The sequence below is a fragment of the Convolutriloba macropyga genome, chromosome 10 (genome assembly GCF_964194025.1).
Source record: "Convolutriloba macropyga chromosome 10, txConMacr16.3, whole genome shotgun sequence".
NCBI classification, from domain to species: Eukaryota; Metazoa; Xenacoelomorpha; order Acoela; family Convolutidae; genus Convolutriloba; species Convolutriloba macropyga.
The window spans coordinates 47310409-47382497 of record NC_134477.1 but is presented as its reverse complement, the minus strand read 5'-3'; the positions used below and the strand labels follow the sequence as shown (position 1 = coordinate 47382497).

The 72089-nt window shown below is 35.4% G+C and overlaps 1 protein-coding gene across 4 annotated transcripts; it reads left to right on the top strand.

The window, feature by feature from the left end:
- The first annotated feature begins 57867 nt into the window (after positions 1-57867).
- On the top strand, positions 57868-67872 carry LOC142348611 (uncharacterized). 4 transcript variants are annotated; one of them, XM_075400016.1, is made up of 5 exons: positions 57868-58139; positions 58226-58266; positions 58644-58898; positions 66875-67040; positions 67539-67872. In XM_075400016.1, exons 3-5 carry the CDS (start codon positions 58664-58666, stop codon positions 67741-67743), a joined length of 606 nt encoding a protein of 201 aa, XP_075256131.1. In that variant the 5' UTR covers positions 57868-58139; positions 58226-58266; positions 58644-58663; the 3' UTR covers positions 67744-67872. The 4 variants fall into 4 exon arrangements, with proteins under 4 accessions (XP_075256131.1, XP_075256133.1, XP_075256132.1 ...); XM_075400018.1 differs by lacking the exon at positions 58226-58266 and having other exon boundaries at positions 58674-58898; XM_075400017.1 differs by having other exon boundaries at positions 57868-58266; positions 58674-58898.
- Positions 67873-72089: the final 4217 nt, after the last annotated feature.

Here is a 72089-nt window from a genome sequence, read left to right as displayed (position 1 = left end):
CACTTGAGACGGCGATTACCTGTTACACGTACCACGCGAGCCTGATCAGAGCCCCTTTCTGCGTATTCCTCGTCTTAAACAAATTCACCACGCAATTCGAACTCATCGGGACTGTCTTGCGTCGACGACTTCAGTCTGGGCTCATTTTAATTGCAAAAGTGCAAAATTATACGCGCACTAGTCAATGCCCTCCGGACCAAAAGTGTATAAAAGGTTTGTCTTTTCTCTGGTGGAGCAGTTTTGTTGCTCGAAGCTATCGCTAGACAAACCCTTATGTCGCAAGAGTGCAAAGTATAACAATTTTCAACCAGTTCAACTTATGACAAGAAAATTATTTAAAAATTATTTAGCAAATATTATTTATCGATAGAAGCAGGGCCTGAATAATATCACTCAAATTTCACAATTGCACAAAAGATTTAATTCCAGAAGAAAATTAATTCAAAGTTTTCTATGATGAATATGATTCTGGCATATCGATGTTCACTTATTATCTCTGCCTACTGCTTCAATAGTTCTGCTTCTGTTTGCTTGAATAACAAACATCTACAAAAATAATTGTACATTGAATAGATATTTTTGAACGAACCCGCGCTCGGAGAGCTCTTCATCAGAAAAGTAACTTTACCGATTTAAAAGCTGGATACATTTTCTTCTAATGCTTATAGAACCTTCTAACAGACAAGCAGAAATAATAAGTAGAAAGACGAGAATTTACCAAGCGGCAGAAGTACTGAACTCTTTCATCTGCTGAGGCGAGAAAAATCAATAAATTGAGACTCAGTGGTCAAAATCATGACATTCGTTTTATTATCAAAAAATTTTTATTTAGGGTCAGTTAAACCAACAGCTTTCAATACACACTGAAGAGAAAAAATTCAATTCTATCAAGGTTATGACGGTAGGGTCCAATAATCTTGTGTGCGTGCAAAATATTTCAATCAAAATCATACTGATTATGTATGTTGTAATATCAAAATATAATTGAGGCTGTCAAATAATTCATAAGCACATGTTTTTCACTGATTTCCTTATGTCTTGAAACTGGTTGACTATTCGCGGATTATTGTTGAAACTGTGTGAACTTGTACCCAAAACAAACGGATGTATTTTGATGTATGACTTCTGACATTCAAATAAGAATAGGCTTAACCCCCTGCCCTTCGGATGTCACCTTTATGTCTTTAGCTACCAAGAAGATGTTGCCGGAATTTCTCGGTTTTGATTTTACCGGGACTTTTTGTTAGTATGTCAGCTGGTTGTTTGTCTGTGGGAACATACTCTAACTTCAGTTCACCTCTCTCGCACCAATCCCTAAGCTAATGTACTTTGATTGCAAAATGCTTTGTTTTACTATGGTGAAAAGTTTGCTCTCTTAGTGTGATACAGGCTTGATTATCAACAAACAAATTAGGTCGATTTGCTACATGAATGTTGAGTTCAGCTAAAATACCCTTCAATTATACCATTTCTTGAGCAGCTGAATTACATGCGTAAACTTCAGCCTCCCCTGAAGATTTAGCAATACTCTTTTGGATTTTACTTGCCCAAATAATTGAGCCAGAATTATTACACATTTTAAAACAAAAGCCCGTACTGCTTTTACGATTGTCATTCTTCCCAACCCCGTCGGACTCGCTATAACCTGCCAAATTGTCGTCCACGGATGTCGCTTTCCTGAAAATTAGATTTAGATGTTTTGTACTTTTTACATGTTTAGCTGCATTCCAATGCTCCATTTTCGGCACTTCAAGAAAAGAACTTAAAGCAGGCGCCGCCTGTGAAAAATTGGTTCATGTTGATAGTGCTAAATAATTGAGGCTACCAACAAGACTGCGATAAGTTGTTTTGTCAATATCAAATTTATCAGTCTGTGCCATTTTAATGAACTTTTATTTTTCTGCAAGAGGTTTCGATACACTTTTAGAGTCGCTGATTCCAAATATTGTCAGAAGGTTATCAATGAATTTTTCCTGACTAATTTCAATTATCCCATCGGAAAAACCAAATTTCATTCCCAAAAACCTTTTGAGATCAGAACATTCACTGAAAATGAATTTTTTTGGCATCTTTCCGTCAAACCATTGATAAAAAATCAGTTTCTGGACAATGGAAAACAATATCAGCTACCCAAAACGCAAATCATTGCCAAACTGTAAATACAATTTTTGATGAATAAACAAGGATCATGTCAGCATACTTCAAAACCTATGGTTTCTAAATGTTCTTTAAGAGTAGGGAACCAATTTTTACCTGACTGTTTCAAACCGTGAATGGTTTTGTTCAATTTACAAATTCATGGATTACTGTCCGGGTCAAATTTTTCAAAATCTTCAGGTTGAAGCATGTATACATTTTCCTCAATTGGTGCATTCAGTTACGCTGTCTTGATGTCCATTCGTTTGGGAGTGTCACCTAAATGTGCCACTATTTGAAGTCTGATAAGTATGGTACTCAGCCTAGCAGTTGGTGAGTATGTGTCTTTGTAGTCAACACCTTGTTGTTGACTATAACCTTTTACCACAAAGCGTGCTTTGTGTTTAGTGACATACCCATCACTATCATATTTGTTAGCAAAATGCCATTTTCTCCCAATTGTTTCCTATATGGCTAAAGGCCTCACAGCCAAAAACCTTAACAAAATAAACTTTTGGTTTGGATCGATTCTTTATTTCGTAAAGTGTTTCTCCAATTGCTGAGTGGAAACAGTAGTTTTTGATGTAAAAAACGTAGTTCATTGCAAAGGTTCAGTATTCTTTTCATAATCTAGCGTTATCCAACAAACATAGAAAATAATATCATCTACCCAAAACGCAAATCATTGCCAAAGTGTTAATACATTTTTGATGAATAAACGAGGATCATGTAAGCATTCTTCAAAACCAATGGTTTCTAAATGTTCTTTAAGAGTAGGGAACCAATTTTTTCCTGACTGTTTCAAACCGTGAATGCATTTGTTCAATTTACAAACTCATGGATTGCCGTCCGGGTCAAATTTTTCAAAACCTTCAGGTCGAAGCATGTATACATTTTCTTCAATTGGTGCATTCAGGTACGCTGTCTTGATGTCCATTTGTTTGGGAATGCCACCAAAATTTGCCACTATTTGAAGTCTGATACGTATGGTACTCAGCCTAGCAGTTGGTGAGTTTGTGTCTTTGTAGTCAACAACTTGTTGTTGACTATAGCTTTTTGCCACAAAGCGTGCTTTGTGTTTAGTGACATTCCCATCACTATCATACTTGTTAGCAAAATGCCATTTGCTCCAATTGCTTTCACATTTTGTGGAAGAGGAACTAACACCAAAACGTGGTTTTTAATTAATAAATTATACTCTTGATGCATTGCGTCTCGCCAGTTTTCATTTAACAATGTTTCATTATTATTTTGAAGCAGTTCAGCATAACATTTCAGGGTTTCCTCCACTTCTGCAGAAAACTCATAATTAGTATTCCGGAGAGGTGATGTTTGACTTTCTACTGTCTCCTCAATTAAGGTTTCAACAGGTTCATTGCAAAATTTTGTCTCATTAACATCACGAAAAAAAAATATTTGCTACCGAGGAACCTTAATATTTGCTACCGAATATTGATTGCGGTGTTTTTAGCTTTACAAAACATCACATCCTGGTAGAGTGGAATTTTGCATTGCGAGTTTTTGTAATCTTGTAACTTCCTTGTTCGACTGGAATTCCTATAATAAACGTTTTTCTTTCCTTTGAAAATCCCAGAAAAAACCTTCTTGATAGATTATTTCGTAAGGTGTTTCTCCAATTGCTGAGTGGAAAAAGTAGTTTTTGATGTAAAAAGCGAAGTTCATTGCATAGGTCCAGTATTCTTTTCCCAATCCTGCGTTATTCAACAAACATCTTGTGATACCGGTAGTAGTCCCCCATTTTTTTTGGCTTTGCCATTTTCCTTCGGCTTATAAGGTGCTGAATTTTCAAGTCTCACCTTATTTTTACGACAGAACCTGGAAAATTAACCCGAGGAAAACACTTTTCCGCCGTCGCTTACAAGTGTTACAGGTGTACCTAGATCTGCGCAAAACTGTTGAAAATACTGGAGGCATTCGTCACGAGTTTTCATTAAAAAAGCTTTCAAATATCTGGAAAAACTGTCAACAAATGAAATTGCATATCTATGATTGTCAACTGATACCGGTGTTACTGGTCCTAAATTATCAACATGAACAAAATCAGGCGCATTTCTTGCTCTGTCAACACTATCTTTTGGAATCGGTTTACACTTTGCTTTGTTCAATTCACAAGTGTCACACTTCACTTCATTGCTATCATTTTTGTCAAATTGCATTCCATCAACATGGTTTTGAAGTTTTATCGAATCTCGAAAATTGTTATGACCTAATCTGTCGTGCCAAAGTTTCAAGTTTGAAAAAACTAAGCATTGTCCACGGCAAAAATCATTTTGTTGAGTCTCATGATTAATAAACTTAGCTATCCATCGGAAAAGATTGTTCTCTTGCATCAGTAGAAAAACAGTGCCATCTCTTGTTAATATCTGATCTATGTCTCCAAATTCCACTTTATTACCAAAGTTTTTCAATTTGCTCACTGAAATTACATTTTTCCCGAAGTTGGGAACAAAAAGAGCTTCTGACAGCGTTATTTTTGCTCTCTTTCCATTATCCTCAAACAGATAAAACTCAACCCTACCCTTAACTATAATTTCGGATTCAGAATTGTTTGCACTGCCAACAGATCTCGAAAAACTTTCATCTAATGTAGCAAACAGTTTGCAATCCTTCAACATGTAATTTGTACATTCTGAATCAATTATTATATCAACTTCATTCGTAGCTAAAACATTGTTATCACTACTTGCGAAAAAGCAAAAACGTTTTTCATCAGCTAAGCTCATTTCACGAAGTGAATTAGCTGATTCTTTGTTACTGGTACTATTTTTAATTTACAGCATTTGCTGCGGTCATGGATATTCATTTTGCAAAAGAAGAATAATTTTTGTTTTGTTTTGGTTTGCGGCGATTCTTTGCTAGGTGACCTGAAGCAGCAAAACTTTGACATTTCATATTTCTTTTGTAAGAAATTTGTGCAAAACAAAAACGCTTCCTTAAGACCCATTTTCCCACAAAAAACACATTACAATTTTGTTTTCCATCTCTTACTGCCAAAGAAAGTAGACTCCCAACGCTCATCATTGCTACGTTGTCTTTTGTTACATTTAAAATTCACTAAATTTCTTTCAATACTATCTACAATTTGTTTATCCTTACTGAATATGCATATTGTTACAAATTTGTCGAATTCATCTCTGAGTCCTTTCAAAATAATAGAAATAAGCATGGGCTCACTCACTTGTTCCTCACCTTCTCTTAAATTAGTTTGCAACTCTTCAGCCCGTGTGATATAAACAATGACACTTTCGTTTGCTATCATTTTCAAATTAGTCATTTTTTCAATCAATTGCTGTTGACGAGGTCGTTCACTACTTTTATATTGACCACACATTATGGCCCAAGCCTTTGGACCATCCTCTTTGTAAGGTCTCAAAAACATTGCGGAACGTTTGTCAAAAGATTGTATGATCGCACACCAAGCACACATCCTTATCTCATCAAATTTTCCCCGAGATTGCTTTTTTTTCTAAGTTTAGCTTCCTTGGAAGCATTAGGTTTCAAATTTTTACTCAAACTCAGTTTTTTCACAATGCCCTTTCAAAACCCTCAAAAGTTTCATGATAAACATCATTGCTTCAGATTGATCGTAAAAATAAGCAAAGTTCACCTCTTTTCCAGAGAAATCACGACCTTTAATTCTAAGAAAACCGATCACACATTTTTATGTATCGCACTGTGTAAAGAATCTTCCAATGTTATGTTAATGTTTTGAATGACTGTTGCTATAGTTGAAACATATTTCGAAAAGCAAATTTCGTTTGAAAGTTGTACACCCGAATCAAAAATAAATAAATTTGAAATTGTTGGAGTGACTGGTATAGTCTATCTGTTAAAAATCCCCTTAACTTGTGTGGTCTTTAGCCGGAAAAAGCAAACACAACTTTCCGTACAAAAATATTTGCTATGTATCCAATGAACTGTTAGATTACTGCGAAGTCTGACAATACTGCAAAATCTGTCCTCTTTGTAGGGTCATGAATCCTTCAAAAATTGTTTGTATCCGAGATGAGTAGTTGGCAATGTTATTCTGACAATTGTTTGTTCATATTAAAAAATATTAGTATAAAAAAAAATCTTCATATCCCCAACTTCAACTTGCAATATATTCCGTGAATACAACAAATACTGTGTATATACTGTGGATGTGATATCAGATTTGCATTGTTGCTGGTAGAATATCTTCTCGTTTTTATGCTTCTGAATATTGTCAGTTAAAGAAAGTTTTTGTCAGTCACAAATAAAATTTGGCATATATCAACCAATGAATATCTTCGATATCTTCGATACCTTCAATTTGCAGTTTAAAGTTCGATTTTAAAAACATTGAATACTGCAGAATACAATGTTGGCAGAATATCTTCGAATAAAAGTTGGCAGAATTTCAGATTCAAAAAGATAGCAAAAGATCAAAAATGCGCGCTACTTGTTCCCTTTTTGATGATTAATTGTAGGGATTTTAGTTTCCAGGGCCCATAACTTATCATGTTTATGCGACGGTAGGGCCCAGGAATCTTATGTGCGTGAAAATTATTTCAATCAAAATTATACTGAGAATGTATGTTATAATATCAAGATATAATTGAGGTGAACAAAAAACTCAGAAGCACATGTTTTTCTTGTAAGTCGCTGATTTCGTTATGTCTTGAAACTGGTTGACTAATCGCGGATTATGATTGAATGTATGTGATCTTGTATTCAAAACAAACGGATGTATTTTGATGTATGATTTCTGATATTCGAATAAAAATAGGCTAAAGAAATCAAAACAGGAATTGGTATCTCGCTGGTGATGAATTCTAGGAACACACCGTGATCACCGTATCAGAAACAGTTTTAAATTCTTATAAGAAAGCTGAACAAACATAGTTTAATTTTGATTCACGTACTCCCAGTCTTTCTGTTAAACATCGGTCTGTATTAATTACGTTTCTAAAAGTTCAAGACCTTAATGAGGAACGTTCTAACGCCTTTGATATATTAACATCTGCAATAATATCAATTTAATTATAAATCAAGCGTTGTTCACTCTCAATTGGTCGTGTAGTTCAAATGGAAAACGTTATAGAATCTTCATCATCACTATTAATAGTATTTCAAGTACATCCAGGAACTACTGGAAAAGTAGTGTCGCAGTTGAGATACTAAGTGTTTTCTAAATCTTTTAGCCGGACCAATTTTTGACCAAAGAATTTTTAAGCAAATGTCATATTCTGATTCAGCAAGACCTGGACAACATAACTGCAATTTCACAATTGCATAAAAAATTACTTACAGAAGAAAATTGTTTCTGAGTTTCCCTATGATTATTGTGATCCTGGCATTTCAATATTCACTTTTTGTTTTGATTACTGCTTCAACAGTTCCGCCTCTGTTTTTGCTTGATTAACAATCTTCTGCAAAATTAATTGTACCTTCAAAAGATTTTTTTGAATGAACCCGAGCTCGGAGAGCGATTCATCAGGAAAGTAACTTTACCGATTTAAAAACTGAGTACATTGTCTTCTAATGCTCACAAAATCTTCTAAAAGACAAGCCGAAATACTGATCAGAAATACTAGAGTTCACCAAGCGAAAGTAATACTGAAATTAAATATCTGCTGAGGCGACCAACAGTTTGCTAATTATTTTCGCTATCGTGGAGCAAAAAGGAGCCATATCTCGAAAAAATATTATTGACACTCCTCCGAAGAATTGATATTTTTGAATTTTTTGCTTGAATAGGGGACGATTAAAAAGCCGTAGCTTAGAGCTTCAAGTTAATGGAAAAGACTGATTGATCATAAACTTATGATTTATTTTGATGAACATTTAAAGATTGCAAAACAGACTTCAACAGGTCATATATTTAAAGACCAAACCATAAGAATTCCGTTTTTCTTATCTGAGTAAGAGTCAGGCCATGGTCTGAAGTAAAAAAATTTCAGAATTTTTGTCTCTAAAGTAAGTATTCCACTCGAACTAGAGTAACTGCAACACCCGTAAAGTAGCCGATCTACCGTACTGAATGATGGACTGAGCCTTGGAGTTTTAATATTGAAAAGGTTTTTTCGAGGGTCACAGTGGCGGAGTTTTTAAAATAGCCTGCACTGGGTACTTAATAGATTTTAACATACTCAATATGGGCTTCGAAAGAAATTTTTTGAAGCAGTTCAACAGAACTCCGAAATAATAACAAGCCCTTAGAAAGGACTGTGAACTGCTTTGCGCTGGACTTTGTACTTTGCATTGGAATACTTTGGTCTGAGACTCATTCCAGGTCTGGGAATCATGCCAGGAACTCTTTTTAGGCGGGGGCAATCTGATAAGAGCCTCCTTTTTTGGAGTTCCTCGTCTTAAACAAGTTCACCACCCAATTTAAAATCATCAGGCCTGTCTTGTGTCGACGAATTCAGTCTGCAGTCATTTTATTTTCAATAGTGCAAAACTATACGCGAACTAGTCCATGCCCGTCGGAGCAAAAGTGAACAAAATTTTTGTCTTTTCTCTAGTAGACCTCAAATCTCTAACTGGCGCTGGTTTGTCTCGCATTTTTGTTGCTCGAAGCTATCGCTAGACAACCCCTTATGTCTTTATAATCACACACAAAAAAGTTAGCCCTACCCTTACCTTTAATTTTTGATTCAGAATTGTTTGCACTGCCAACAGATCCCGAAAAACTTTCATCTAATGTAGCAAACAGTTCGCAATTTTTTAAAATGTAATTTGTGCATCCTGAATCAAATATTATATCAACTTCATTCGTAGCTAAAACATTGTTATCACTACTTGCGAAAAAGCAAAAACCTTTTTCATCAGCTAAGCTCATTTCACGAAGTGAATTAGCTGATTCTTTGTTACTGGTACCATACTTAAGTTTACGGCATTCGCTAAGGTCATGGTTGTTCATTTTGCAAAAGAACAGTAATTTTTATTTTGTTTTGGTTTGCGGCGATCCTTTGCTAGGTGACCTGAAGTACTACATTTATGACATTTCATAATACTTTGTTAGAGTCTTTTGCAAAACAAAACGCTTCCTTAAGACCGTTTTTCCCACAAAAAAATACATTTCAATTTTGGTTTCAGTCTATTACTGCCAAAGAAAATATACTCCCGGCGCTCATCATTGCTACGTTGTCTTTTGTCATATTCGATATTCGCTAAATCTCTTTTAATACTATCCACATTTTGTATATTGCTACAAATTCATCAAAATCATCTGTGATACCTTTCAAAATAATAGCAATAAGCATGGGCTCACTGACCATCAACTTCGCCTAAATTAATTTGCAACTCTTCAGCCCGTGTGATATAATCAATGACACTTTCATTTGCTATCATTTTCAAATAAGTCAATTTTTCAATCAATTGCTGTTGACGAGGTCGTTCACTACTTCTATATTGACCAAACATTATGGCCCAAGCCTTTGGACCATCCTCTTTATAAGGTCTCAAAAACATTGCGGAACGTTTGTCAAGTGGTTGTATGATCTCACACCAAGCACGCATCTTTATCTCATCAAATTTTTCCCGAGCTTGCTTTTTATTTCTAAGTTTAGCTTCCTTGGAAGCTTTAGGTTTCAAATTTATCTCAAACTCAGTTTCTTCACAATGCCCTTTCAAAACTCTCCAAAGTTTCTTGTTAAACATTTTGGTTCAGATTGTTCGTAAAAATAAGCAAAGTTCTCCTCTTTTCCAGAGAAATCAATGCCTTTAATTCTACACGACTGATCACACATTTTTATGTATTGCACTGTGTAAAGAAACTTCCAATGTTATGTTAATGTTTCAAATGACTATTGCAATAGTTAGAACTTATTACGAAAAACAAATTTCGTTTGAATGTTATAAATCGGAATCAAAAGTAGGAAAATATGAAATTGCTGTAGTGACTGGTGTTTTCTATCTGTTAAAAATCCCCTTAACTTGTGTGGGTTTTAGCCGGAAAGGGCAAACACTATTTTCATTGTAAAATTGTTTGCTTTGTATCAAACGAACTGTTAGATTACTTCGAAATCTCTCAATATTCAACAAATTTTGCTGCATGAATACTTCAAAAATTGTTTGTATCCGAGATGAGTAGTTAGCAATGTTATTCAGATAATTGTTTTATATATTAAAAAATGTTAGTCTAAAAAAAATCTTCCTATCCCCAACTCCAACTTACACTATATTCCTTGAATACAACAAATACTGTTTATTTACTGTGGACGTGATATCAAATTTGCATTGTTGTTGGTAGAATATCTTCTCGTTTTTACCTTTCTATATATTGTCAGTTAAAAAAGTTTTTTTCAGTCACAATTGAAATTTGGCTTAAATCAACCAATGAAAATCGTTGATATCTTCGATAGTTCAATTTGCAGTTTCAAGTTCTATTTTCGAAACTTTGAACACTGCAGAATACAATGTTGGCAGAATATCTTCGAATAAAAGTCGGCAGTATTTCCGCCAAAAAAATGTCGCTTTTTTGATTCGAAAAAATAGCGCATGCGAAAGATAGCAAGAGATCAAACATGCGCGTTACCTTTTCCGTTTTGATGATTAATCGTAGGGACTTTAGTTTCCTAGGCCCAAAACCTATCAAGTTTATGCGACGTTAGGGCCCAGGAATCTTATGTGCGTGCAAAACATTTCTATCAAAATTATACTGGTTTTGTATGTTATAATTAAAAGATATTTTTCAGGCGATCAAAAAACTCAGAGGCACATGTTTTTCTTGTAAGTCACTGGTTTTTTCATGTCTTGAAACTGATGGACTTTTCGCGGATTATTTTTGAAAGTGTGTTAATCGTATCCAAACAAACGGATGTATTTTGATGAATGACATTCGAATAAGAATAGGCCAAAAAATTCAAAACAAGAATTGATATCTCGCTGGTGATGAACTCTAGGAACACACCGTGATCACCGTATCAGAAACAGTTTTAAATTGTTATAAGAAAGCTGAACAAACATAGTTTAATTTTGATTCACGTACTCCCAGTCTTTCTGTTAAACGTCGGTCTGTATTAACTAAGTTTCCAAAATTTCAAGACCTTGATAAGGAACGTTCTAACGCCTTTGATATATTAACATCTGCAATATTGTCAATTGAATTATTAATCAAGCATTGTTCATTCTCATTTTTTTTGTGTAGTTCAAGTGGAGAACATTGTAGAATCTACATCATCGCTATTAATAGTATTTCAAGTGAATCCAGGGACTACTGGAAAAGTAGTGTCGCAGTTGAAATACTAAATGTTTTGTAAATCTTTTAGCCGGAGCAATTTTTGAAGAAAAAATTATTTAGCAAATAGCCTATTTTTTTATAGACCTGAGCAATATAACTGCAGTTCTACAATTGCATAAGTTTCTCTATGATCACCATGATTCTGGCATATCAATATTCACTTATTATTTCTGCTTATTGCTTCAACAGTTCTGCTTCTGTGTTTGCCTGATTAACAAACATCTGCAAAAAAATTGTACATTGAGTAGATTTTTTTGAATGAACCCGGGCTCGGAGAGCAATTCATTAGAAAAGTAACTTCACCGATTTAAAAGCTGAGTGCATTGTTTTCTAATGCTCATAGAACCATCTAAAAGACAAGCAGAAAAACTGATGGGAAAGACTAGAGTTCACCAAGCGAAAAAAATACCGAACTTAAATATCTGCTGAGGCGACCAACAGTTTGCTAATTATTTTGGTTATCATGGAGTGGCGGCTGAACTTAATAACTCAGAAATCAAATTGAATAGCGCCCCAAGGTCATTTCAAGCAGTTCAATTTAGAATAGCATGACAAACGAAATTTAATGCTACATTCTATTGAAGCCATACAGATTTGTTCAATTTGTTCAACATTTATATTTAGTAACCATTATTAGTACACAATCGTCATTCATGAAGTTAAACTATAACTCAAACTCAAACTACCTTAACTACCAACAAAACAGTACTACGACTTAACAATATTACATCAGATTCTTTGCGATTGGATTGCGAATCAACCTGTTATTGATACAAAATATTCGACAAAACTTCTACATGGTTAACAAATTTCCCATTACATCAAATTTACACTGAAGAAGTGAAGTTATGAAAAAGTTTTCACATTCTGTCGGCGCTATTATCAACATCCAATCAAGAGTTCAGTTTTGACATGTAAATCCACGTGTTTAGCAGCATAAAAGAAGCTTGAAAAACTACCAAAAATCAGTTGAAACTCGTAAATTTGGTTATATTAAACTCACACACAGTGCATATTGAAGCACATTTTCTTGAGCGGTAAACTATTTGTTATCGTGTCTTGTTTCTGTAGATCATATTAATGATTGTACAGTTTTAATTTTACTTTGACTTGTGAAAAGAGAATTAACTTTGATATTCTCAAAACTTTCTTTCTGAGGAACGAAGTTCCTAAGTAAGAGAAACTTTGTGCAAAGCATAAAATGGGTTTCTTCTACTTGCTTTAGCGAAGCCTACTTTAGTTCAACATAAGTGTTATTGAAACCAACAGAGAGACTTGCTAACTTTGAATTTTGAAAAAAATTATTAATATCAGATTCGCAACCGGTAGGACAGCCCGTTTTACAACTTTACCGTTTGCCGCAAGTTGAAACTTTGCCTAGTTGTAGCTAAGTTATAGGGCTACAGTTTGTATCACCGGGAATTCCTATTTTCGGTTTATAACTTGAGTTATTAACAAAAAACTCAACAAAAAATTGATTGTTTCAATTTGAATTATATTGTTATTCTGAGAGAAACAATTTGTTATAACAGCAAAGCTGTGCAATTAGTTATCAAGCGTAGTAGAGAAACAAGTAATGCAACGGTATTCTACAGTATAGCGGATAATACAATTCACAAAAGTTAACTGCAAAAACATAATATCCGGACAGATTTGAAACCGATGAAACGAACTGGGCGGTGTAAAGTTTTCCTTGACTTTGATAGAAGAGCAGCCGTTGCATTTGGTCTGCCGACCCAGACAGTAAAAGGCAAACTGCTGTCCAATCTGACGAAGAGAATGCCGAAGGCACCCCCCCCCAAAAAAAAAATCAAACGAATCAACAGCGCAACGCCAATGAGGCATAGCGAAAGGTGCGAGTGCAATTCACAAAACACGTTGAAAAATTGACCTCGCTTAAAAGGAGCAAACAAAGGCAACCAGGCAATCTCAGCACAACCAGCAGAGAGGAGCTTCAATCAGCAGCTCAAAGGTACGACAAGAAGTTCCAAGATTTATTGGAAGAAGTCAACACTAAAACAGGGATTGGCTACAAAATAATTGCAGATTCATATCGACCCCGCAAACTAAAGGTCCTCTACCAACTGACTGTTCACCTTCTAGAGGAAGAAATACCCAAGCAACTGCAGCGTCGAAACAAGCTTGTGCCCTATCAAGCTAAATTTGTTGAAGAGCATCTGATAGAAGAAAGGAAATGCAAAGCAAGTTTGGACTATCATTGGCTTGCATATATAAGCAAAGGCACGCAACCAGAAATGAATGCAGAGCAAAGCAACGCAACCCAAGCAATGAACAGCAGCGAGAGCAAACTACCCAATGGACAGCCCAGTTGCTCAAACAGTGCAAAATGGAGCAACGGCAAGTGGCCAAGAGACGGAGAATGTTTCGGAATCAACATCAGCAAAGCAAAGGCGAGAGGAAAGGATGAAAAAATTCGATATCGAATTCAAAACCAAGTTGCAACTGGAACAAGCACGGTTTGAGCGGAGGAGGCTAGAGCTGGAAATGCAAATGAAGGAACTGGAAACCAAGCACTAACTACTGGAGGAAGAACGCGGGCTAGAGCGCAAATTGAAGAGAACAGCATTAGAGAACGATGATGGTCGTTCCCAATCAACTGGTGCTCGAGACAAATCACCCTTCAACTGGACCCCAAAAAAGAGATGTCGCAGACAGCGCCAGCAGGATCGACAACCTTCTAACACCAGAACGAACAACAGCTCGCTTCGAAGTAACCCCTGAAGTGAACAGGTATAGTCACTTCTCACGTTATCGCAGTTCACGAGACCGATCCTCAAGTGTTGAAGACCGAGACGTTTCTCCCAGAGCTGGTCTATTACGGCACAACAGTGGCTACGCAGGTAGTAATAACCTACCTAAGCTGAAGTTGAACAACTTCGACACAAACCCTCTCGAATGGCCGGAGTGGTCTAGTATGTTCATTGCTACAGTGGATCAACGACCAATACCAGACTCAGAGAAGATGAGCCATCTGAAGACTCTACTGAATGGCAAGGCAAGGTCAGCAATCTCTGGAATGGGCTATTCTGGACAGTTCTTTGGTGCTGCATGGAGCATTCTGAAAAGGGAATTTGGAAGGCCTCATGTGATCATTGATGCACAACTGGAGAGTCTTCGCAAAGCAAGTCAGGTGAAACCACACGACTCAGCAAATCTGATCAGTTTCTCAGTTATTGTTTCGAACTTTGTGAATGTGCTCAAAGAGTTCAAGCAGATTGGTGATCTGCAATCAAGCTCGACACTGTATATGGCAGTAGATAAGCTACCCCAAGTTCTCAAAGAGAAGTGGTGGTTCTATGTTGATGATAAAGATGAAGATTGGCCTCATCTGATTTTGTTTGAAAAGTGGCTATCTAGGATAGCATTCGTGCACGAAGGGTTTTCAGCATTCAAGGGAGAGCGAAGAGATGAAGACCGAAGAAGCACAAATAGAGACAAACGGTACTCGAAAACATCGAACTTCAGTGCAAGTTCGAACGTGAAAGAAACGAAGCAAACGCAAAGTGATCACTGTCCACTAGCTGATGGCACTCATAAAATATGGAACTGTCCACTATTCAGGAACATGAGTGTGAATGAACGGTACGCAGCAGTGTGGAAGCAACGCTTATGTTACGGATGTCTAGGCAAAGGACATGCAATCAAAGACTGTAACGTCAATGCGTGCAGCATCAATGGATGCAACAAGAAGCACAACCGATTGTTACACTCAGAAAACCAAATGGACGAGGGCAATCACGCAGTCAACGTAAGCGCAGCAACAATCAACCAGAGTAACGAAGTTACTAGCTTTCTTCAGATAGTTCCTGTCTCAATACAGAGCGGTGGCAACAGGCTGAACACATATGCTTTTCTTGATATTGAATCAACGGTTTCATTCATCGATCAAAGTGTGCAAGAGAAGCTAAGAGCCCAAGGCACCAATGTGACGCTCAACATAGCTGGCATACACGTCACGAAGGATCTGAAGACCGAAAAGTTTCCTCTCAAAATAAAGGGACTACATTCAAATGTGCATTCAATCGAAGCATTTGCACACGCGTCAATCTCCTGAGTGAACCAGAGCCCAACCTACCGAACAACTACAACTCAGCCTTGGGTCAGCTTTACTCACTGGAGCGAAGAGTCCAAAGGGAACCAAACCTGCAGAGTTTGTATCAACAGTCAATAGATACAGATGTAGAAAAAGGATTCGTAAAGATATTGGACGAGTCCGAAGTGAAAGTCACCTTCGGGAAAGAATGGTATTTGCCACATCATCCAGTGCTAAACCCGAACAAGCCGGGCAAAGTAAGACGTGTTTGCAATGCTGACTCTAAGTACAAAGATGTATGCCTGAATGATAAGCTACTAGCAGGACCTGATCTGCTACATGGGACCAATAGCCCTAACAGCTGACATCGAATCGATGTTTCTACAAGTACAAGTTCCCAAAACAGGATAGAAATTGCTTGAGGTTCTTATGGCGTCCAAGAAAAAATGAACTTGTTCAGATATACGAACATCAGCGTAACGTATTTGGAGCTAAGAGCATCTGAAGAAGCAATTGAAGTCTTCAGTCAAACACAACTTCTCCTCTCACGACATGTATTTGATTTGAAGAAGTGGATAAGTAACAATGACGCAGTTACCGAAGCAATCCCAAAAGACTTGAAGTCAATCAGCAACACGAAACAAGTCGAAGTGGAACCCAATACGGAGGGATTCTCAGTGCTAGGACTAGAATGGACCGTTATTGATGACAGTCTTCAAGTATGCAGAGGTACAGACAAGGAAGTTGAAGCACCATTATAATCCAGAGGAAGATTTTTTCATTGGTATCTTCAGTATTCGACCCGATCGGATTGTTTGCTCCGTTCAGTGTTCACATGAGACGACTTCTGAAAGGCATCTGGACTAAGGTTGGACAACATTGGGACAACGAAGTGCAGCCTAGTGAAGAACAAGAATTCCTCAGATGGAAAGAACAAATTCCAATAGTGGCTGAAACATGCATTGATAGAATATACTTCAACAGAGAGAGGGATAAAACCGAACTTCATGTGTTTGCTGACGCATCTGAAGACACGATGTGTGCAGTGGCCTATCTACGTTCACGACCAAAAGAATACATAGCTGACTTAGCATTTGTCATTGGAAAATGCAGAGTTTCACCGACGAGGCATCTTTCAATACCCCGATTGGAATTGCAAGCGGCAGTCATGGCGAGGAGGTTGAAGGAACAGATAGTAAAGGAACATGAAAAGAAGATAAATAGTTGCAGTTATTGGTCAGACTCAACTACGGTATTGCAGTGGATACACAGTTCGCATCGTAAACAACAAGGTTTGTGGCCAATCGAGTAGCTGAGATACTAGATACAACCGATGTTTCCCAGTGGAATCATGTGAGCATTATCAACAACTCAGCGGACATTGGCACCAGAGCAATCAACATTGAAGAACTCAAGAAAAGTGAGTGGCTCACTGGGCCGGCCTGGTTAAAACGACTAGAAGGCGAATGGCCAGAGCAAGTGAAACTAATCTTTGCATCAGATGAAGAGAATATACCCTCATCAGCCTTCATGATACAGGCTGAAGAGAAGAAGGCTGTTATTCAGTGGGAACGATTCAGTAATTTTAAAAGACTGGTAAACACAGTGGCATACGTACAGCGAGCATTGAACAAACACAAACCAGCAACAGTTGTAGTCAGCATTGAAGAAAGAGAAAAAGCAAAAGCAACTATCTTCAAACTACTGCAGCAAGAACAGTTTGGTGAAGAGATGAAATCTCTGAAAGCTGAAAAATAATTTCCAAAAGGCAGCAAAATCCTACAATTTTCACCTTTCTTAGATGAAGAAGGACTTATTCGAGCTAAAGGCAGAATAGGCAAAATTCGATTGGACTTCAATGCAAAGCATCCAATTTTGCTACATCGGAAACATCATGCGGTTGAATTATTCTTGCGAAACGAGCACAAGGACAATCAATACGAGGGCACTGAGCATGTAAGAAACATTGTTCAGCAGAGGATGTGGCTCCTAGGCATACGGAACGCCTTAAGATCAATCAAGAACAAGTGCGTAACCTGCAGAAAGGGCAGAGCACAAACGATAACACCAGTAATAGCCGATCTACCCAAAGAGCGGTTAGATGCTTCAACAGCCCTTACAAATGTTAGAGTTGACTACTTTGGCCTTTTCATTGTGAAGATTGGGCGCAGAAACGAAAAGCGATGGTGTTGTCTGTTTACATGTCTAACTATGAGAGCGGTGCATGTAGAAGTGGTACCTAAGTTGGACACAGACAGTTGTCTCAATGCAATAATGAGATTTATTCCTCGAAGAGGCAAACTGAGTACAATCATTAGTGAAAAGGAGACAAACTTTGTTGGAGCTGAAAGAGAGTTTGGGGAGTATGTTGCAGTATGTTGCATGGAACAAAGAAGGGATCGAATATCATCTAATTCAACGAGGAATCAGATGGAAGTTCAACCCACCCGCAGCACCCCACTTTGGAGGAGTATGGGAGCGGTTGGTGAGAAGTTGCAAGAAAGCAATGTATGCAGTGTTGGGGAACAGAGCAGTCACCGAGGACGTTCTTTCAACAACAATGTGTTTTGTTGAGCAGACATTGAACGCAAGACCTTTGACTCCTGTCAGTTCAGATGTTAATGACTTAGAACCATTGAACCCCAATCACTTCTTGCTTGGCAACAGGAACGTTTGCTTACCCAACCTACCATGCTCAGAGAAATTTGTTGATCATTGAAAACTATTTCGACAAACTCAAGACTATGCCGATCTCATATGGGACAGATTTCGTAAAGAATATCTGCCAGCTCTGAATAATCGGCAAAAATGTCGATCTACAGCGAACAAAACCCTTAAAGAAGGCGATCTCGTTTGGTTGATCGAAGACAGCAATAAGCGTGGATATTACAATCTAGGTCGAGTTACGGGGACCACTGATGGGTCTGACGGTGTGATTCGATCAGCGATAGTTCGAACGAGCGACGGAGTGTACAAGAGACCAGTAGTGAAGCTCGCCCCAATACTACCTGGGAAAGATGTTTTCGCGATGGAAAACAGAGCCGGCGATGTGGCGGCTGAGCTTAATAAGTCAGAAATCAGATTGAATAGCGCTCCAAGGTCATTTCAAGCAGTTCAATTTAGAATAGCATGACAAAAGAAATTTAATGCTACATTCCATTGAAGCCATACGGATTTGTTCAATTTGTTCAACATTTATATTTAGCAACCATTATTAGTACACAATCGTCATTCTTGAAGTTAAGCTATAACTCAAACTCGAACTACCTCAACTACCAACAAAACATTACTTAGACTTAACAATATTACATCAGATTCTTTGCGATTGGATTGCGAATCAACCTGTCATTGATACAAAATATTCGACAAAACTTCTACATGGTTAACATTTTTCCCATGACATCAAATTTACACTGAAAAAGTGATGTTATGAAAAAGTTTCCACATTCTGTCGGCACTATTATCAACATCCAATCAAGAGTTGAGTTTTGACATGTAAATCCACGTGTTTAGCAGCATAAAAGAAGCTTGAAAAACTACCAAAAATCAGTTGAAACTCGTAAATTTGGTTATATTAAACTCACACACACAGTGCATATTGAAGCACATTTTCTTGAGCGGTAAACTACTTGTTATCGTGTCTTGTTTCTGTAGATCATATTAGTGATTGTATAGTTTTAACTTTACTTTGACTCGTGAAAAGAGAATTAACTTTGATATTCTCAAAACTTTCTTTCTGAGGAACGAAGTTCCTAAGTAAGAGAAACTTTGTGCAAAGCATAAAATCGGTTTCTTTTACTGGCTTTAACGAAGCCTACTCTAGTTCAACATAGGTGTTATTGAAACCAACAGAGAGACTTGCTAACTTTGAATTTTGAAAAAAATTATTAATATCAGATTTGCAACTGGTAGGACAGCCCGTTTTACAACTTTACCGTTTGCCGCAAGTTGAAACTTTGCCTAGTTGTAGCTAAGTTATAGGGCTACAGTTTGTAGCACCGGGAATTCCTATATTCGGTTTATAACTTGAGTTATTAACAAAAAACTCAACAAAAAATTGATTGTTTCAATTTGAATTATTTTGTTATTCTGAGAGAAACAAGTTTGTTATAACAGCAAAGCTGTGCAATTAGTTATCAAGCGTAATAGAGAAACAAGTAATGCAACGGTATTCTACAGTATAGCGGATAATACAATTCACAAAACTAAACTGCAAAAACATAAAGCCGGACAGATTTGAAACCGATGAAACGAACTAGGCGGTGTAAAGTTTTCCTCGACTTTGATGGGAGAGCAGCCGTTTCACATGGAGCAAAAAGGAGCCATATCTCGAAAAAAAATTTACCGCGCTAAGGAAATAGAAAAAGTGAATATTGACACTCCTCCGAAGAGTTGATATTTTTTGAACTTTTCGCTTACATAGGGGACGATTTAAAAGCCGTAGCTTAGAGCGTCAAGTTAATGGAAAAAACTGATCGAACTTAAACATATGATTTGCTTTGATGACCATTTAAAAATTGCAAAAAGACTTTAGCAGTTCATATAATTATAGCTCAAACAGTAAGAATTCCGTATTTCTCAAAATGGTCTGAGCACTAGTCAGGTCATGTTCTGAAGTGAAAAAATTTCAGAATTTTTCTCTGTAAAGTAAGTATCCACTCAAACTAGAGTTACTGCAACACCCGTAAAGTAGCAGACCTACCGTACTGAATGATGGACTTAACGTTGGAGTTGTGATATTGAAAAGGCTTTTTCGAGGGGCACAGTGGCGCAGTTTTGAAAATATCCTGCACTGAGTACTTAATATTTTGTAACATACTCAAAATGAGCTTCAAAAGACATCCTGCAGTTCAACATAACTCCGAAATAATTACAAGACCTTAGAAAGGGCTTTGAACTGTTTTGCACTGGACTTTGTTCTTTGCACTGGAATACTTCGATCTGGGAATCATTCCAGGTCTGGGAATCATACCAGTAACTCACCTTAGACGGCGACCATCTGATCAGACACCCCTTTTTTGAGTTCTTCGTCTTAAACAAGTTCACCGCCCAATCTGAACTCATCAGGGCTGTCTTGTGTCGACGAATTCAGTCTGCGCCCATTTTAATTTCAATAGTGCAAAGTTATACGTGCACTGGTCCAAACTTGTTCTTTTTGGAACAAAAATTTATTAGGTTTTTCTTTTCTCTGGTAGAGCTCAAATGTCTAGCTAGAGAAGTCTTTTCTTTCAGTTTTTTTTTCGCCAAAAGCTATCGCTTTGAAGCTACGAAGCTATCGCTTCGAGTTTTTAACCGGCTCAAATTATGACAAGAAAGTTTTTTATCACAAATTGTTTTTCGATAGAAGCAAGACCTGAATAATAAAACTCTCATTTCACAATTGAACAAAAGGTTAATTCCAGAAGAAGTTTTTCTATGATGATTATAATTCTGGTATACTGATTTTCGCGTAATATCTCTGCTTCTGTGTTTGTCTCAATAGAGAACATCTACAAAAGTAATTGTGCATGGAACACAATTTTTTCGAATTGATCTGTGCTCGGAGAGCACTTCAGTTGAAGACAATGTACCCAGCTTTTAAATATTTAAATTTACTTTTACATATACAAGTAACTTTACCGATTTAAAAGCCGGGTACATTGTCTTTTAATGTTCATAGAACCTTCTAAAAGACAAGCAGAAACACTGAGCAGAAAGACGAGAATTCAACAAGCGGCAGAAATACCGAACTTATTCACCTGTTGAGGATAAAAACCTACCAATAAATTGAGACTCAACAATCAAAATCATGACGTTCGTTTTGTTATCAAAACAATTTTATTTAGGAAAAACTGAAAGCTATCAATTTACCCTGAAGAGGAAAAAATCAATTCAAAACACGAATTGGTATCTCGTTGGGGATCAATTCTGGGAATACACCGTGTTCACCGTATCAGAAACAGTTTTCAATTCTTATAAGAAAGCTGAACAAACATAGCATAAATTTGATTAACGTACTCCCAGTCTTTCTGGTAAACATCGGTCTGCACTAATTACATTTCTTAATCTCAAGATTATTATAAGAAATGTTCTAAAGTCTTTGATTTATTAACATTTTCAAATCATCAATTTAATTATAAATCAAGCACTGAGCATTCTCAATTTTTCGTGTAGTTTAAATGAAAAATATTGTAGAATATAAATCATCCCCATTAATGGTGTTTCAGGAAATTAAAGGAAATACTGGAAAAGTGGTGTAGCAGTTGAAATACTGAACGTACGCCTCCAGCCTTAGAATAGAAAAAAAATCGGAAAAATTCCCAGACTCAAGTGCGCTCGAATCCGCCTCTGATCAGACTTTCCAGACCAAAGCGATCGCTGAGCAGACCTTATAGAACAAATTGACCTGCGATAAGACCTAACTCAGACCATGGCCCAGACTATTTTGCGTTCGAACCGCTGTCCAGATCCTGTAATTACGGTCTGGGAACACACGGATGTGCGTTATTGTGGCTCTGACCAAAGGTTACTTCTTTTCTGGAGCTCAACCTCGGTAGCGCTAAGTCTATTGTACACAGTCAGTCTAGTAGATAGTTGCACGATGTGGATACCCCTCACTCCAGTGTTGTATTACATAACCACTGTTTTAATAGAAGTTTATCTTTTTTGTTTTATAGAGTTGGTTAGTCTGAGAGATTCACTTATTTCGGATTTTTTCCGCTAGCGCCCTTAGTCCTATTTAGCCAAAATTTAGACACCCCCAAATTTTAACTTCTTGCAACCTTCTGGAAAAGTTACTTATGATCATGATTATGTACCTAGGATAGTACATCAACAAACACATTTGCAACATTTTTCAGGAAAAGCAAAGTAGTAGACCCCCTTTACAAAGCACGCAATTCCCAAAATTGCAATACGAACAAGTTTTTGTTTGATGTTTTTAGGCAGCTCGTTTTTATTATGCACGTATTAATTTCAAACCACCGCTCTGTTAATATTTTCCAAATGCCCATTCAAGCGTATTCACATGTAATAATTAAAATGGATACATAATATGAAAACATATACAAATGGGGGTGCCTATTTTAGTGGGGAGAGGGGGCGCTAGCGGAAAAGATCCATTATTTCTACGCGCGAAGTAGCCTTAACTAAATGCCTATTCCTTAAGGCTGTAAAATGAGCCCATTTCTTCGGGTCAGTCTGAGTAAGTCACCCAAGTCAAGTAAACAACACATAGCTTTAAATGACACATCATATCTATAGCCTCAAAAACAGTTCCGATTGCATTGCAATTTTTCCCAATATCGGTCTGTTAATGGGAGCTGTTCAGATTTATAATTTTGCGGCTCAACCCTATATTAAAGGCGGGGTGGGGTGTAATAGCATTAAAATGTTGAGCGAGAGTCAATTATATATATCGGTTCCAAACGCAACATTGTTGTATTATAATGAGCTGTTACTCGCTACACTGAATATAGTGTAAAAATTGACTGCAAAAGAGAGCGCTTGTTGTTTCAGTTATTATGGTTAATAACACCGATAAATGTTTTACGCACTTGTCGCAAACGCGGGTAATAGCAGTAATTGAGTTGAAATAAATGTTTCTGACGGTTGCAGGGGTTGTTGCATAGCCAAGCTGTGACGCCGCAGGTACCTGATGGACCCAAATTTCCCTCCTCATTGGTCAGATCCTATGGCTTAGTATCATAATATCTTGCAAGATCTTAATATCCTGCAAGATAATGCAACAGTCTTGCATATGACGCTTATGTTGCAAAGTACCGGTTCCGGATACTTGTTACAAAAATCTTACAATGTTTTTACAAAACAAACGTTATTTTGAATGGGCGATAAAATGTAGGATGTTATCAAAATCTTAAATTATTTTTGCGAAACAAACATTATTTTAATGGGCGATAAAATGTTATGATCATTAATTTTTCATACTAACAATATAAAGATTTTTCGCTAATTTGCTTTCTACCGTGTAAAGGTCGTAGATAGTCACTTTAGTTGCCTTCCAATCGGAATGAAACTCCTTCTACACCAGTACGGCATTCCTACTGAGGATATAGCACAAAGAAAAGAAGAAAAACGGGGTCCTAAATATTTCTGTCTGGAAATAGATTTTCTCTTGGGCCTCAACAAAATTCTCTTCATATTCATTTTTTTGCGGATGTTCTGGATAATATGTTTTTCTTTGTTGAAACCCTCTATCCATTGATGCCACTTTTGCGATTTATAATTTTGTGGTTCAACCCTATATTAGAGGCGGGGTGGTTTGTAATAGCCTTAAAAGATGAGCGAGAGTCAATTATATAAATCGGTTCCAAACTCAACATTGTTGTATTATAATGAGCTGTTACTCGCTACACTGAATATAGTGTAAAAATTGACTGCAAAAGAGAGCGCTTGTCGTTTCAGTTATTATGGTTAATAACATCGATAAAATTTTTACGCACTTGACGCAAACGCGGGTAATAGCAGTAATTGAGTTGAAATAAATGTTTCTTACGGTTGCAGGGGTTGTTGCATAGCCAAGCTGTGACGCCGCAGGTACCTGATGGACCCAAAATTTTCTTCTTCATTTGTCAGATCCTATGGCTTAATATCATAATATCTTGCAAGATCTTAATATCTTGCAAGATAATGCAAGAGACTTGCAAATGACGCTAATCTTGTAAAGTACAAGTTCCTGATACTTGTTACAAATATCTTACAATGTTTTTGCAAAACAGACGCTGTTTTTAACAGGCAATAAAATGTTATGATCATTAATTTTTCATAGCAACAATATAAGGGTTTTTCGCTAACTCGCTTTGTACCGTGTAAAACTCGTAAATAATCACTTTTGTTGGTCTTCCAATCCGAATGAAACTTCTTCTACACCAGTACGCATTCCTACTGAGGATATTGCACAAAAAAAAAGAAAAATGTGGATCGAAATATTTCTGCCTATAAATAAATTTTCTCATGGGCCTCAACAGAAATCTCATCATATTCATTTTTTGCGGATATTCTGAATAATAAGTTTTTTTTGTCAAAACACTCTATCCATTGATGCCCCCTTTTGCGCATTTTTGATGTTTTTTAATGTTTTAGGCTAGAAAACTTTGAGGTATCCAAATCTCTTTTTTGACGGCTGGAAAGTGGGTCTCTTGCAAGACGGTTATTTCGCAAGAGTCCTGTAAGATGGTCGGTTATTTTGTAAGACTCTTGCTTTCAGGACAGCTATTTTAAAAGATCTTGCGGCTTTCTTACAACATTTTAGCAGGATAACCATCCTCGATTAACTAGGGCGTGGAATAGTTCCGTGCAAAAAAAACGCACCAGCTTCAGCTTCTACGTTCAGTGATAAAAACTAACCAGAAACTAAAGTTTCTCTTCCCCCATGCTATAAAAAAAGAAAACATTGAATTCCAAAATGTTACACACCTTAAAAGTGTCAGCAAAATGACAATGTACAAATTCTCAAATACATAAAACAATAAGAATATATTTTATTTACAACGTTTGGAAAACTAAAAACATAAAAAAATATGTTGGATAATAAGGAAATTAAAAACAATGATACTTAAAAAAGGTCCCTCAACAAATCTCTGTATTCCAATGCCTTTGGGTCCTTCAGATGTTCCTTGAAATAGAATTTTTTCAAAAAACCTTTAATGTTTATAACCTTATCGAGTTTTTGTCTTTGTTCATATGGAAATTCATGGTACAATTTCATTGCTTGCAGCATCAATGATTTATCGAGGAATTCCGAATTACTTTCCATAGCCGGATAATTTTTCCCGTTCTCGCATTCTGTTTACAAAATCCCATACATCGATATTTGAGAAAGAATTCAACAGGCTTGATTCTGTTTTTTATTTTTAAATCAGTCGAGCGATCACACTTTTTTCTTTTGAAACAAACTTTTATTCCCCAATTAAGTTGTTTTTCTTATGTTATCATGAGATTTTTTCTGATACGAACAAGCATGAGGGATGAGTATTGAATGTGACTTAAAACAAGCACGTTCAAAAGTGTTACTCTAGTTTTTATAGGAAAAGAGTTCCTTATATCTTTCGAGATTTTGATGCTGCACGCCATTCTGGAGAGTATTCTTTTGATCTCTTCTTTGAAGTTTAATTTGTTCTCTAATATTATTCCTAGATATCTTACCAACGACAATTCTCCTATGTTCACATCCTTAACATTGAGATAAGACGGAGTTCGTGCTTTTTTGATGGAGCAAACACGATATATTCTGCCTTCTTATTGTTCATCATTAATTGATGTGATTGGAAGTTATAACATAGTTTTTCAATATATTTTTCCAAATAACTTCTGGCAATTTTTTCATTAGTATGAGAAGAATAGAGAAAAGTGTCATCGGCGTACTGGATTACTTGACAATTGTCATTATCAATAGCTCTATGAAGATCATTCACATAAATGTTGAACAATATTGGTCCTAATACTGTCCCTTGTGGCACACCTCTGTTAAGTAAAATCCAGTTGGACTCTTTTCCCGAGAAAACTACTTTTTGAGTTCTGTCTTTCAAATATGATGTCATCAATTGTGTAAATGTTCCGTCGGATCCCAAACATTTCAATTTTTCTATTAGTTTTTCGTGTGATATTGAGTCAAATGCTTTTGAGAGATCGAGGAATGCTCCACAAACTGTATTCTTTTTATCAATTTCAGTTCTTACATATTCCGTACATTGTAGAATGGCATCTGTTGTGGACACTTTTTTCCTATATCCAAATTGTTTTGGTGACAGCAAGTTATTTGAGATCAAATAGTCATTAATTTGGTTCCTTATAACTTGCTCAAAAGTTTTTGCCAATGCGCCAGTTACTGATATTGGACGATAGTTAGTGGGATCTTCTGTGTTTCCTTTTTTTATAAAGAGGTGAGACCAATGCTCTTTTGAGGTCAGTCGGAAAAGAAGACTCAGAAATAAACTCGTTTATCAGAAAAAAGAGAGGCTCCGCAAGGATCGATTGGGCATCTTTCAACGCCCATGTGGGACTTTTGAAGGATTCAAAGGTTTGTTCACATTCAAACATTTTATTAAATCATGGACTTCTTTTCAAGTAACATATTTGAAGAAAAATCTTTTTGCATTTCCCGTATCAGCTGAGAACAATGTTTTATCAAATTTTTTACTTTCGCCAAAGTATTCCCCCAAAACTGAAAACTTGAAGTTCAAAAGGTTTGCGATGTCTTTTCCGTTCGTAATAAGCTCACCGAAGCTGTTACGCAGAGTGTCTATTAAAATTCGTTGTTTTTCATTGTTCCTAACTTCTTGTATAAATTTCCAGCGACTTTTTTCTGTGGTTATAATTTTGTGGTTCAACCCTATATTAGAGGCGGGGTGGTTTGTAATAGCCTTAAAAGATGAGCGAGAGTCAATTATATAAATCGGTTCCAAACTCAATATTGTTGTATTATAATGAGCTGTTACTCGCTACACTGAATATAGTGTAAAAATTGACTGCAAAAGAGAGCGCTTGTCGTTTCAGTTATTATGGTTAATAACATCGATAAAATTTTTACGCAGATTCAGTTATTATGGTTAATAACATCGATAAAATTTTTTACTCAAATTTTTTTGAGTCAAATGCTTTTGAGAGATCGAGGAATGCTCCACAAACTGTATTCTTTTTATCCATTTCAGTTCTTACATATTCCGTACATTGTAGAATGGCATCTGTTGTGGACACTTTTTTCCTATATCCAAATTGTTTAGGTGACAGCAAGTTATTTGAGATCAAATAGTCATTAATTTGGTTCCTTATAACTTGCTCAAAAGTTTTTGCCAATGCGCCAGTTACTGATATTGGACGATAGTTAGTGGGATCTTCTGTGTTTCCTTTTTTTATAAAGAGGTGAGACCAATGCTCTTTTGAGGTCAGTCGGAAAAGAAGACTCAGAAATAAACTCGTTTATCAGAAAAAAGAGAGGCTCCGCAAGGATCGATTGGGCATCTTTCAACGCCCATGTGGGACTTTTGAAGGATTCAAAGGTTTGTTCACATTCAAACATTTTATTAAGTCATGGACTTCTTTTCAAGTAACATATTTGAAGAAAAATCTTTTTGCATTTCCCGTATCAGCTGAGAACAATGTTTTATCAAATTTTTTACTTTCGCCAAAGTATTCCCCCAAAACTGAAAACTTGAAGTTCAAAAGGTTTGCGATGTCTTTTCCGTTCGTAATAAGCTCACCGAAGCTGTTACGCAGAGTGTCTATTAAAATTCGTTGTTTTTCATTGTTCCTAACTTCTTGTATAAATTTCCAGCGACTTTTTTCTGTGTTCAGAGAAATAAAGTCTTTTAACAAGGAAGCTTCATTTTCTGATTGAAATTTTTTCCAGATAGGAATTTTTTTCTAATCAGGAAATATTTCGGTTTATCATTCCTCACAAAACAAGATTTCAATGGTGCATGCACATTTATTGCTTGCTCGACTATGATACAAAATTGGAACATCATTTCGTTAGCAATTTGTGGCATCCAGAAAAGACTCCAATCTGAACTCCGAACATATTCCTGGAATTTTTCTTTAGAATAGTTCTTTTTGTCGGAGAAAGTTTTTTTGATTGGCATTTGTTTCATCATCATTTTTTCTTCTAATATAGCAACTGTTCCGTAATGATCACTATTCAAGATGCTGTCTGTAACAAAGCATTTTTTGAAGTTTTCTTTGATGTTATAATCAATCAATGCAGTCTTATTGATACTCTGTCTTGTCCCTATCTTTGTGTTACATGACACCAACCCGTACGGAAAAAATAGCGTTTCTAATTTTCGTTTTTCGTTCTTCTGAAAAACGTCAATGTTGTAATTGCCCGTCAAAATTATTCGTTTGTTCACAGCTGCAGCACAGTCAATTCCCAGAGCCAGTTGTGACAGAAACATTTCAGAAAGCTGTTTGGTCGGGCAGTACGAAATTTTTATCAAATACTTTTTTTTATTGAACTCACCTTCTACCCAGATGCTTTCGAAACGGAATTCCGAAATGCTGGTAAGATCTGAACGTTCTTTAGGTTTGAATGATCTAGGTATATAGAGCAGCAGACCACCTCCACTCGTTTTGTCATGTAATGAAAGATTCCTATCTTTTCTGAAACATTGGAAATTTTCACTGCGTACTTCGCGAAAACGGATATCGACATTCATTTTGAGCCATGTTTCTGTAAAGCCAAAAATTGTGTTTTTTGCCAAATCATCCATTAATTGCTTTAAGGTGGAGTTCTGACCAACAATACTTCTACAATTGAGGGAGAAAATCTTTACATATTCTTAAAAGAAGCGCCTACTGTTTTACCGCACTCAGCGTATTTCAAAACTGGTCCTGGGTTTTGTTCTACATCTCCACATTGAATCATGATAGAAGACTTAACTATTAAGATAAAACAAATATTTAATACACGGGAAAAAGAAATTGTAATGAAATTAAAAGGCGTTCCCGATGTTCTATTGTTTAACACGAAAAGTGGCACCTCATGAAAATTGTCGTATACCAATTTACTTGAAGATACAGTTCCTGAAGATAAAATAATTAGAATAATGAGACTGATTCTCCATTTCCATGAAGTGCCTTCCCTAAACATCGATATCAAATTTGAAATATAAAACAAGCAATACATCATCTCGCGTTTCTATACGAATTATTGAAAATGATTATTTTCCCTGGTGTAGTAATACGTTTGGTTGAATGGTTTGCGTTGAAAGGAATGAAATTTATTTCTATTAAACGAATGGTTGAAAATGCGCTTGTATTGAGCGTTTGCAATAATATTGTTTGATGTGAGAAGAAAGTGTTCTTAAACTGCATTCTTTAAAAAAGGTACTTCCTGCTGGTAATTAAAATGTAAATCATCGTAAAACTGATAGTTGCAGTGGGGTAGTTTCATCATCAATTGATGAATGGGTGATAATTTCAAATTCATATTATTAGCAGAGTTTGCATAAATTTCAAGCTTTTTGTTGAAAGCGGATATTCGTTCATTAGCAACAGAGTTATGATTTGATGACTTGATTGGTGGGATTTCAATTAACACTAGAGATTTGGGTTTAAATTTGTGAGACACTACTTCAACTAATTCATTGTATTCATTGAAAAGGTCGTTCACATCACGATGTTTTTGTTTTAAAATCGAATCGGTTCCATCTTGTAAAACAACAGTTTTAAGTTCTTTCTCGGGATATTTTTCTAGAACAGCTATCTTTTCTTTTGAACCTCTATATGCGTGAATGCAGATGTCTTGCGGTATTGAATTATCATTGACCAAATTTTTAACCAAACTACTTCCAAGTATTAAATTCTCCGTGTTTTCTGGATTATTAAAGGTTGGAAACGTTCTCACCTTGTATTCGTTATTTAAATTATGTGGCACTTCCTAATCTTTTTTTGTATGTTGTCTGATCACCGTCCTGTCTCCTTTCTTTGATGTAAGTGCTGCAGTGTATAACATAATTCTTTATAAGGTCATCTTTTTCTTCATTTTTTTTGAAAAGGTCAACATAAATTTGATAAAGTTTGCTTTTAGAGAGTTTCTCGAAGGATTGGAAGGATAGCATTGCGGTAGAAATGTACAATTTGTTTATTTACAGATGGAACAATATTACCAATAAGGGTGTGATTCTTAAAAGCAAGCGAAATAACGTATTTAATCTAAGCAAAAATCATCTCATTAAAACATGGAGGTTAAAAGAGCAATTCGAGTTAAAACCTAGAGTCAACTGTACAGTAAAATGAACCGTTCGCTTGTGAAAATGAAACGTTAGCTTGTGAAAATGAAACGTTCGCTTGTGTAAAATGAAACGTTCGCTTGTGAACGTTCGTTATCAAAGATCAGTTTTCCAAAGGAGATTGCAGGGCAATTTTTTTATTCAGGCGGCCATACGCATTTATAATGAGAAAAATAATAATTCGGGAGATGATTCGCCAAATGAAACTTTCCAATTTCATTGATAAGTTGCACAATGGGAAAATTCAAAAAAAGAAATGCAAATTTTGAAAACTGTTGATCTGGGAAACTAAACAAAAGAAGTTTAAACAACCCAAAAAACGTGTTTTGTTTATATTGCTCCCTCTGATGTTAACCCCTGGCTCCTGTAGTTTATCACAACCTGGGCTGATCAAAAGTCTGAGACAATCGCCTCTTGTAATGAGTCGTATAAACTGACGATGTTGTGTTTTGATAAGTTGAAAGCTAATCATGGCACGTCTCAGATATATCGATACTCACTCTCTATAGATATTCCTGAAATTTCGGTATCTCATCTCCATATTCACTCGTTTCGTTCGCGTTCTGTCTTTTGATTAGGTATTATCCTGGCGCTACGTTACTAAGCATTTAGAGAAGCAGCTGAACTAAAGTAAAACGAGATATACATCTATTTACTCTAGTTCAGCTGCTTCTCTAAATCTTTAGTAAGCTAGCGCCAGAGTTTTCCAGAATAATATCTCAAAAAAGACAGAACATAACCGAAACAAGTAAACAGAAAAACCACAATCAAAAAACCAAAATTTCCAGAAAAGTCAGTCACAGTTTTTGGGAAGACCGTCATCCTGGAAATTTTCTCAAAAACTGTGAATTTTGGAAGTTTTCTTTCAATCTTTTGAGATAACCAGGTATCTTATAAAATTTGCCAGATCTCATATTTAGAGATTAGAGCAACTCCCACTGACCACGAATTTTTGGCCATCTTGCAACGCGACCATCGGTAGTCACAAAAGAACAAACTTATTTGTTCCCAATGTTCAGCAGGTTTTTGTCAAATTAATTGTATAGATGTCAGAGAATGCAAAGAGCACAGCAGTACCCATGTTCAATCCTCTCTGATAGAAAAGTAAAAAGAGGACGTAACCGGCCCATGAAAAGTGTTTTAGAACTTATGGTCAACTGTAACCAGGATATTACAAGCAAATTTTTGAAATCATTGTCGGAAAAGCCAACATTTTAAGAAAAGCCACCCTTTTAGGAAAAACCACAATTTCATAAAAGTCGCCATTTTCAGTAAAACCATCCCGTTCAGTCGGGTCACTATTTTAAGAAAAACCACCACTTTTCGTACAGGCACAGTTTTCGGAATAGCTGCCATGCACGGAGTAGCTACCAATTTCAGAAAAGCCGCAGTTTCCACTAACACCGCAATTTACGAAAAAGCTAACATTTGCAAAAAGCTATCATTTTCAAAAAGGAAATTTTTAATAGAACCATCTTTATCAGTAAAACCAACAATTTCCGAACAGCCGCCATTTGCGGAAAAGCAAACTGTTTCAGAGAAACCGACTGTATCCGAAACACCACCATTCTAAGACAAACCAGAGTTTTCAGAAACGTCACCATTTTTAGAATACGAACATGCAAAGCGTCACAAATAACTTTGATTTCTACAAATTTCTACGCGCTTTAAAGATAAGCATACAGCTGGAAAGATTTGCAAGATCTCATCGTTAGAGGTTATAGGGACGACGCAACAAACACAGGGAACACTGGGTATCCTAAAGAGCAACCATCTGTAGTCACAAACTAACAAATTTTTGTGTTCTCACTGTTCAAATAGTAGTAATAGGGTGAGCGACCCCCCCGGGGGGATGACAACCCCATGTATTAAGATTGGTTATAGCGGCTTTGACCGCTTAGGGTCGTCCCTAATGTATTAAGATTGGGGATAGAATCTAGGGGCGTCTACATGTATTAAGATAGGGTATAGGGTGCATGTATTAAGATTAGGAATAGAATCTCTATGTATTAAGTTTGGGTATAGTCGCCATGTATTAAGATTGGGTATAGCCGCCATGTATTAAGATTGGGTATAGCCGCCATATAATAAGATTAGCTATAGCCGCCGAAATGTATCCAGATTAGTTATGGCCGCCGACATGTATTAGGATTAGCTATAGCCGCCGAAATTTATTAAGATTAGTTATAGCCGCCGACATGTATTAAAATTAGTTATAGCCGCGGATATTTATTAAAATTTTGTATATTCGCCGTGTATTAAGATTAGTTTTAGCTGCTTTGTATTAAGATTATTCATATCCGCTGAAATGTATTAAGATTAGGTATAGGATCAGGGGTATTTGTCAAAAAATTGTTGAGATTTCTGTACAGTTTTAAGCTGTTTTTTCAATAATTTCTAAATAATCTCTTCTGATTGGTTAAAAATGACATTTTTTTAAAAAAAAACGAATGGAAAAGTTATAAATAACAGACACAGTATAAATTATGCACATCAAACTACAAAATCACTCGAACATTTACATTAAATAGGTATAAATTGTTATCAAAATAAGTGAAAACCGAGGTACATTTAGCCAAGCGGGTCAATAAAGTCGACAAGAAGGAAAAACTTGCGTAGCTAACTGAGTAAAAGGTACAATTGTTAAAAACTAATGTCGACTTTATTGGGCAGCAGCTTAGTGTATACCCAGTAATCAAATTTACATATAATTACAAATAAAATTTAGTACATGCACATCTTGAACATTGTTCTAGTTTGTTCGTAAAAATTTAAATAGATGAAAAGCAGCATAAATAGTGTAGAACCCACACAAGTTTTTCATTTTCTGGAGTGGTCTGTGTATCATTTTCTGATACTTTTTTTTCAAAAATTTGTAATGTGTGACTGATCATGCTAGAGAATCCGCATAGTAATAGTTCCTATCGAGGCGACCAACCATTATCCAATGTTCACCAACCTCACTGCTTGGGGAAGTTTTGATGATTGCAAACGTAAGTTTGGGTAAATTTGGGACAAAATCTGCTGGAAAGGATCCAATATACCAGAATTTAAGCTCTGGAATATGTTCAATAATGTCACGAAGTGAGGTGTTATCCATGACGAATAAGTTTTTATTCTTTATCTCACAAGCTCGGTTTGTACGAGGATTCCTGAAAGAGCAATCAAGTTGAAAACTTTCGTTCTGTTGAGAAAAGCAACAATCTTTGTATTTTGTGATTTTGTCAACCGTTTCGTCCTAGGTGCTGGGATGAAACAAAACAATAATTGTAGAAAGTCGGAGGAAAATTAGCAAAGGAATATGAATATATATATATATATATATATATATATATATATATATATATATATATATATATTTGAAGTTAGTCTTCCTCAGTTCAAATCCATTAGTTAATTAACAATTGATGTAGAGAACAACAGCTAGATAGAGAGGTTAAGCCTGCAAAGGTGCCAACAAAGTATATAAAATCGAAAAAATGATGAAAAATTCTTAGACATTTTTAGCAACAGTCCCAGACTGATCAATTTTAACATTGAACATCTTTTCTCCCAGAACAATGATTTCTGTCACGTTTCTTAGCGAACGATCAAAAAACATTTCCAATCGAATACTTTCACCTCTGAGTTCAGGATAATGAATATTTTCGCCAGCATCTTGAAGTGAAGTGAGATCGAATACTAGTGTGTAGTGGTTCTGAAACTGATGATGTGGTAACGCAGGAAATTCCTCGTTAAAACTCATAGCTTTCATTGTTGTTACGTATGCTCTACAGTCATTAGTTGTATCAAGTGATACTATAGCTCTACCTCCGCGAACAATTCTAAGTTCTCGCAAACCAAATTTCTGGTAATGGAAAGGATTTTCTTGAAAATGTCCCATGAATGGAGAATTGGTGTTCATCGCAATAGCTACTCTTGTGATTGGAGCATTGTTAAAAACATTTTCCTGAAAAAACTGGTTCTGTCCTGAGGAAATAATAAATGTACGTGCAATGGTTTCCATAAAATTGTAACAAGCAGGTTGATGAGTTAATTGGTATTTGATAGTCTGGTGATACACTTCGTTAACAACCACGCCTCGTGTAAATAAGGAACAGTCGAGAACCTTAAGGGAAACGTGAGGATTGTAGGAAATCATGTATAAATTATGTCTTGCACGAATCAATTTCAATCTTACTTTTGTATTTGGAAGCAGTAAGTCTTCACATTGGAACAAGTCAAAAGCTAATTTACCGTAGTAAGTGCTTCTATTTTTTAGCAGAATTTCTTCCTCTCGGTCTATAAACGGGCTCTTCTCATAATCACTAGGTTCTTTTTCAAATTCGTATCCATGACAAGCCAAAATAACTTCATTATTTCTAGTTGAAGCATTAAATTCATTGGAAATTAAAGCCTTGTGTCCGTAGAGACCTTTTGAGTTGTACACTTGTTGATTGTTCAGATACACTTCACAATTGGAGAAGAGTGAGTGTAAAATGTTGTTGACGTGAGTTAGATAGTGTAAATCGTCATCTGTGAAAGACATACCCATATCTGGTTTTCCATGCTCATCTTTTTTCATAAAGTCATCAAACAATCTTGTCAAATTTTGTCAAAAATCTCCGAGCAAGAGTTTGTAAAGTGTCCATATCGAAAATTGGAATCGTTTGTTGATCTAGAATTCATTTTAGATTAGCAAATATATCTTTTCTTGTTCGACGTCGACTGATTTTTGGAGGTGATCTACGAATAATGAGACGCTTTCTTGTTTTTCATGCACCTAGCTGTTTACGTAAAGTTTTGTTTCCGACATCAGCAGCAACAGATTTGAGTTTTTTCTTCCCAGTCAAAACATTTCCAATTTCAGGAGCAGCCATTTCAATTAAATCAGCTCCCAATCTTTTTTGCTGCTGGGACAACATATGGTCTCAAAAACGGAATTGCTGTCCCCCAATTGTTTGCGCTAAAGCTCCAAATTCCCTACCCCTTTGTCTGGCATATCCGCGAAAATACGGTAAATCACTATCAGCAACCATTTTTTACACTCTTAATTCTAAAACTGATTTTCAGAAGTTTGTCTAAACATTAGTACTGTTCTAGTTACTCCAACAGAGTTGAAAGGTACTTTTTCACCATAAGAGTCTCGGAGCTCTATTTTTATGCTGTGGAATGAATTTTTCAGAATCTTTTTAAATTGTAGGTTGGGAAAATTTTGATCATTCATGTATTGCCCAGTTGAGATGATGTCTCCATTCTTGACCTTTGATATAAAAAGAATACATCGTAAAAAAGCAGCGTTTGTATCAGCCACAATGTTGTATTCAACAATATCACTATATATCATCAAGGTGTGTATTCCTACAATGTCATAAGGGAACTTGGGAAAATGTGGACCAGCACCGCTCATGAAAACCCCCATCCCATAAACAGCCTCTTCACATCCAAAGACATGACAAAGATCAGCACTAAATATAACAAGTAAAGAGTTCTCAAGGGGAAGACTCAAAGAAATTCGCTGTGTAATTTTGTTAACGTGTAATCTGATTGGTGTTTTTTCATACTTTTCCCGTTCCTGAATTTTTTTGTTCATTTCGTTTACAATATCAGAGGTCGAAGGATATAGACCTGGATCAAGTGTGTAATAGTCTGATGGTTTTGTGTTCGGTGTTGCTTCGTCTAGATAGAAATTTCCCTTCCGTGATGTTTTAGTACAAGGAATGAGAAGATGGTTCTGTAATTGCAACCTCCCATTCTCCTTCGAGATTTATTTGTTCCGGAAGAAAGTTTGTAAAAGAAATTAATGTATTATTTGGGTAATAGTCAAAGGAAGCATTCAAAACCAACTCTACAGTAAAAGAATTCATCTCTAAATGATACACTTTGCAAGCTCTTGTTAACAAAATTTGCCTAAAATTTCATCACCTTGTTCTCCGTGAAGGTTATAAGTTGGTGGTTTTAAAGTCGCAATTTTAATAATTTGAAAAATTTCACTTGTGAATTGAAACTTGAAACCTTTTCTAAATGGGATATCGTATTTGGAGATTCGAACTTTGTCTCCAATTTTGAAGCGTGGTTTTTTGTACTCAATAATATGGTTTTTGTAAAAAATTGACAAAAATCTAAATTTTTAACGTTTTTGCGGGATTTACCTATAGATCTGTTAACTCTTGTGTTCAAAGTGTTAACAAAACTATCCTTTTTTTGACGTATTTATCACCGTTTTCCTCCATGTAGCAATAAATGATGTTTTTTAAAGATCTAATTGCTCTTTCTGCTATAGCAGCTTTTGTTTCACTTCTTGTAGAGTAGATTTTGATGTCTCTGCTCTTGCAAATTTTTTTGAATTCTCCCCCGAACTCAGTACCTTGGTCAAACCAAACTCTATCAGGCTTAGTGTTCTTCCTTTACATTTTTTTAAAGGCAGCTACAGCATCAGAGGCATATTTTGACTTCATTGATTGAACACGGACCAGGCGAGAAAAGACGTCAACACTTATCAATAAGTTTTTCACACCGTTATTAAATTCAGACAATTCATCCATAAAAGCCAAATCAAGACACCAAATCTCATTGATACGTTTTGCAAAAGCAGGTAATCTTTTGAAATGTCGAATTGCTTGTCTAAATTTAGTATAAGAATTCTTTCTGTATAAAAAATCAGTAACCTTCTCCTTTGACACCCGATGGCTTTCTGAAGGTTTTGAACTGATCTATATGCGGCTTTTCCTTCCCTGTACAACCTCTGTAGCTTAGCTTTTTCAGATTTGGAAAGGGATCCAGCTTCCTCGTTCTTTGCTTTTGGCATCTTTGTTTATAATTTTATGTGGATTTAAGCCAATTGCGTCAAGAATTGTGTAATAAATATCGGGACATTCGACGTTTTTCCTCTTCGAAACATATACGAAATCGACAAATTCCACGTTTGTATCTCTTCCGTCTGACAAAATGGAGTCAAATAGGGATAGCTTAATGCGAGGTGAATTTAAAATTTCATTGATAAGTGATTCGTTGCTGAACTAAACATAACACACAACCAAAATATTGTTCCGTCAAAGGAATCAGTGAGAAAAAGCATCAAATTTGAAAAAAGTACAAAAGTTAGGAGCAAGACTATGAAAGAATAATAAAGTATGGGAACACAGTATTTTTTGATATTTTTTAAATCAAATTTTGATATTTTTTTTATTATTTTTTCACTTATACTAATTTCAGAGAAAAAAAGATACAAATGAAAATGATATATTACAATCACAAATGCAAACATTAAATATTATCAAAAAAATTTAAAGTCCATATCCCATAAACGTAAGCCTTCTTTTCTGCACAATGAAGAGTCTTCTTGTGTCGATAGGGGTAGTTGCTGCAATTCCATTCAGCATCATCATTTTCTAATAGTTTGGAAGCCTTGGGACAACCAAGATCATCAAGACTTTCCACATCTTTCACAAGTAGGTTGATAAAATTTTGCATTTTTCAAGTCCTTTAGCAAAGTACTCTGTTGTTGGTGAGCAATGTTGTTGTATAATAAAAGACAGCTCAGAATAATCGAGCTTTCCATGGTTCCAATTTATACCGTGCATTTTTTTTGTACTCCATTTTGCTTGAAAAGTCGGCTTGCAGTCTTTAGGTGGGAGAAAACTGTATCCAAGTACAATTCCGTCCTTAAAGATTCGAGGCTCTTTGACAGTTTTTCCTTCTAAGCATTCAATATCTAGTACAACGAAAGGCATTCTTTCTTCTATGAAAGAATTCTTCTATGAAAGAATAATAAAGACTATGAAAGAATAATAAAGTATGGGAACACAGTATTTTTTGATATTTTTTAAATCAAATTTTGATATTTTTTTAATTATTTTTTCACTTATACTAATTTCAGAGAAAAAAAGATACAAATGAAAATGATATATTACAATCACAAATGCAAACATTAAATATTATCAAAAAAATTTAAAGTCCATATCCCATAAACGTAAGCCTTCTTTTCTGCACAATGAAGAGTCTTCTTGTGTCGATAGGGGTAGTTGCTGCAATTCCATTCAGCATCATCATTTTCTAATAGTTTGGAAGCCTTGGGACAACCAAGATCATCAAGACTTTCCACATCTTTCACAAGTAGGTTGATAAAATTTTGCATTTTTCAAGTCCTTTAGCAAAGTACTCTGTTGTTGGTGAGCAATGTTGTTGTATAATAAAAGACAGCTCAGAATAATCGAGCTTTCCATGGTTCCAATTTATACCGTGCATTTTTTTTGTACTCCATTTTGCTTGAAAAGTCGGCTTGCAGTCTTTAGGTGGGAGAAAACTGTATCCAAGTACAATTCCGTCCTTAAAGATTCGAGGCTCTTTGACAGTTTTTCCTTCTAAGCATTCAATATCTAGTACAACGAAAGGCATTCTTTCTTCTGGGATGACTTTTCAAAAAATGATCAAGCATTATGAAAATACGTGGATGACAAATTTTCATAAAGACACAAAATAACAGTCCAGTAATGTGACCCAAGAGACAAGAGCTCGGAAATTGAGGTAACATGTAACAATAACCCGGTCCTTGGTTTGTAGTTGCTTTAACCGCTCCAGCAGAATCGTGTAAAATTGCATGTAAACGAAACACTTTCGATCTTGCTAGGAAAAAGTCCAAAATTGAGTTATCGTAACCAATAAGTCCTCCGTGGGGGAAGTTTTGGTCAATTTCCTCCAAATTAATTTTTTGATCCCAATTTTTACTGCAGCTAGGAAACAGTTTTTTCGTTTTTCGTTGTTGGGAAACATTGGAAAAATACTACTGTAACGATTAAAAAAAGTTTAGAAGTGTGACAATATCCATCAATTTATTTTCTTTATTTATCTAAAGTGATACTAGTCTTTTTGAAAGTCTCTACATGAGAAAGAAAGTCAGGAAGATGTTCCAATAATTTTCTGTTTTCCTCCTTTTTTAGTTCAACCTTTGTCAAAAAACTCCATTGAACTCCGTTCCAACGTTGTTGTGAAATGGAAATTTCGTGTTTATCAGATTGATATATTAAAGAAGTGCGTCGTAATTCGTTATGAATAACCCACTTTAGTTCTGAAAAATTGGACTCACTGTCAAGTTTATCAATTTTGGGAAAATTTAGAGCTTCAAGAACTGTATAAGAAGACTTTTTTAGTTCGTAGTGAAGTCTAACGTGGAAAAATTTTGATTCATTTCTTAGACTCAAAAAAATATTTCTGGAGGAACCAATATTCCAACTCACTTTCAAATTGAAAAAAAGAAAAATGATTCAAATAATATGAATTAAAAAGACAAATACATTTTAAAATTACACATTTATTGAAATGTACATTGTTGAATATTAGAAAAATCCTTCAGATTTTGTATCAACTCCTTGAATTCGTCCAGAGTGTAGCTGACATAAGTCAGTTGTTTGAACTCGTTGTTCTCCTTTCAACAAAAAAGTCGAATTTGTACATATGTTGAAGCTGGGTTGTCCTTGATGTATTGGAGGAAAGTAACATAGAGTCTGCGGTTTCGTCCAATGCTAATCTCTCTCACTTTGTGACACTGTTCCAGCACGTGTTCCATGCCTATACTTTTGTCGAATTGAAGTTGGTTTTCTCTCATCTCCAGTTCTCCATTGAGAAGATCCTCCTTGAGGAAGCAGAATTTCTTAAACTAATAGTCTCCAATTCGCAGGTGCGTCTAATTTTCAAAATTCCCAGAATTGTCTTTTCTAAGGACTTGGGAGGTTGGTTCAGTATAAAATTGTCCGTTTCTTGAAATCTGGGACTTAGTAAATCTCCCAAATCTTTTTGAATTGGATCCAAAGTCCATATAAAAAGGAACCGAATCAGTCCCTGGTTTTGGTGAGGATTGAGTGAACATTGAAGGAGCACTCGAAAGAAAAGGTGATACTTTAGAGAGCGATATTTCAACAACTTGAGCTGAGAGTGAAATAGAGAATAAATGATTTGTATTTGTACGCAATTCCCCTCAAAAACTTAAAATTTCCTTTTACGGTAATGACGTCATGTATACCCATAAAAGGTATGCTAAATGACGTTATTTCCTTATAGGGTAATCTATTCGGAATTCTTGAGGTTCGAAAATTTTTTCACCAGCATTTCAAACGGATTCTGGTGTTTAGCTCGTCTGTGTTGCATTAAAGAAAAATAGTGCTTGAAATATTTTGAACAAGTATAACAACGAATTCCTTTAGTCTTCTGTTTCTTGAACTGCATCATTATGAAAATGATTTTTAAGCTTTTTATGGAAACAGAAAGTGCAACCTCTAAAAATAGAAAATTACGTTACCGTACTTTTTGTTTCCATATATAGGTTCTATTCTGTTATCCCGATATTGAAATGGTAGTAATAATGTGTCAAGTTTTACCTCAATTTTACAGAGATTATAATGACAAGACATTATTCCTTTCTCTATCAGTTAAGGAGTATAAACCGTATCTACTCACGAAAAAATACTCCGTTGCTACTCATAATGAAAATTTTTGTCCATCAAAGACTTGTCGCTACCACATTATTCTCATTTCATCCTCAGTGAAAGAGATATTAGAGACAATAGAAAACTTGTCTTATGTTTATCAAACAGTTGATTGCTTGTACAAACTCTATAAACACCAGTTCTTTGGTTCCATTATAGAAGACTCAGGAATGGTCTTTGCTCAGTTAAACAGAGCAGTGGAGCACAACTTTGAGAATAAGTACGTGGAAAAAGTGCCCAGTATCTCAAAAAAAAAACGATTGATCAGAAAGAAGTTCAAGAGCGTCACCTACCATGCGCAGAGCAAAGAAATGCGAGCACTCAAACCCTTGGATCATCTTTTCTAGATAGGGTGCTTTCCCTTAGAAATTCAAGGTATGAGAATGAACTTATAAAGATTGTTGATTGTTTGTTAGATGGACATGGCATAATTGATAATCATCTTTTGTATCTTGAAATTAGAAAATAAAGTATATAATTTCTTTTTTGTGTTTTGTATCTGTGTTTATAATTTGAAAGAACGTATTGATAAAAATGAATTTTACAAAAACTTTTCTTAAAAATCGAAAATTCAAACAACTTTTTTGTTAAAAATTGAAAAAATTTTCAACGTTTTCTCTTAAAAATCGAAAATTTTTTCAACAATTTCTCTTAAATATCGAGTTTTGGATTTAAAAAATTTTCTTAAAGGTCAAAAAATTGTTCAAAAACTGTCATTTAAAAACGCAGAAAAATGTTCATTTTTTTTCATTTTACGATATGATTTTGCGCAAAAAAAAGAAATTTTCTTTTAATTTTAAAATGACAACTTTCAAACTTGTTTTGTTTCAATGAATATCAATTTTCAAAACAAGTTGCTGTGTTTTTGCTTCAACATAGCCTGCATAGTGTTTGGAGTAAAGAGAAAGTTCAACTTAAAAAGAAATGAATTCAAACAAAAGTATAAATACATCACAATGTACTTTAAAAGAATTCAAGTGTAAAATTTACAATGTCAAATTTATTCAAAAAGAGTTCTCACAACGTGATCTGGCAAGTTTTGAATTTCATTGCCAAATGGACGTACTCTTTCAACAATTGCTGGAGGCTCGGTAGGTCGAACACTGATGGGAGTTACGGGAGCCTCATCTGTCAGCACAATGGGGTTGTGAGCTGTTCCGTCCTCTATGGAGGGTGTTGTCATTGACGGTGTAGTCGACGTATCAGTCGAATCATAATACTGAGCTGGATCGAAGTTTTCCAGATCGTTAAATGACCACGTGGTGCTAGTATCGACACTCAATTCGCTTTGTTGACGGCTGCCAGCATTGCTCTTTATCTGGAGAAGGTTGCTTTGCGGCTCTGGACTGGATACTTGATTTGTCTCTGGTGTAGTGAACCAGTTGTTGCGAATCTGTCCTTCCTCCCACGGAAATGTGTACTGAATGCTTCCAGCAACGTAGTTGTCGGGAAATCTGTTCCGTTAATGTAAGGGTAGTGATGCCCACTGATCACAGAAACTTCGTGGCCAATTGCGTGAGTTCCAAGCTGATTCTCCGTGATTGGAACCTGCCCCTCATGATATGTGTCAAAATGATGTCGCTGGTGCTCAATAATGTGCCACACTGTGATAGGTAGGGTTACAACGGACTCGTAGAGCCCATTCGACAAGTCTCTGATGCTGATCCGAGCAGTCTTCTCTGTGAAAGAAACTGAGTAGAGAAGGCTGTTGTTCTGCACTGTAAATTCCCTTTCTCAATGTGGTGAGACTAGAGTCAAAGTATGTTGTTTTTAGAGAAGAGAAAGCAAGTGATAAAGGGTGAATTTTTCAGCTCTATTTATACTAAACTCCAACCAATGAGAACAAAGTTTCCAAAAAGGTTAATGTTTAGCAGAAAAAGTGACGTTATTTTCCAGAAAAGGAAATGTATTAATTGTAAAGTGACCAAAGAAGGAATCAACTCATAGAAAATCTAACATTACTATCCGAAACAAATAAGCTCAATACTGAATAAACACCAAAAAATGAAGTTTTACACGTGTTACCCTAATTAACAGCCAAAGATGGATAAGTAAGAGGAAATGAGTTGACGTAATTGACCAAAAAAGTCAAGCTTTGATAAGTTCTCTCCATCTCGTTGAATCTCAAATCGATCTTGGAAAATGTTCCAAATTTGGAACTAATTTTTTGTATATAAATGTTGGGGAGTCGTATTCCAAATCGTACTCTTATCCCCTCTGCATTGTAGTCCTATTAATAATGAAAGAACAGCGCACTCACTCTGCAGAGATGAAGTATTTGTTACCGGATCAGGAATTGGGATATAATTAGATTGAGACAAATTTCTGTACTGTTCCTTTATCTCTGAGACAGAAGTCAATATGAAAATCTTTTCATACTTGTTGATGTGTAGCTTTGACGATAAATCAAAATATTGTTTTGTTATGTAGTCATCATACTCGAAATTTTTTATAGAAAAAGTTGCATATTCAAATCCTTTACTAAATCGGATGATTCTGTTGTTTTGAGTAAAAAGGTCCAAAAATTGTATAAGAAATAAGTGTCAACATCAATTTTGTCTACTCTGTAAGCATCAGCGATTCCTTCCTTTCTTTTGTAAATTTTTTCCAAAAGTGATTTTTGATCAACATTTTTCGCAAATGAATACGGTATCAAGTAAAACCCTGTTAATATAAAAGAAAATTAAACTTGAAAAAGCAATGCATAAAATGAAATCGTTTATCTTGAGAATTAGATTTCTAAAGCTGAAGTCTGATTGGGTGGGAGGTTCTATTACAACAACATTAAGTTGTACAACGTAAGCTTGTTCTTCAAAAATAGATGGAAACTTTCTCTTGATCTCTCTCTTGTTGTGTTGAAAGCACATTTATGCGCTAGTTTCTATTTTCAATAAAACTAAATTTGATCTCAGACAGTAAAGTTTATCAATATTTGAAAAACACAATTTTGAACTACATCTATTCAAAATACTGTAACAATCGTGATTTTTTAAAGAGTAGTTTTCTTGTTGTAATTTTTTTGGTGAAATTTTCTGTATGGGAAAATTCAAGTAAAATTTAACAAATAAGAGTGAGAGGAAAATGAGAAAAAAATATAAAGTTCGAATTTTGCGCCACGGAATGAGTTTGTACATTTAAACTGAAAATTAGTTAATTATATGCCGATCTGTCGCAATTGAAATCATGTCAATCTTCTACAATGTTCTGACATGACGCCCGAATCTAAAAAAAGAAATGACGTCATTACCATATATGGAAGTGATGAGTCATCATCGAGTACCTCAAAGTTACATAGCAGCTTTAGATCTTTACACTTTCTGTTTTTTCAGATTCAGTTGCTCCGCAATTTACCTGAATTTTTCCTAAATTCATCTTGAACTAACATAACAATGCCTGCTCTCGATAGAAATCTCCCAGTGAAATGCATAAAGTGTGACAAAATGGTTGCTAAATATAACTTGGCCAGACACAAAAAATTTTGTGATAGTGGGACTTTATCATGTCCCAAATGTGCCAACTTTTTTACAAAGAAGAAGGAAGACTTGAATTATCACCTTGCCAAGCATCATGCCCCAAAAGATGTTAAGCTTAGTACTGTGGGCACTGTGTGCTTGGAACAGTTCCCAAGCTTTTATTCTCCTCAGCAACACAAGAGGAGAAAGCATGGAACTTCGACAAAAGTTGGGACCAAATCGAGTGAAAAACTCAAAGAACTCCTAGAATCAGAGGAGCTAGATCAGAACAACGAGCAATTACAGCAGAAACTTAGTGCTTGTCAGCACTTTTTTGAAGATACGGAAATGGAGAATGGGAGACATCGAGTGTTTAACTTCAAGTTGTCCAAGCTCAATCCCAATGAGATCAACGAGAAATTAAAAGAAGTTTTTGAAAAATTAAATTGTGCTGCCAAAGTGAATCTGGCTCTTGGGTTTATCTTGCGCAATGTGGACACAGACGAGTATCGGTACTTTTATGCGCATGAGAACAACACGTTCTTTGAAAAATCTCATTTGCTCTGCTCAAAAGGAGACTTGGTCTTTCTTCAAGACAGAGTAGAGAAAATGGATCTAGTGGAGAAGTGTGCACAGGAGAGGGAAAATACAAAGTGGCGATTTGCTTTGACTACTAACGTAACAATATTCTGCGCTCTCCTAAAAAACATTCCAATGGGATGTATCGATGCTGTTCTTCCTGAACAGTTACTTAGACGATCAGATGTGAATTGTCTTGTATCGAATGGTTACGCCGAGACTTACAAAGATTATCTTTGCCTGTTCAGAGCTATGGCTGCTCACTTGTACGGATCACCTGAGTTGGAAACGAGGGCAGCAAATTTGTTTAGTGCCTTTCTTCATGAATCTGGACATGACGCAATCAACTTCAGGGGAGTATCAATGAATCACCTCGTTTTTGTTGAAAATGCGATAAAGCATAACATCTTTATTATGATATTGATATAGAGGAAGGATAATTTTTTGGAGAACTTGCGAGAAATATTGAAATGTACGAAAAGAACATTAATTTACTGCGATACAACAACCAAATATGCTACGTGGATGATATCAACACATTCTTTAAACGATTCCGTTGCCCCAGTTGCGATACATTTATAAAGCAGGCAAGTAATTTCAACCGTCATGTAAAATCTTGCAAAGACAGAGTACAGCATATTTACCCAAAGAGTGTGTATGCTCTGCAAGAAACTTTGTTTGATAAACTCGACGCATTCGGAATCTCCCACCACGATGATCAAAAATTGTTCAAAAACTTTGCTATTTTTGACTTTGAATCGATCTGCGTTCCTACTGAAGAGCTAAAAGATACAAATGCAACTACTTGGATTGGAAAGCCTGAACCAATATCTGTCTCCATTTCCTCCAACTTGATTGAAGAACCTGTGTTTCTATGCGACAAAGACCCTAAGAACCTGATTGTTTCTTTTGTCGAAGCTCTTGAGGAGTTAGCTATCAAGAGTAAAACCGAAATGCAAACAAAATTTGCATCAATTCAAGAGATAATCAGTAGCCGAGTTAAAGCCATCTTTGAAAAATTGAACGAAAGGAAAGGTCGCACAACTCCTGCATTTGATTTCGAAGATGAGTGCATTGAGGAGGAGGAGGAAGCTCATATGTCTACTCAGTTCCTACAAATGCAGAAAAATCAACTTTTGGACTTGCAACAACACCTTGAGCGTTATATCAACACATTACCTGTATTTGGGTTCAACAGTGGAAAGTACCATTTGAATCTCATCAAATCCTATCTTCTAACTTATCTCATTCATGAACGGGATATTCAACCTACAGTTATCAAAAAGGCAAATCATTTTGTTTCCTTCAAGTTCGGTGACGTGCAGTTCCTTGACATTATAAATTTCCTTGGAGGAGCTACATCTCTCGATTCATTCCTCAAAGCTTACAAGACCAATGAGACTAAAGGTTTCTTCCCATATGAATGGTTCGATTCGCCAAAAAAAACTTGACGCACCTTTTCTACCACCCTATGAATGTTTCTTCTTTAAGCTGAAGGATCACAACCCTTTGGAGAAAGAATTCATTGATTTTACTAAGTTGCTGAACAGTGGACTATCTCATAAAGAAGCTCTGAAAAAATTGAGGATGAAAGAAGTTCCCTCATCTGGAGTCGATAACTACAATTACTTTAAAGTGATTTGGGAGAAAGAGCAAATGACTACATTTAGAGATTTTGTCAAGTGGTACAACAACAAGAATGTTGTTCCAACACTGGAGGCAATGCCAAAATTGATGGAATTTTATCACAACAAAGGAATCGACATGTTAAAACTCGGATGTACACTTCCCAATTTAGCAAACATTTGTCTTCACAAGTCAACAAATCACAAATTTTTCCCATTTGTTGAAACTGACACGGACTTACATGATAGAATACGCGAGGACATGACTGATGGACCTTCTATTGTGTTCACAAGAAAGGCAGTAGTTGATCAGGAATTCAGAAAATATATGTAAATCTATCGTGGGTATTGGAGCTAGTCAACTGTATCCCTTTTCAATGTGTCAAGAAATGCCAACAGGGCTTTACACACGATGGGAGCTCGACACAAATTCTCAAAAATTCAAAGCTCGAACCAATAAATCTCAAACATTTGAGAAATTGTTCATGTCTTATCTCGAATCACAACGCCCGAATGCGTAATTGAAAGCTATTATATAACCGGGAAACAGAAAAAGATCGACTGTTTTAGCGTGGACGGTTTTTGTGCTCATTGCGACACAGTTTTTAAAGCCATGGGTTGTTGTTTCCATTTTTGTCCATGCCAAGAATCTCGAGCAAGCCTCTCGGAGGAGGAAATCTAGAGAGGAATCAGGAAAAGAGAACATGATGAACTGAGAAGGGATTATTTGAGAAACAAAGGATACAATATTGTTGATGTCTGGGAGTGTAAATGGTGGGAAAGAGTTCAAGTACAGGAAAATGTCAGAAATCACGTGAGGAAGAACTTTCCCTTCAAACTACCTATGAAGCAAGAGTCTCTGTTAGCGAAAATAAGAGATGAGAAAATGTTTGGATATGTACAGTGCGATCTCGAAGTTCCAGACGGATTAAAGTACAAGTTCTCTAATTTTCCTCCTATTTTTAAGAACTTTAATGTCAGCCGAGCCGATATTAAAGATTATATGAGAGAGTATGCAATTGAAAACAACCTGCTCAAACAACCTCAACGAATGTTGATTTCGAGCTTCAAGTTGGAAAATGGGACAATCATTACTCCTTTACTCAACTTTTATCTCAGTCTTGGTCTGAAACGCACAAAAATATATAGATGTTACACACCCAAAAAATGCTTCAATAACTTTGTTCAGTCAGTGGTAGATGCTAGAAGAGCGGGTTATGAAAATCGTGACTCTAGCGTTGTGGCTGAGACAATGAAATTGTTGGGTAACAGCTCTTATGGATATCAAATTATGGACAGAAGTAGACACACACAGACCAAAAACCTGAATGATGAGAAGACGCACAAAGCAATCAATGGGAAAATTTTTAAGCGTCTGAACAATGTGTCAAAAGAAATTTACGAAGTTGAGCTTGCAAAATCCAAAATTGAGCATCGAGAACCTATAATAGTTGGTTTTTTTTATACTTCAATACGCTAAGCTACGTATGTTGGTGCTCTACTATAACTTCTTTGACAGATTTTGCGATATGGATATTTTCCAATAGTTAGAGATGGATACAGATTCTCTTTATTTAGCGCTAGAGCACGAGAACTTGTATGATTGTATTCGACCTGCTAAAAAGGAATAATGGCAGACTTTGCGAGAAAAGGACTGTGATGATTCCTTCAGAGCAGACTCCTCACACAACTTTTTCCCTAGAACATGTTGTTCTAAGCATAATAAGCATGATAAACGGGAACCAGGTCTTTTCAAGGAAGAATTCGGATGCACCGAAATGAATTGTCTCTGCAGTAAAACCTATTGTTGCTACGATGCTATGTCAGACAAGTACAAATTCAGTAGCAAAGGCCTGAACAAAAGAACTCTGGAGGAGACTGGAGATGGACCAATGGAAAAATATCGACGAGTGATGGATGAAATTATCAACCTTACTTCGACAAATAGAGGTTTCAGAACAATAAATCATTGTGTTGCAACATATGAAGAGACAAAGAAGGGACTGTCCTTATTCTACCCTAAGCGCATTATTCAGTCTGGCGGCATTCATACAGCACCACTCAACATATAACTTAAATCCTTTTACTATAGCACAATTCTTTAGTATTCTCTATTACATTTATACTGTGACTGTAATTTTATATCATTTTTTTTCTATCATTGAATTTTTTCCATTTAATGAGCGCGCAAAAGACAATTGTTACACAATTGATTAAAACAATTAGGGGAACAATCTTTGCAATTGACCGAAAGCTTCATAACCAAAATTCAACATGTCACATAATTAGCCCTCACATAATTAGGGTAATTGAAAACCCACATAATTAATTTCACAATTTAATATGACCTAAAAGTTGTAAACAAAAATTCAATATGTCACATAATTACCCCTCAGATAACTAGGATAATTGAAAACCCTCACCAATTAAATTCACAATTTAATAACATAAAATTCATAAACAAAATTCAACATGTGACATAATTACCCCTCACATAATTACAGCAATTAATTACCCACGCCAATTCTATTGTTCTCAAGTAAACACTTATTAACTACACAAACATTGATATTTTGCCATCAAAATTTCAGCCAATCAGGAGCGTCTCCGAAACTACCCCCCAAATTTGCACCGACTATACTACTAGCATATGTACATGCACAAATACATACACAAAACCTATACCCTATCTTAATACATGACGGCACCTAATCTTAATACATGTCCGCGGCTATAACTAATCTTAATACATGTCGGCGGCTATAACTAATCTTAATACATGCTTGCGGCTATAACTAATCTTAATACATGTCGGCGGCTATAGCTAATCTTAATACATGGCGGCTATACCTAATCTTAATACATGGCGGCTGTACCCAATCTTAATACATGGAGATTCTATTCCTAATCTTAATACATGCACCCTATACCCTATCTTAATGCATGTAGGCGCCCCTAGATTCTATCCCTAATCTTAATACATTAGGGACGACCCTAAACGGTCAAAGCCGCTATAACCAATCTTAATACATGGGGTCGTCACCCCCCCCCCCCCCCCCCCCCCCGAGAAGGGTCGCTCACCCTATTACTACTTCAAATGTTTTTTGTCAAGTTTATAAAATGGATGTAAGACAATGCACGAGAACAAAGCGGTGCCCATGTTCAATCTCATCTGATAAAAAAAAGTCAAAACAGGACGGAACCGTCCCATGGAAGGTGTTTTGCAGAACTCATGGTCAACAGTAACCAGAATATTGCAAGCAATTTCTAAAAATTACTGTCGGAAAAACCAACTTTTTAAGAAAAGCCACCATTTTAGAAAAAACTTAAAACAATCTTCTTCAGTAATGTCATCGTTTTCAGAAAAACCACTATTTTTGGACAGGTACAGTTTTAAGAATAGCTGTTGTGTTCAGAGTAGCTGTCATTTTCAGTAAAGCCGCAATTTTTATTAAAGCCCCAAGTTTCAGCCAATTTTTTTTTTTAAAAAAACAACAGTTTCAAAAAAGCGGCAATTTGTAGAAGAGCCAATTTTCCAGTGAAACCTACAATATCTGAAAAGCCACCATTGCGGAAAAGAGACCGTAGCAACCAGTTTGTGAACAGCCGCATTTTTCAACAGAGCCCCAATTTTAAAAAAACCATCATTTTCAAAAAAAACAACATTTTCAAGAAAGCGGCAATTTTCAGAGGAGCCATCTTTATCAGCAAAACCATCAAAGTCCAAAAGGCCGCCATTTGCGGAAATCCAACATTTTTCAATGAAACCAACAGCATCCGAAAAATCACCATTCTCAGAAAAGCCAAAGATCTCATCTCTAGAGGTTGAGGCAGCGACGAACCGAACACGAACACTGGGGTGTCCTAAAAACCAATCATTGGTAGTCACAAAGGAACAAACATGTGTTCTCACTGTTCGAAAGATTTTTGTCAAGTTTATAGAATAGATGTAAGACTATGCAGAGGAACGCAGCAGTGCCCACGTTGAATCCCGTCTATTAAAAATTTAAAAAGTTATTTTGACGTAAACATCCCTTGGAAACAGTTTTTTGCAGAACTCATGTCCTTAAACTTTTATTAAAACCCCAATTTAAAAAAGCCAACACTTTCAGAACAACCAACTTTTTCAGTAAAACGGCAATAGTCAGAAGAGCCTTCTCTTTCAGTGAAACCAACTATATCTAAAAACCACCATATGCGGAAAAGAAATATTTTTCATGAAAACCAACAGTATCCGCCACCGTTCTCGAAAAGAATGATCTTTCGGAAACTTTTTCAGAATATGATCTTTCAAATCTTCTCAAATAATTTTGATTTCGGCAAAAATTCACGCGCTTTTAAGATAAGCATGCATCTGAAAAGCTTTGCGTGATCTCATATTTAGAGGTTAGAGCGACGAAGTACTGAACACGAATACCGGGTTATCCTAATAAACAACCATCGGTAGAACAAACTTATGTCTTCTCACAGTTGAGCAAGTTCTCGTCATTTTAATGAAAAGGATGTAAGATAATGGAAGAAGCTCGGCAATTTTGAGAAGAACCATTTTTTTAGTGAAACCAACAATATGTGAAAAACTACAATTTGCGGAAAATCGCCTTTTTCAGAGAAGCCAACAGTGTCCGAAAAGCGACCATTTTCAGAAAAGCCAACTTTTTAATGGAAACCAACAGTATCTGAAAAGCCACCCTTCTCAGAAAAGTCAGCTTTCTCAGAAAAGCCACCATCTTCAGAAAACCATCCTACAAAGCGTATGAAATAACTGATATCTGCAATTTTTTTGCGCTTCTAAGATAAGCAAGCGTCTGAAATGGTTTGCAAGATTTCATATTATGAATTTAGAGCTAATGCGCACTGATCACGAATACTGTGGTATCCTAAGAGGGACCATCGATAGTCAAAAAAGAAGCGACATATGTGTTTTCACTGTTTAGGATGTTATCGATAAGATAATCAATTAGATGTAGGACATAGCAAGAGAACACAGAGGAGCCCCGAGTTGGATCCCGCCTGATGAAAAGTCCTAACCGCCCCATTCAGAGACTTTTCGCAGGATTCTTGCTCAACTGTAACAAGGACACTGCTAGTAATTTTCGAAATTTCCAAGACCCCAATAGATTATTTCCATAAATGGGGGGGGGGGGGGGGTGAGAGTGGGGAGAGGATGGGTTTATGTTACATTACATGGAGGGGACAGAATAAATTAAGAGTTCTTCCATACCATTAATCTTGAACTGTTCCCGCATTTTCATTCTGTACGTAGCTGTTATGGCCGCAAAAGAGAACCCGGCAAGTAAACCCACCGTAATTATAGTCAAGTATATTTCTTCAATGTGAGACATTCTAGTCTGTTTGGCCAATTGATACTCATCCTCTGACATGATTGGCTGCTTCCCATCAACCGGATCTGTATAATAATCGTCTTCAAATTCGTCATAGGGTATCAATGTACGTATGAAGTGTTGGGTGACACTGCACACCTGGGCTATGAGACACAATGCCACTGAAAAAGTTGCGGCCACTTTCATTTTCAGTTTGGATCCAATGTAATAAGATGTGACCATTGGACACCATAAAGTGATGCAAAACCAACCGAATCTCTCTCCATTGCAATCCAGACAATTAACCCAATCATTTGCCATATTAGTATCCATATTTCTTCTCTTGTTGGAAAAATTGGAGTCTTTCTCATTATAGGCCCACAGTTTATGGTCATATAATGTATACACCCCCCCCCCCCCCCCCCCAATATCGGATTTATGCCATGACGGGGGAGGGATAATTTCTTGCGGGAGGAGGTGGGGGGGGGGGGGGGGGATATAATGGAAAGACCCAAAACATGCACACGTTTGCGATTCGAATATTAGTTTGCGTCTTCTGTTTCTTCTCAATTTTTTGTTTTTCGCGATTCAATCGACGAAACTATATTTCAGATTTTAAAATATTCAAACACTTTTGTTGATGAAAATAAATTTTCTTCCACAAATCTATTTTTCGCTCAGGCTAATTACATCAGTAATATAATAAATACCAACAATAATATAGAAAAGAATCAGATTAACCTTTGAGGTTACCTGACTGGTTAGGTTTACCTCAGCGTTTTTTAATGTGGACAACATAGACTTTTCATATCCGGGCAAACATCACATTTGGTACCAATCTTAATGAAGAAGGAAGTCGTAGGGTTAAAATCATTTGGACTAGAATAAAGGAGAAAATCTTTGGGCCTAAAAATAAATTGAAACTGAAAAAATTATACTTTAAATAATGTAAAAACTCACATTTTTTGGAATGAGAGCGTTTCTCATCATTTGATAACATTATTTGCGGTTAAGAGAGTCTCAAAAAGAGAAAAAGTTTCAAAAAAAGAAAACCTCTCAAATGCCAGATGATTAGAATTGAAAAATTCATCAATAGAAGTTTCTACCTTTAAAGATTGAAAGAAAAAAAAAATGTTGAAACTTTTCGCCAAGGCCTGTTTTAATTATTTTTAAAGAAAAAAAATAATTTGTTTTTTCTGAAGAAGCATCATAAATTGCCTAGGGCAGAGATAAAGATGATGTGCATTGCATATGTCCGCTGAGCTGAAACGAAATGACGACAGACAAATTTGTTCCCCTAAATTTCCAAAAATACAGAAAAAAACTCAGCTGTAAATTTAGAATACTCTTTCCAACAGAAATTTTTCGATTCAATAAAGAAGGAAATCAAAACTGGTCTTATACTCTCTTGAAGAAAATACAGTGCCGGAAATCAGTTCAACGGTCACGTACTGTTTTTGTATCTAATTATATTTCGTTACAGCAACAAAAATTTCACTCATTTTATGGTCAAACTATATATCTTGTTACCACGTTTCCGCGCGTTGCTGTTTGATATTTTTCCGCATATTTTCTGTTTTTTTTTGCAACTAAAATAGATAAAAAAGTGTTACGCAAGCAAAAATAGAATTAGACAATTGAATTCTCAATGGCAGGCTTTTTAAAATAGAATACTTTTCTTCTTGTCGCTCAGTGTAATATTGAACAACAAGAGTAAAGTAAGCGAAAATGAATACTAAAAAAATTTTAACTTATAAAAATAATGTACCCACTTGTTTAATTTAACAAGATGGCTCGTATCACAGTATGTTCCAATATAACTCTCAAGCTGAAATGAACAGCCATTAATTTGTGTCACAGAAACCTTTGGGAGTAACCAAAAGCAACCTATATGCATTGAAGAAATTTAATTGTACTGTTTGATGCAAAAAATGCCGTTTTTTCGACAGACAAAACTTCTCAAAGAAATCGTTTTTATAGGAGCACTTTCAAAATAAAAACTTAGATAATTTTTTTAATTTACAGAAATTCCTAAATTCTGGAAAAGATCAATTCGGAAAGCAATTGCGAGATACAGAGAAGTGAATAGTTTTCTTCTAATTTTCAAAAGTATGAAGCCTTTTCAAGTTTTTCAAAATGACGATCAGTAAACTCCCTCACGCTCATATTCTTTATGTATTGCATTATAGAAGGTGAAGTTAGATTAAACAATCTGCTCTCACAACAAAAGGTATACAAATAGAAATGTTAAAAAAATTGTCTCTTTTCATTTTTCAGCATTGAATTTGGTTTAAATGATTTTCATTCCATGAACCTGATTTTGTGCGTCTCGGCAGTTTTGAAAACAATTAATGCCTAGTTCGGATAAAATAAAAATAATTGTTTGCAAAAGAACCTCTGGAATTTGGAAAAGGATACATTTTTCTTCACTTGATTTTTCAATAAAGTTGATTTTATGCTATTTTGAGAGCTCTAAATTGCCCGAAGTCTTTTGTTTTCAAAAAATCTGTTCGATACAGAGAAAAATTGGTTCCTAGAATAGTTGCGGTTGTCGGCAGAAAATCAGGGTACTGAAGAAAAATCTAAACAATATTTTATAAATTAAAAAAAAATGATTGATTTTTTTTCAAAATTTTTGGTCAAATACTTAAAACTGTTAGGCTTGATTAGTTTAACCTAACTAATATTAAGTATTTTCAAGTTTTGACGCCATCTGTCAACCGTCACTCCTCAAAATGGATTTTTTTCTTTTTCGATTTTCCCTTCTAAATTTTAAAGTTTTCCCCCTTTTTGAAATATGATATTCTTCTGACATTTTTTATGTAAATTAAAACTGAATACTGAGAGCTATTTTTTCTCTACCCTGCGTATACAAAAAGTGAAAACTTGGTTGAGAAAAAAGCCAGCCTCGCATATATGTTATTCCATTTTGAAAAGATGATGGAACAATGAGCCCATTAATAAAAACAGCATTGAACAGGCTCGTTTAGAGAAAAAATGGTTTTTAACCTCTTAAACGCCTAATTAACGCCGTAAACGCAAAATGTCGTTAGAAGATTGTTTGCATAATTTGTAAATGGCAGATTTTTAAAGTATTAATATGGTAAACTTTGCTAAAACATGACGCAGAACAAACATAAGTTAAATAAAAATATGCTGCTATTTGAAAAAAAATCATCGTGGTTAAAAATTTTTTAGTCAATTTTGATCCAACTTTCTTAGAGTAAAAAACATCTGATACTACATTGGAGCTGATAGTGCGCTCAAAATTATTTCTGCAATCAGAATGCTGTCAAATTGTTTTCCAGTTCATTCTCAATACTAATTAGCTTTTTCTTGATAAAAATTGCACGAGGTTATTTTTCAGCAGTTCTCAACATCATCATCACTTAAACTTGATCTCCGAAAAAGTTGCATGGTTAATGAGAGTTTACCTATTTTATGTAGAGAATCATGATACCGGTAGAAAAAAATTGCTACTATCTGTTTCAACCATTGGAACAAAACTGGTATGAATAAGCACAATAGTTGAAACAGAACATTATAGCAGAATTGTTTTCAAATTTCTAGTGTACCCGTCAAAATCAAATTCCCCCGGTCAGTGAAGTAATGGTGCGCAGCAACGCTTCCGCGATCAGGCCATCAGATGTTTGTTGTGATTTTGATCTCATTTCCGGACTATTATATTAATTAAAGAAATCTGAAGTAAGATGTTAACAAAAAAATTATTTAAACTTTTTTTACAGGCAGAACTCATATGAATAGAGAAAATTGAACATCGAAATATTGTAAAAACGTTTAGTCTTTCTTAGAGGTTTGTACTAATTGTTGGATAATTTTGTGACAGATTTTTCCGTTTGATTTGTTCTAAGAAACTTTTTAATAATTTCAAATTTGCGGCGATTCCAATCAGATAATAAAAAACAAATTATGAGAGCGGCAAATTGAAGTTTTGAAAAGCTTTAATTGACAGCGTGTAACCGATTATTTGCCGTGAAAAAGATTCAGTTTTGGCACTAGAGCAGATAGGGCCAGCCTTTGTGTTCAAGCTATGGGATAATGGATAAGAGACAAAGACAAAACATTATGAGCCGGTATTATTCTCTCATATATCCAGGATATTATTCTCTCATATATCCAGGATATTATTCTCTCATATATCCCTGAAGCCACCTTTCGATAAAGCCATATTTTTGATGGAGTTTTTTTAAAATAAAATTCGCAAAAGCTGTTTTTTTCAGATTTTTATTATTTTTGTGGTGTAGCCAGCATTTTAAAACATTATTCGAAGATTATCTTACCTTTGTAGTCTAACTATAGATTACTGTAATGGAGATAAACTAGCGTCGTAAATAATGAGTTCTTTCAGTTCTTCCAAGAAACTGCAAATTTGCAAATTTGTCGCTGCTGAGCATGATGACCTTGCCAAAATTTTCAGCAAACCGTTATGCAAAGTACCATCAGAGGTCACCAGTGCACTTTACTGCGAAAGCGATAACTTTCTTTCATCTTAAGATTGCTGTATTGGAATTAAAACTATCACTAGTTTTAAATTTAGTTTTGGGGTTGTCTATTTGAGTCTGCAGACTGCCATGCAAACTATGGCTACCAGCCTCAAATTTAAACAACAGAATCTTTGATCAACAGCCTTTTCTCATGAAGTCGACTGAAAGTTTCTACTGGAAATATTGGACTAAAACTAGTTGTTTCGACCCACCTTACAAAAACAGTCCCAGACAAAAACACTCCCGGACAAAATAGTCCAAAATTGCAAAATATTCTCAAACAAAACGGTCCCGGACAAAATAGTCCAAAATTGCAAAATATTCTCAGACAAAACAGTCCCAGACAAAATAGTACTATAAAAGCAGACAAAATAGTCCCAGACAAATTTAGTCCCGAATAAATATCGAAACAATTGTAAAAAATACAATCTAGAAACAATTAACAACCATAATCTATGAGTTAATTTTCTAAAATTTTTGTATTTAATTGATATGAACGAGGATTATACGTAAAAGTTGTTTCAAAAAACATATTTTAGATAAAACTATGTTGTAATCAGCTTAAAATCGGTTCGATGAATTGTAATTATATGAATAAGTTAAGTGGTTCTCGTGTTAATTGCTGTGTATATGTTTAACTCTATGTTTAATTCGGACTATTTTGTCGGGACTCTTTTGTCTGCTTTTTGGGGACTGTTTTGTCTGGGACTGTTTTCATCTGGAAATATTTTGCTATTCGGGACTGTTTTGTCCGGGACTGTTTTGTCTGGGACTGTTTTGTCTGTTCACCAAATGCTCAGTTAAGTTTTTTGTTCAGTCAATTTTTTCCGACCAAAATATGCATAATATAGAGTTTTCAGTACTATCATCAGAAGGCCCGTCCAGCAAAAAAAATGTAACTATATTTTTCAAACTTCGCTTTATTCAAAGAAATACCGATATATATATTTTTTTGTGAACGTTTGACTGATTTCCTTTCGCTCAAACTTTCTTTATTATTGTTTCAATTTTGTAGAAATTTCCTATAATCTCAATTGATTTACCTCTACAGAACAAAGGTTGCTGCACAGCTTGCGTACACATTTTGGCTAACCTTTCTACAAATTGTTCTGCAACCACAGCTATTTTTTTAGCTTAAGATTGCCAGAAGCACAATCTTTACGATAACTGATATAAACTTTTCAAACTCCTTAGACTACTAGTATACCTATGTTTCCTATGAAAGTGAAAAGTGAGCAGGAAATAAAATTTGACAATTTTTTGCAAATTTAACTGGAAATCATATTTTAATATTGTATTCTTTTTGCAAAATTTTCTTTTTTGCTGACATTTGGAACAATTCTGTTCCTCCAATGGAAGAGCAGCAATAGCAAGCTTAGTTATGTCCTAATCGTGTGTTTCTACAATCCAAAACTATTGAAACTTTATTTGAGTGATTAAATGGAAGGCGTCTTTGTTGATGAATGGAAATATAAAAAGAATGAGAAGAATCAGATCGTGTTCAGATATTGACGGGTTTAAATAGTTTAACTATTTCATTGTGTTACGAAATTCTTTTTATCATGTCTTTTTATATGTTTAAAAGCCTCTTGTGCTTTGGAGTTAGAACTACTTAAGCCTGGCTTGGCCAGCTAAAGTTTCATCAGAAACTGGTCAAGTTCTTGGTTGGTTCTGTTTGTTCGCTGATGTATTTACGACTATTAAATCCAATAAAACAGCACAGATTCAGTTAATAAACAACTTCTGTTGGAATAATAAACTTCTAGGTTTAGATAGTTATTGTTTAGAGCAAAACAGAAGTTTGTGATAAGTAAATTTCACAAAGGAAAAAGGGATTCAAAGTTCTATTTGAAAGAGAAAATTGTTACGTAATCACCGATTGTAAGCATATTATCCAAATCTATGAAATTTTCCATTAACTTTTGTTTCCTTTACGTCTTAAAAGTTGTTTTATGTTCACGCCATTGAAATTTAAAAATAACGTATATGCAGAAAAAATATTTAGATCGAGCCAAAAGCGAGGATACAGTTTATTGTCGAGCAAAACTTGAGGTCAGTACTTTCAGCTCCAGCCACAATTGAGGAAAAGTAAAACTGTCGAGTCAAATTCTTTCCAAACCAAATTTTGGTTCACGCAGGTCTTTTCATAAGTCGAGGACTCGACATCACGTTGCAAAAGGTACATTTGCTCTGACTCTACTTTCAAATTGACTTGATTTTATCACTGATGTCTAAGAATGTTCGTAACAACGTGTCGATCAGTCGGAAAATAAAAATTCGTCGGTAAAAATCCCTCGCATTTCTACTTGCTGATTGAAGACATAAATTGCGTTAACTTATTTTTGTCAATAAAACGGCTTCTGAAAAAACTTGGTTTCAAAATCGTTTATTAAGAAATTAGATCTACTCTGTTTCCCCCCCTCCCCAGAATAGATCCAAACAATTAATAATTTGAGACTGAAATTTCAGGCTAATCGATGTTTTTGTCACTATATTGTTCAAAAAAAACCTTAAAATGCACATTTCGCGCAAAATGTACCTTTTGATACGTAATGGACGAGGGATATCTAGACATCATGTACACAGGAACCGCCCACAATCTTGTGTTTGCGTTTATGAACGCTTATTATGGTCTGCATTGGGGGTGTCCAGAAGAATTTCCGACAAACACGACAGTTTTCAGGCCCCTGGATTTTTACAAGGGGTCGTGGTACGAGTTGTATACATTCCCCAGTTTCGAAGACGAGCCAGCTTGCAAATGCCCTCTAACCTACAATACTATGGCAGATAGTAATGGGAACCATACTTCAGGTTAGTTACAAAATAAAAGCAACGCTGTCGTAAACTGTTGTTAAGGTAAAGTTAAGTTAACGTTTACCTTAACTTTACCTAAACTTGAGTTAAGTTAAAAATTTATTATAACCTTGTTTTAGCGAAATTACCTTGAACTACCTTAATTTTTTTGTAACATTTTGCAGTATATATAATTGCATTTTTGTTCCGACCCCTCATGAGGGGAGGAACTATATGCTCAAATGGGTTTTTTTTTGTTCAGACAATTTTGACCGATCGATATATCCGTCGTACAGATTTGTGAATGGTATCATTGAAAAGCCCCTCCAGCGTAGAATATGGAATTAAAAAGATTTTTTTTTTCAATTTTGTAAATTACAGGGAATTATCGAGGCTTGAAGTTTTGTGGAAAATAGAGGGATTTCCGTTGTTTTTATTCACATTTTCCGGAATTTTGCCTAAATTTTCGTCAATTGTGCTTAAAATTGGAAATATTGTTAGCAGTAGTACTTTTGATTTTATTTTTGAAAACAACATAAGTATTTCTGACTCTGACTATTTTGATTTAATTTTTCTTGCTAATATTTTGGCTAAATATTTCAAAATTCAGATCTTCTCCTCAAAAATTACCCGAAATTAGCTTTTTTGCCCGTTTTAATTAAATTTGCCGATAGTAAACTGCCCAAAAACAACAAAAAGTGCTTGGTAACCTACAAGGGAGCCAGTTTCACTTCCACTTCCATTGACAGTAGTCTAGAATCTAAATTTTGCCGTTTTTTGCTAACTTTACTCTGTGATTATTAAAAACGCAGCATTTATTTTTGATCTTTTAACTAACAAACTATCTAGATATAAAGCAGTTTAAACAATTGAGTGTTCTAAATGGACAAACAGCATTAGTGGGTTGATTTTGGTCTAATCTTGAACTGTTACATTTTACAAAAACAATTCGGATTGTAATCGGTCGGACTTTTTTATTTTAATTAAAGAACCCGAAAAAATTCACTTCAAAACTCACTGTTAATAGGTTGAAAAGGCTTCCTCAGGAGTTCCAAATTAATGTATCATTTTCTTCTACTCGAAAGATTATGGTCGTTTTGAGTTTTAAAAATGTTTGCTTTTTAAGTAAACAATGGCTTAACGAACTTTGCCACTAATTTTTCTTTTAATTTGGTCAATTTGCAGCTTAGTTTCAGCAAAGACAGAAATTTCTTCTTCCATTTTTTCCTACTGAAATAAATTTTAATCTTTTTTGCGGTTGTACGTGTTAAGTTACGGTTTTCTGGCATTGATACTACTTGATTTCACAATATTTTTTTTATTTTTGGTTTTGGCCCCTTTTTAAAGTTTTTTCCCGTTTTGTCACATTATCACATTATTGACAGTTCACATTATGGCACAATTTAACACATAAGTTTTTTTGAAATGTAATATTATGATTTTAACGGCTTGGACACACCTTTCTCGAAGAATTTAAATGAATTTTTTTTTACAAATGTATTTAACTGTCGATTTTACTCTGTCTTTTAGTCGTAATAAAATACCTGGAGAGTTACGGGTGTCGTTGGCAATTAATGAAGAAACAAATGGGCATTTATTCTGATTTGAGTAGATAGCTGATGGCTTTCATGACTGTGAAATCAATTGTTTTCAATAATATAAATAACTCTTTTCAACGTTGTTCAACTTCGCATTTTTGTTCTTTTTTGTCTATTTGTTACCTAGTCGCGTTCATTAGAGGTCACATATGAGAAATTGTTGTCGAGGGAACGTGCCAATATACCAACTCTAATGTTTTATTAAGAATTCGTTATGAATTTGTTGGCTTCGACACGGGTTTTTGGCACAAAAAATAAACCAATTTTTGATTTTTGACTGTTCATTGTTGTTTTTGCAGACGTAAGACATATTCTGATCAATTAAAGGTCTCAAGCGCTTCTTTTGAACAGAAGATGAACCAAATTATTTATATCATTTTGTAGCTAACGGATTTCATAATTATGAAAATAGTTGTTTTCGAAAAAAACAAAGTGTTATTTAATTTGCCTTTTTTTCTTTTTTGGCCCACTTGTTACCTATTGTCATTAATAAGAAGGTGTATAACATTTTTTGGCGTTCGAGAAAGGCTCAATTGAGCATATTTTTAGTTCAGTGGCTAAATATGGCTTTACGGCTTCCTCCGCGTTTTCCCAAGTTTTGTATTTTTTAGTTGTCTCTATTTATTTTTTTTTGTAACCGCATTAAAAAATGATAAAAAACAGGTCTTAATGCCCTCTTTTAGAAGCGTATGTGATCATGCACATATTGGATAAACATGTCGCCATCTAATGGTTTTCTTTACATTGAAGTTGATTGTTTTTAAAAATATAAGTTTTTTTTTATCTTTGGTGTTTTTTTTGTTCTTTTTTGTCTAATTGTTACCAAGAGAGGTCTCATATCTTTTGTAGTGAAATACAGGTTATTTTGTTTATTTTTAGTTTTATCTGATGCTCTTTTGAGCTTGTTAGTAGGTCTTTTTTATAATGGACATAAAGTTTTGGATGTAATTAATTTTTGTTGTTATTGTTGTTTGATTTTATTGTTCGTCTTGACTTGCTTTCTTAATAATGACTGATCACATCAATCGTATGCGGCCCATTTCACTCCATTTGAGTTATTTGAGTTGTAGGGGATCTTTGTTCATAGACATTTTTTTGAGAAATACTTGAATTTTTGGGGTTTTCTATCTGTTCCTAATTTGGTAGACATTTATGCCAAAAGTGTGGATGAGTGGGGTCGAACTTTATGTGCGAACGCACATTACCGAGCCTCCTTGTTTGCCTACATAACCATAATTGTATAATTTCACAAATGACCAAATTCAGGTGAATTTAATTTATGTTCAGTAGATTGATCGAATCATTACGAGCAACTACCCAATCACGGCAACTACCCAGAATTATCACGAACACTACCCAGATACTGCTCCATATATAAAAGCAAACATATTAATCGCCTGCCACAGCATACGAACAAAAACAAAAAATGTTTGCATATGAAGCAAGTTAAAGTAAATTTTTAACGTTATTTATATTATTTTGAGCATATGTAAGCGACTAACAAGCTATGCAACTTGCCCATAAGCCCAGCTTTCATTGTTTAGTTTTGAAAAACAAAATCAACTCTTGTCGGTATAGTTCCCCGGTTGAGGTTTGGCAGTGAATTTTCTTAAAAAAATGCGTTGAAATGCGGTGGAAAAAATTTACGGTGTATTTTTTACATCTTTTTGCGGCGAATACGATGAATCGCAGTGAATTTGTTTCCATCGCGTTCTCAGTATTCTTAAAAAACAGAAACTTCGTTACACTGGTTCGAACTTCTTTCCTGCTGCATGCCTTCAACTTATTCAACTGCGCCAACTTTCGCGTACTTCTAATGTATTTCTTGACAATTTTAATCAGATCCAGTAAACGTTGGAAAGCAAATGCGGTGGATTTTTGTAAGAAATGCGATTAATTTAGCAGTGAAATTTTGTAAGAAATGCGATGAAAAGCGGCGAAATATTTTTCTTCACCGCATTCCCCGCATTTCATAAACAAAATCATCCAAAAAGCTTGACCCGGTTAAAAATTAGTTTTTGCTGAATAAATACACTTTTGCTCGAAATACAAGGATTTTGGCCCGATGGTTAAATGCTGAATGTTTCTTCTTTTTGACCGACAAAAACCGAAAAATAGAGTATCAATACAATTGTTTTTTTAAAAGACATTCAGTCCCCTTGAGCAACAACGGTAAAACAATATTATTAAACTGAAATATTTGCGCATTTAACAGGCAATGTTTTTGAAATGTCAGATTCCAAACTAAGACTTACACAGAAACAAACCAGTGAAACAAAACTTGATGCACCTTGCCATGTCATGCAAGATTTTAATAACCCTTGCAAAACTTGAGACATCTTGCCAAGGTCTTGATAGACAAATAATTCTTGCAACACCGTGATGAGATCTTGTCAAGATCTTATCAGTATATGTCAAAAAATTTTCTTGGCGTAACTTGATAAGATCTTGATAATTCTTGACACATAGAAAATTTTGTTTGTAAGAAACCTTGATCAGTGATAATTCTTGATAATTCTTGCTTAATCTTATGATTTCCTGCTACATCTTGTTTTTGGGTGCTATTGAATTTTTAATTGTTGATTTATTTTGCTATGTAATAGTTAATCTTTGTTAGAAATCTTAACAAGATCTTGTTTCTTGACAGCCATGCAAATAACTTGCAAGTGTGTACATATCTTCATGTTTTCTTGGTAGGTATCATGGCAAGGTCAAAATTTATCAAGAATTAGTACGTTTCTTATCAAGATTTACCAAGTTTTACTTTACTGGGAACAAAGTTGAACATAGGTGAATTATTGGAGTGAATTTAATGACTTGTGAACGAAGATATGTAATATGAAGTATGGTGAGAGGTATATAAAAAGACCTGGAACCCTACACTGAATATCAACGAAATTATTTTTGAACGAGCAAAAACAAACACAAAAAAGCGAAACAAAATCTGATAGCAACAGAAAATGTGCGACGTCACGCAACCAAAATTTGGAAAGGAAAGCATTTATTGCTTGAATGCGAGTGAGTTTGTGCCAGTTTGATTTAAACAACTTGGCACGGTCACTGGTATTTTTCAACCAGCACCTCGCCTAGGTAGCACTCCTTCATCATTTTTTGCGATAGATCATAAAACTATTTAGAAAATGTCAGGTTGCGCTACGAGCACTCAAATAAATCTGAGAAATTTTGTCAATTTTCTGGACAAAAATCTTTTCAAATCGTGATAAAAGGCAGAGCATAGTTACAGTTATTTTATTTTTTATATAATAACAGGCATTTTTTTAATTGAAAACGCTTTATCTTTTAGCGCCTGTTTTTGCTTAATCTTTTTAGATACTTTTTCGAAAATAATTGAAAGCCTTACCTTCTTATACATGAAATAGAGCAAAAGCTCAGACTCATGTTGAACTCACCTTAATTGTTTCTCTTGATTTTTTTTCAAAGGTGCAAATGTCGTGAGAAATTTTTAGGAATATAGAAGTGATAGCAAAAAAGAGTAAACCTTAACTTCCTCAACAAAACAATAGACATAAAACAAATTAACCTATCATTAACTTATACGTAGATCACTGTCCATAGCAAAGTAGACGATCTCTTTTTATACACCAATATCATTTGATAAAAAAATCCAGGAATAAAGCCTAATAAGGGTCGTTATTTGCTATTAATTAAAACACATTCACGACGCAATTTATAGTAATTAGGTAAGTTAAATGAAAAACACAAGGCCACTATTTCTTGAAAAGTTTTCAGGTTAAGCGTTTGAAGCTGTCACCAACTAAGATAAATGATAGTGAGGGGAAAATTAACATTGTTAACCTCCTTCTGTTTTCTTTACTCATAGAACATTTACGGTTGCGAGTGTTAATATTGTTTTTTTCTTCAAAACGTCATTTTAGTATTTCATGATGTACTTTGTTTCTGGAGGAAAGTGTTAATTGCAATTGGGTTGTTGCGATATAATCATTTTGTAATCCAGCGTTGCTATCAATTTTATTTTAAACTGAATGCTTGGACAACAAATGTGCGCTAAAAATTGGAAATAAAAAAACAGACTTCAAAATATAGACTGAACGTAATGATCCAAACGTGAACAAGGAAAACGCAAAAATTTTTACAGTTAAAGTAGTTTAAATGCTCGAGATTTTGTTGCCTTCATTGCCCAAAACTAAAGCATCCCGATGTTTCTGAAGCATTATGTTATAAACAGAAAAATAACTTTACTGGTAGATTTTCTTAGATTGAATTTTATTGTCCATCTAATTGCGTCAGAACAACATTTCTAGCGGCAAGCATTAAAAATCAATGAAAGAAAGCTGCTTAAGAATTGGATTAAAGCGTAAACTTTACATAAAATTTTATCGCCAAAAATGTTGAAAATAGAAATACCAACGTTGACATTCAAAAGCATTCAAGAAACTTTTTGAATGCGTTTATTAGAAATTTAATTAGATGGTTGGCCTAACAGGGTGACTCATTATTATTTAAATTTGCAGAAAAAAATCTTTTAAAGTCTTATTTTTTTCCAGAGCAAATCTGCTAATCTAATGAGTTGCTCTCAGAAATTACACGTTGTGATAAGTTTCCATAAGATCTAACAAAGTTTTCTACGCATTCTAAGAGATCTTCTAAGAAAAAAAGATTCAAATAGTTGTTCTTTTTCTTCTAAGATTTGCTATGAATTTGATGTCAGATTCTACACGATATAAATATCCAATTAACAAGGGGAATTTTTACCATCAAAATACCTGAAAAGCTCTTTCAAGATAAAATTAGAGAAAGATAAGGCGTATTATATAATCTTAGACAAAAGTTGGGAACAATTGGGGATGCTTTTAAGCTATGCATGCTCCCATTTTATCTTAGATAGTACATATTATAGAAAGTGAGAATAGTTAACTGTCGCCCTATTGTTAACGATCAATAATTGAATAATTGCCTTGCCATTAATAGCAGTGTTTGTATAAATATATATATATATATATATATATATATATATATATATATATATATGTGTGTGTGTGTGTATGTATATAATTTTATTCAATACTACTTAGCGTGTATTCCCTATTCCATCTTAAAAAGTTATCTTACACGATCTTGAAATCTTTGCACCTGCGACGGTTATCTCCGAAAGGTCTCGCAAAAATACGGTTCACTTGAAAGATCATGCAGGAAACATGCCAGACTATGATATGATTTTGAATAATCTGGCATGAGTTGAAAAGATTCCGTAAGATCTTTCAAAATTAAAGTTTTCTCATTAAGGTTTATATGATAATGAACCCCGTACTTAACGCCAAGTCAAGATCAGTACTGGGCAGTTCAAATTGCAATTCTTATATCAGTACTGATTCAGAGCTATAATCATGTCAGTTTTTACACTTCTCAGTCTAAATGCAAGTCTTGGTCAAGACGTGCAAGTCTAAATGCAAGTCTTGGCCAGGACTTGCATGTCTAAATGCATGTCTTGGCCAAGACGTGCAAGTTCAAGTGCACCTCTTGGCCAAGACTTGGTACGTCTAAAAACGTCAAAAATAGGTTCAAAAACGTCAAAAACAGCCGAAAAAAAACATAATGGTGTCAGTTGCGGCTTGATGTCTGATAACTGGGCCTCAGGCCAGCAAGGGGATCCTAACTGCATTGCTTCTCATCACAATCTTCCCTCGGATAGGAATGTTTGACATGATAGGAATGTTCAAAAAATCTGAAAAGTCAAGAATTGTCGATTTTCGGCTAAAGTTCGGCTCGAAATGACTGGAAAACGGCTGAAAACGGCCCAGAAACATCTGAAAACGGCCCCATATGGCATCTGGTTGCCTTGTGTCACCTTCCCGGGTCGCCCCGGCTCATTTGCCGTCAGCTGGTATCAGTTGTCAGGCGCCCCGAGAAAGTGCATATGAAAAAATGCAAAAATCGTGGCACGTTGCGTAATTTTTTGGAATTCGAAATCTTCACTCGAAATTGTTTGAAAAGTTGGTATTGACTTGGGAATCAACTTGCAAGTGTAATCCAAGTCTTGGCAAAGACTTGTAAGACTTGTAGATTTGTTTGTAGACGTGCACAGTTCTGATATGTGCCTGTAGACTTGCAATTTGACGTGCCCAGTACTGATCTTGATTTCTTGACAGTTCAGTCCGGGACTCCATAACTTCCATACAAATCTATCTAAAACTATTACATGAAAGCAACGAATTTTCGATATAAGTAGAAAAGAATCTTTTGGGTGCCTGATACTTTTGATGTGTATTCAAGAATCTAGAATTAGCTGTTTCATTTATGATGGTTCAATTTTCATGAATTGCTTTCCGGCAAATTGGTGTATTATCGGACGACAGTTTTTAAAACTTATTTGATAAACATTAAAAAATTTACTGCATGCTTTTGATTTTTTTCCAGCCAAGCTACATGAAGAATGGTACTGCTACTCTCGCATTTGGGACCAGACTGAGAACTGGGAGTTGATGCCAATGGATGAGGAAAAGGAAAAGGAGGAGAATTTTTACAAAGCGAGGAAACACTCAATGTTTGAAGCGCCCCCTGTATCCAGATACATTTTCAACAGGTGGGGGTCATAATATTTTAGGAATTTTGTGGACAAGTACCATAAGGAAGCAAAAAGTATCTAATCGAGCAACTATCAATTTGAGCCCGCCCCATTTTGGTCTCATCACAGAACACAGTTGGGTTAGATCAGAGGCAATTTCGAGCGCACTTAGAGCCCAGGAAAACTTTTCCAGTTCAATTGAGTCCCGTCGGAGATAGAACCAAGCAGAGCACTTGAAGCGGATGAAGAATTTAGTGTGCGGTTGTGTCTGATCAAATGTGTCGTAAGTCTGGGAGGGTCTGATTAGAGGTCATTTCGGTCTAGGACTCTCAACAGATGTCGTTTGAACCTGGCAGCTCGTACTGCTGGCAAACTTAATTGAGAATATGGAAGCTTAGACCTCTTTCTATATAAGTATGTTCATTTGGTACCAGTACGTTGTTGTAACGTTTAACTTTGCACCAATAAAATTTGAATGTTCGGTTTCGATCGAAAGTAAAAGATGATAATTTTTAGACATGAAGACAAATCAATGATCCTGATGTTCACGTGTGAAACGGGGGCCCTCCTTTCGACCTGGTCGTTTCACATTCTGTCCAGGAAAAGATACGCTTCAGATGAAAGTCTGGACTGGGCAGTTGATATTTTGAGACAGATGGGCGTGAACTCCTACGATGCCACGTATTTGAGACTGAGAAACAACTTAATAGGCTGTCCATGAAAACAAACTGGAATTGAGATTGTAGCTCAATAAGGAAAAGTTTCAAATTCAAACTTAACCTCGGTGAATCAGTTCTAGATAATTCCATGTTTTTTTTACTTGCTACAAAAAAAAATTCTTTGAAAAATACTACCTACAGCTCAAAAGTATTTATATAATAGGGCAATTCCCTGCCTTCTGCCTTAAAACGTGCAGGTATTTTAGCCTCAGGATTTATTTGCAACGATGAAGATTTTAGCGTTCAAAAGGCGGTTATTCAATTTTTTAGAACAAATATCGTAGTTATTGTGTTCAAAATTTTCTACAAGATCGTTCACCGTAGTTGCTTTCGTGATTTTAGCAACCACGCTTCTTCATTTTTAGACTGGCTTTTCATACTATCTATCTATCTATCTCCCTAGTGATCAGCGGATTCAAATCTTGCAAGAATCTCTGATTAACTATTTCAGCTCCAACTACCAACAGCAAAAAAGCAGCCAGGTAACCAGGACAGAAAGTTAAAACATAAATACAAAATCTTGCGAGATTCTTACAAGATGGATTCAAAGTCTTGCAAGAATCTTGCGAGATGGATATAAATCTTGCAAGATTCTTGCAAGAAAAAGGGAAGAACTATGCATTCCCTTGCAAGATTTCTTGCAAGATTCTTGCAGTCTTTTAAATTTTTTTTATCACTAGGGCTATGTATACTCAAGAGCTCGCTTTGGTGTTACTCATCATCTTGATTCCAACAGTGAAAAATCAACGAAACTTTTTAAACATATCCAAATCATTTTTGATTGAAGAAACGGCTACGTTTGACAAAAACCGTAAAATAAGACATTCATACAGAAAAGGTTAAACCAGGTCGACCAAATTTACTTACTTACTATAAACCGAACCATATATGGTCCCTTATGTACCATAAAACGGACCATATATAGTACCTTCCTTATCATAAAACGGACCATATATGGCCCATAAAGGTCATAATTTGTTTTCCTTCTATGAGCTTGCTATGATTCGCAAGTGCCAAAATATTGCTCGTTTTTTTTTGATAAGTAAGTTTCTGTTATTTTTTCTTTTTATGGATAAGGTGACAATTTATAGGAAACATTTATTGTCCTTTTTATGGCTAGGAAGATTCCATATATGGTTCGTTTAATGATTAGCGAGTTACCATTATGGTCCATTTCACCATGTTAGGGGAGTTTACATATATATGCAGTATTGTGGTAAAACAAAGAAACACATATCAAAATTTCTAATGACTTTTTAAAAACTGACTTTCTGAATTTTCAGTAAAATTTTTTAATAGTTTCCCTTCTTTTTTTAATTCGGGGCTTGTAACCGGCAATTGCAAAACCACTGAAATATTTTTTTGGAGAAACGAGACCGAGCGAACAGTAAAACTGTGCCGTCAAGCTTTCCCCAATGAAAACTTAGTAACCATCAAACGATCCAGAAACTTTATTTATGGCGTTTTTTGGTAAGAACGGCACCCTAAAAGTAAAGTGCGGAATTTTCGACATCCAGGCACAGAAACGTGTTTTGGATCTTCAGGTTGCCCCACTGTCAGCCAAACTCAAGGCTTTTTATGACCGTTGTACGTTAAGTAAGTTTCCATGTCGAATTTTTACTCCCAAAAAGATGTAAGATTAAGGTGTTCTCGGGGAAATTTTTAGCCAATTCCCCTCAAAACTCACATAGGGGGGGGGGGGGGTAAAGTGACCCAAGAGTAGGGGGTAATGGGGGGAAAACGACACTTACCCGCCTTACCTTACATATTTTAGGGGGTAATTTTTGGTTGGTAAAATCCGAAAATCCCCCACTACCCTCCACTATCCCCTTAATCTTACATCGTTTTTTCCCCAATAGACAATTACTCTCCTACTGTTACATCAGTTTGGGGGGTAATCAGGGGGGGGGGGGGTAACTTTGACACAGGTTTCCATGAAATCCATAAATGGTGTTTTTTTATTGGTATTTTTCTTTTATGGTATGACCAACCCGGCAAGGTAATTTTAACTTCAAAAATAACTTAGCGTAAGCTAAATTTACCATATAAATTCACCTTTACCGAATTTGACGGTAGGATGTTCAGTCAGGCTGACGTCTTCCTTCAGTATCTGGGATTTTTCAGCGGAGGGGGTGAGCGAGCTGGGCTCTTATCACGCCATAGAATGTTAGTCAAAGTCTGCCTATCAGCAGAACATGAACGCGCCTATCCGTAGCGCCCAATGGGGAGCCAATAGCAAACAATAATATAAATTTTCCGGTGCCGAACGTTGAGAAATTTTACTCACTTTTATAGTAGTGTTGGACCTTTTGCATCTGAAGACAATATAAAAAAAAACTTTATATTTACTCGTATGCCATAATTTTAATTAGTTTAAAGAATATGATATAACAAACTCTTCCACAAAATCAAGTAATTTTTTTGTTAAATTTGTTCTGTCTGATTTGACTAATGTGATGGTTTGGAAGAACATCAACAAACTTAGAAGTTAATCTTTGTTAATGTTTAAAAAAACAGAGGAAATTACCGGACGAAGTCTTGGGCAATGTCGATAAGTAATGGCCACAAATATATACACAATTCTAAATTTGTTTCGGCTCTATCATCATTTCATTGACTTATCAATCAGTGGTCCGAAGTTATGCTCTCCCACGCATAGAAACCTGATTCTAACAGCCACTGACATCCAACTGATCAACTCGATTGTACCAGGGTAATATATGACTCTCTACAGGGTACTTATAAAGAAAATAGAAAATCAGGTCTGAGACCTGGAAATAAGATCTATTCACATGACAATCAAATACTTTTAACTGATCTAAATTTTCTATGTATAATTTTGCATAGATAATTACAATAAATATGAGCTACTTCTGGTATAGCCATGTTCAAAATTTAATTTAAAAATCTATTTATTGAATCATAGACTACCAAACCATTGAGTACTAGACAGTATTAAAGCAAAATCTGCATTGTCTAATGCTGAAATGACTGAGAGGTCACAGTTAAGAAGTCATGCAATGGCATTTGCATGCTAATATTCATGTAATAAGCCTTTTCCTGTGAAAAAAAATTGAGTACAACTTCAAAGACATTTCGAAATATAAACAAAACTTGGACAGCTCACAAAAAAACCATTGGTGAACTAGATTTGGAGGTAAATCAGTTTCCTGATCAGTGACCTTGTGAAAAAAAACTTCTGAAAAAATGAGACATTCTCAAATATGTTTATACACAAACTCATTTAAATATAGCGAACAAAATAGTTTTTGTGAAGAAGAACAAAGCTCTTCAAAGCAATCATCTCCAAGATCTGAGATGAGAACGTTTTAATTTAAAAAATAGATGTGCTCGTTTAAGAAGTTGGTTGACCATGGTAATTTGTAAATGAGTCCAGAGCAAGCTCACTAAATTACGAAGCAAAACAAGGACCTGCTGGCAAAAAAGCGTGATCACCACTCTTATGTCTGAAATTGTATACTGATGCATAATGTTTCAAATAAAGAACTCGTGCGCGATCTTTCAATTTTGGCGGTTTTTAAATTGAACAACATAAAATGGTGATCTAATCCCCAATTTTGGTAACATATTAGTTTTGAGCAATTTATAGGAGAACGTTTTACCCCATTTTCGGATAATTGTTTCACCCAGTGAGCAATTTCAAGAAAAAGTAGAGAACAATGAGAGAATATAATTTTCGCTTACCTTTTGATACTTCAGAAAACCTTTCTTAAAACTTTGAAACATGCTAACTTTAGTATAAAAATTTATAATATATACCAAATATGTGGACCGCTAATCTGCAAGTGCGCATAACTTCTCAACGTCTTGGGCTTATAAGCTGCCATTTCCGCAAAGTATTAAATAAATTTTTCAAATACAACTCGGATTTGAAAGTTTGGGTGAATCTTTGTACGAAATAAGGTGAATGCGGTGAATTGTTGATAGAAATGCGATGATTACAATGAATGCGGTGAAAAAAATTTCACTGCATTTCTTTCAAACATTCACTGCACCGAGTACTGTGGCATATTAATGTAAGAAATGCGTTGAATGCGTTGAAAAAGAATAATTCACGACATCTCGCCGCATTTCTTGCAAAATTTAACCGCAAAACTTATCTCATTTCTGACAGAAACTCACTGTATTTGTTTTCCAGCGTTTTCTGAATCTGATTTAAATTCACAAGAAATATCCTTTAAGTAAGCGAGCGTTGGCGCAGTGGAATAAGAAGTTGGAGACATGCAGGAGATGCGAGGTTCGAACCCATTTATGTAATTTTTATTTTTTGTAAGAATACCGAGAACGCGGTAAAAACAGATAGCTCACCGCAATTCACCGTAATTAC

Coding starts and splice junctions, on each gene's coding strand:
- LOC142348611 (XM_075400016.1), top strand. CDS start 58,664: ATGTACACAGGAACCGCCCACAATCTTGTGTTTGCGTTTATGAACGCT. Junction 58,899..66,874: donor TAATGGGAACCATACTTCAG/GTTAGTTACAAA, acceptor ATTTTTTTCCAG/CCAAGCTACATGAAGAATGG. Junction 67,041..67,538: donor TCCAGATACATTTTCAACAG/GTGGGGGTCATA, acceptor GATAATTTTTAG/ACATGAAGACAAATCAATGA.